Source organism: Ixodes scapularis, unplaced genomic scaffold, assembly GCF_016920785.2.
Source record: "Ixodes scapularis isolate PalLabHiFi unplaced genomic scaffold, ASM1692078v2 PGA_scaffold13__105_contigs__length_92229423, whole genome shotgun sequence".
NCBI lineage: Eukaryota > Metazoa > Arthropoda > Arachnida > Ixodida > Ixodidae > Ixodes > Ixodes scapularis.
This window is the reverse complement of record NW_024609839.1, coordinates 19459245-19531333: the sequence shown is the minus strand read 5'-3', so window position 1 is coordinate 19531333 and position 72089 is coordinate 19459245. Positions and strand designations below refer to the sequence as shown.

Here is a 72089-nt window from a genome sequence, read left to right as displayed (position 1 = left end):
AGTACAATTTGCTGTAAAATAGCCAAGTAACACATGGCATAAGGCATGTCTTGCCTCTTTGTTTAGTTGAAAGGTTTCTTTTTCAAAAGACTTGTGCACATACGCTGTGCTATATGTACACAGGCAACATCGTTGTGGACATGCCGCAGTGCTTAAGCAGAAGAGGGCACAGAGTTGAGAGACACTCTGCCATATGGGGACATATTGCAATGCTTGTTCCAATTTTTCCCCTTCTGCTTTGTACTGTAAAAGTATTGTGACAGATGAAACTCATTGTCCTGTACAAGTGGTGATCAGCAGGTACATAGAAGTTCAGAAAAATAATGTCTATGACAGACGTCTAACCAAGGTCCTTCATTACTGGTTCGCATCTCTAGAAAAGGAGTATGCTCACCATCGAGATTTCCAAACATCTGGCTGGGCTCCTCGGTGCTGGCCTGAGGGTTCACGTTTATCACCGGAGGGGAGGAATCAGCTGTAGAATGGCTGGGCACTGTATGACAGAAGTAAAGTAGGCGTTGCGCGTTGAGTCCGTTGGGTAGGTCTACACTTTTACAACGACGGTGGTCCACACTGTAGATAAGAAATTTAGTCGGTGCAGTACGGCTGCAAGGCCGGAGTCTTTAACGTGGATCAGGCAGTAATGATACATGATCATACTCATGTAGAATGCTCATCCAAATCGGACTGGGCAGGAATGAGGATTCCACCAGTGAGTAGTCCCTGGGGGCAGCACGAAGTTTCACTGCACATGCGCTGAACTGCGGTGTACTAGCACACTCGTCCACCAATCAATGCCGTCCAGACTGTAGGACTTGGTGTTCAGTAGAGTGCAAGACTCAGTAAATAATAATTTTATGAAACATAAGCACATAAGTAATAATGTAAAAGTGGAACACTTGCCCAGCCTCTGAGTTCGTGGCTTGCTGCTAGGCTTCATGGGCCGGTGACCAAACAGCGATGGAGAAGCATTCGGTTTAAGTTTTTTCAAGCCGTCGGCTCTGTGCTGCTCGAACTTTTTCCTCGTGAAGTGGTCCTATAAAGACAATCATTGGCACAAAGCAAGAGCGTAAGCAAAAATTAATATATATTTAGCCTCGGGGGCCCTTGTAGGCCCCTCGAGGCTAAGTATAGCCACGGGGCCTACAATATATAGAGAATTGAAAAAGAAACGAACAGGACATGACAACGTTAAAAAATATTAGCAGTCCCATTGCATGCTGATATACACGACTTTTTGTTTGTGAATATTGCACACATTGGAAACAGTTATCACACAGTTGTGAAATATAATTTTCAGTGGATGCAATTTTATGTGTCCGCATTTCACTCATAAATCATTGATTAAGGAGGGAGGTTTTTTTTAATATTTGAATATAAGCAAATGTGGCAGTTTTAATGTTAGCATTATTGAAACAAACACATTCGGTGGCTTGTAGAGCATGTTTTGGTGATAAGGTGAATAATTACGACAAACCTCACGGGCCTGTCAGTCCCGACACCCCAGGAAGCATTTTGAGCGTGGCTACCACGCCTTTTAATTTGGCAGTTTCCTTAAATTCAGAGCATTAAGATTGTGATTACAACTTGGTGGATTAATGTTATGTTTAGGAGGCTGCCACTTTTCATCGTAGTACGCGGTGCCGATCTCACTCAACACTGCAACGTCAAGTGAACCCGCATTCAACTGTAATCATACTCACTTCGCAAAGCCTCGAATTGGGCGTCGGCGCAAATCCAACCCTGCTTATCTTGTGGAGCCATTCCTTCCGTCGTCTTTTCTTCCTTGTCCCGGTGGAAATCAAGAGCAGTGTCTTGCCACGTCCAGAGCGAGTCGTACACCCGATAGCGCAGCAGCTCGGCATCGCGACCACAGAGATCGCGACTTCGGGCTGAGGAAGCGCGCCACAAAAGCGCGCCAAGTGAGGCAGTGAAATCACTGTCGATCGGAATGTCTTAAACAATTCAAGGGTGCGTAACTATAAAGTTTTAGAAGTCCAGAGTGCAGTCATATTTTTATTTTAGTAAAGTACTAAATATCATTTAACGCTTTATAGTTGCTCTGTTGAACTCGGAATTTTCCTTGGCGACGACACTCCGCCCGAGCACCCCTAGGCCAGCCTTAAGCCAGAGCGGAGCGTCGTCTGCTACAATGTTTTCTAAGCCAGAAATGGCGGCGCGTCGGCTGTGGCCAATCGGAACGCGCGCGACACGATCAGTCCATGGCGGTACTTGAAAAATCCATTATATCGAGTGCTTTAGTTTTGCTGGCGCTCCCATGTCCCGCCAAAGTTTTCGGCCGAGTGTGCGTATTATCTTTGAGGTAAGTTTGTTTATAAGATACGATATTGCCAAAAGCTTTTCAAGCCAAGGAAGTAAGAATGATGCGCCACATAAACAGGAAATATACGAAAATGCCAGTGTTCCAAGTCTAAATGGCGCCAGTCACAAGTGTGCAAACCAGCCTTGACTCGAAGAGTTCGTTGTGCAAAAATTAGCGAACGGCCCTGACGCTCTTCTTCCCCAGGATCGTATCCGGCATGTCGACACAAACCTACCTGGGCAGCTACCGCCATCTATAGGCGACGGCGGCAAGCACACAACCAGTATGGTATCCGCCGTCGCTCGTAGGTGGCGCCAACCTTTCCAGCTATAATAGAAGAATGGATAGTTGGGCGCTTTGGTGGGAATTCATCGTAGGAAACAGCGCGAAAAACAGACGTCGACGAAGAAGCACACAGTGTGTCGAGTACAGCTCCGCTGGTCTTCCTTCTTCACGAGAGTGGAAAGGCTGAAGGTTTTTTTTAGCCATGCTTGAATTATTGACGAACATGAGTGCGCGGTTTGGGTGTCGGACGAGGTTCCGAATTTTGCGGTTCGGATGCGGGTACAATGTATGCTGATGCGGATCGGACGTGGATGCAATAATGTAAGATCATTGTGAATGCGGTTCGGGTGCGGATAAAAGAGTTCGTGAATGTGGATCGGATGCGGGTGATCAAACAAACTGTTATCCGGGCTTGGCTCTACCCTTTTAGAAGCTTGGCACTTGAAACAACATTTCCTCCTCACGTGTTCAAAGGAATACATGAAATGAATGTGAAGCAATAAAATAAAGTATATAGAGATCTGTTTTTATTCACAGCGTGCTGAGCTTGTACGATATTTGAAAACTCATAATTTTTCATAGTTTATTTCTCAATATATGAATTATACTTTGTTTGCAAGACAATGTCACGGGCTGTATGTGGCATCAATTTGAATCTGACGTACTCCAAAATATCTACTCAGAAAAAAAAAGAAAGATTGGGGCTGTAATGGCATGTTTGGGAATGTTCACAAAATTTTTACCTGTAAATACTAAACATTCTTTTATATTTTGTATGGCTATATTATGCATAAATTGCTCTAAGAAGTATCGACGATCTGTCGCTAAAAGTTGCGAGGTCAATCGGGAATTAAACATAAGAGTCAACAAACCTCCGTCTTTCTTTCCTTTAGAATTTACTTGCCTCGCGGTCTTTCGTATGGGTTCAGTGTTTACGAATAAACCCGAAAAAAATAAAAAAATAAACTTTGCTGTACATTTTCCGTCGATTCGTTTCAATAACAAAAAAAAAAGAAAAAAAGGCGATGTTTTACAAATAAACTTTATATGATCACTGGCCCTGAGGAGATGCCATATAAGCTTCCTCTGAAATGTGTAAAGCTAGTCAAAAAACGGGTTTGTTCTCTAAGGTACCATGACCCATTGTCCTATAGAACAATTGGTGCTGGTTCCCAGACTTCATTTTGTTTTTTTTTAATTTTTTCAATTATAAGAAAGCATTGAAATATACTCCGAATTTTAAAAAAAATATGGGAATCTGATAAAAATAAACTCTGATAAACGCAGGGGCTCGTGCCCCCCCCCCCCTCAATGACATCCGGGAAGGGGGCGCAGAGGCCCCACCCCCCAGGCCATGATCGTTACCGAAACGCTATTTACGTGCCATGTAACGAGCTTCTAGTAGTGGCATGTAAACAAAATAACGCACACAGCGCCGAACATATGGTGATATACACACGCTGGAAAATGTACCCCCTAAAATAAACTACTGATAATTGCCGCTGTGAAAAAAAATTGCGAAAAAAAGCATCCCCCCTTCCCCCCCGGAGAACTTTTCAGCCTGCCCCTCCTCCCCCCCCCCCCCCCCCCCCCCTGGGAAAATGGAAAGTGGACGCCGCTGGGAGAGAGTAATTATTGAATCTTGAAGCCCGGCGTTGTCCTTAAATTCGATGCGATGACGAGTGAGATCAGTTTTTTAAAGGGGTCCTGCAATCATATTTAAGCGTCTACCTTTTTTTTCGGTTTCCACGTCTCTTGGTGTTCGGGCAAGCCATTGGGCACGGAGAAAGTAATTAAATATCAGTGCGATATATTTTAACGGAACGAGGCTAAAACCTCCTCCACCTACAGGGGCGACCCGCGGTGCCGAAAGAGCGAAATGTGTGACGACATCGTGACGTTTTAAGTCCTGGCCTCTCTAGTGGTCGTGGCCGCTAAAAGCTTTTTAGTCAAAATACAAAATATAAGTGACGAGAGCCGTTTCAATTATTTATAAAAGTAGTTTTTGTTCAGTATTTTAGATAAGAAAAAACAAAACAAATGCAGTTTATAAGGTACGGAAACACGAAATTACCCGTCGACATACCACCACGAAGCGGTGGAAAAGGCGGCGCATACTAGAAACGTGTAGTGGGATCAGGCACCAACGAACGGCGAGCGTAGAAAGGTCCCGGAGGTACGCGCCGGCGCTACAGTCGAGGATCCGACCGGTTCCGAGCGTTCCGAAGGCCTTCGGCGAGCAGCTTTGGCTTGCGGTTTGGCCCTTTGGCCGCATGGCAGCGCGAAGTGGCTCCCGTTCTGAACTGATCTTTACCTCGTGTTTGCTGTCATTTCTGGCCAACGAAGTGTCATGCCGAATTAGTGTTTAATCGCGCAGCAAATGCATTGCGAGCCGCCCTGGCTTCCCGCTCCATACAGCCTATCCAGAACATGCTTTAGTGGCGCCCTCTCGAGCCGTAGACACGGAGTGCGGCAGCCTTTGAGCGCTCGCTGAGCTCACTACCCCTCCTCTAGTTCCCGGCCACTCACGCAACCAAGGACGTCATGAAGGAGGTTATTTTTTTGCTTGTTTTTGTAATTTTAATTTGCCTATAACTAGGGTTCCGCGTTTTCGGTTTCTATTTTTTTTCAAAATTCGGCGTACTTTTTTCGGTGTTTATTTTAAAATTCAATTTTCGGTTTTTTTCGGCGTATATTTATGCCCACAAAATTTAATCGGCGTTTTCCAGTGTATATACAATAAACACCAACGGTCACCGGATCAGATGATTCTTGTAGCTCTAGTATTTTTGATCATTCAAAGAATAAAGGCACAGATACATTAAAAAATGGACACTTTATTTGGCAAATGTGTGCAACTGTAGAAGAAACAAGAAGAAAACAGAAGTACAGACAAGTCAGATATAAAGCCTATTTCCCCCAAAAAATGGAACTTTACCGTCTGTACGTCAGGATTACGTGATCTTATTAGAGTACACACGCATGTACATTCCCAAGTTCTCCTCGTTGATCCGCACTCTTTCTTCCCTGTTAATATAACCCTGAGCTTCGAGAATGCCCTCACAACGCTAACACTGTACACTGGCAGGCTGAGGATATGAAGAGCTGCCTGAGCCAAAATTGGCCCATCAACCAATTGTGACCACCAAAAGATACACGGTGCGACGTATTGAAGCACAACATAACATGCAGAGCTTGAATCAAGTCAGTCTTCTTTACAACGAGTTAAAAAACACGCTTGTATATGGGGAGTCAGGGGGCATTTCAGACTTCACGTTCGGATCGATGATGTGGCACATTCAAACCAAAACGTGTATTCCATAAATTCGGGCACATTTCGATAGACACTGTCGTTCCACTTTTTCGCCACAGCTCTCCGGTACGACTACAAGGTCAAAGTGAGCTTTTCCGGTTAAAACGTAATTTTAGAAAATGAATGCGGCGTATTTTTATCGGTTTCAATCGAAAATGTTGAGCCTAAAAACTGACCTTTTTCGGTTAAAACCGAATTTCCGAAAATGGATTCGGCGTACTTTTATTTGTTTTTATTGGTTGAAACCGAAAACGCCGAACCCTACCTATAACCTCTAAAATAAAGCGAAATTCGAGAAAAGAAAAGTTTCATTAAGTTAGTACGTTCAGTACGCTAAGGTTCGGTGCAAATTAAAAACCACTAAAAAAGTCCTTGCAGGGCTCCTTTAACACTCTCACTGCGAAGTGCACTGCTGAGCACTCCGCAGAGCAGGGAGACTGCTCTGCGAATACATCTTGATCGAACGACGTTTTGTGGATGTTTGGGTGTAGTTACCGAAAACCGGACTGAGCGCTTTCTCCGCTTCGCCGATTGCAGAACGGACTGCCGTTTGCGCCTTTAGCGTGATCGCGTAACTGCCCGCGCGACATGTTTGCTCTATTCAGACCCGTGTCTATGCAGTTCTAACAGTCTACTCAAGAAATAATTTAAAACAATGTACTTACTCTACGAAGAAAGGTTATCCATGTGGCGTCTATTTCTGTTCTATGTAAAAGTGAAGAGTATATTCAATCGACAAGAACGAACATCAACTGGCGACGAGCAACTACTTATGACACCGGCCAACTTTACAGCCAGCTTGCACGAAAAAAACATTCCTCGGACACCATAAGCGTCTTCAACGCGGCGACGAGGGGACTGGAAACAAGCTGATCACCAAAATTGGGCCAGGAAACGTTCACTTGGCAAAACTTTCAGCCTTTCTACTTTGGTGAAGAAGGAAGAGCAGCGGAGCAGTAGCTTCTGTTCTCGGCGGTGGCTTTTCCAGGCGAGCGATCTGCTCCTCTTTCTCAAGGGAATATGAAGTGGTCGACGCAGTGGAACGTTAGGCGATAGCGGCCTCGCGGCGGTTACGAAACCATTCGCGCTGCTGCGCACTTCGCCGCTCATTCCGTTCCCGCGTTCAGTAGACCGTAGGGAGTTTTAGTAGACCGTGTTTCCCCCTCCTCTACGAAGAAACCGCCACTGCGCCTGCGCGCCGATGGCCTTGGCTGTAGAGTTTCGGGTAGCAGAGGGGCTTAGCGGAGGGGGAAACACGGTCTACTAAAACTCGCTCGTGTTTCCCCCTCCACTAAACCCCTCCGCTACCCGGAACTCTACAGCCAAGACCATCGGCGCGCAGGCGCAGTGGCGGTTTCTTCGACGGCGGCAACCATTTTCGTGTCGACATTTCTTTGCAGCGGTTGTAAAAAAAGGGTGGCTAAGGGTAAGAGGGATAAGGGGAGAGGGAGGAGGGCGCTTATAGTTCCGCTTTTGTAGAGAAGGGAAGCTCGACGAAGTGTTTGCTTTTGTTGTCTTTAAGCGCGCTCAAACAATTTAGAAAAAGAGAGAACTGCCCTTGGTTTACTGCAATATTAGGACGTTCAATTTTGTTCAGTAGCTCCCGTTTTGGGCTGTCTCTGCCTATCGAGGAAGGCACCCACTAAAACTGCCTAATGCTAGAACTATAAAACCACACACACACACATTCACATTTATATATTGAACAATTCATGAATTCTTAAAACAGTCGGTAGTGTAGCGCGCGACAACACACGCTCGGAGTTGGTAATAACGTAATCTCGCAAGGGTACGCCGCTGGCGCTGCCGAGTTTAGCCGTCCTAGTGTTGCCTCATTTGCTAACGTTGGCGCTGATTATCAACCGATGGTGGCGCTCTCTGGATGACGACTGCCCCGACTTCGTTGCTGCGCGTCGCGACGTGCTCCGAGTTTCGTTTCGCTTGGCAACTTGCGACCTTTTTTACCTTTTCGGCGAGGATCCAACGATTGATCATTCCTCTACAGAGTTGTCTTGGGTGACTGAAGTGATGTGGGCCCATTTTACCTTGGTCCTTAGGGGAGATATCTGCAATGGCTGTACCGTTTATTTTTAAGAATTTTTCTTATCATTCCTAAAAAAAAAGTTGCTTTCAGAAGATCACACAACCTAATTAGACGTTTCACCTGTAATGGTCTTAAATCACTTAAGCACTTTTCAGAATAAAAAAAAAGATGCACGAGGTTTATAAATGTTTATAAATTAATTTCTTTCGCAGTTCCACACATCAGACTGAACCCTGCAAGAACCCTAAAAACACAGTACGCATGCATGCATACAAATGAGGACATGAACGAGGAAAATATTGATGGTTTAGAAGCCTGGCAATTCGACCGAACTAAATGGCTCTACCGTGACCACTTCATTAAAAGGGAAGAAAATGTTAAAAGCTTGCAATTACGAAGCCCGGTTCTTCGGCAGGAACTTCAAGGTTCCCTTGCAGCTGACTCTTCTTCGCCCAGCTCACGTGACAGAAGCTCTTTATTAGCTGTACGGTCTACACATCTTTAAAAGAAAGCCTCTAGAAGGTACCATCTAGAAAGCTTCTGCGTAGCGTATGGCGCGTGTTTTCCTCGCTTTCTCAGGCGACGCACACGCCCGTGCCGGCCTGTGGAGCAGCATACGCTGGGCTGTTGCTTGGATCGGCTTCATGTGCGCTCTGCTTAGGGTGATGACAACTGACCATTTTGCTCCTGACGCTTTTGTTTCTGTTCTGCTCCCGAGCAAGCGCGTCTCCGGTCGCCACAAGCGCTGGGCATTGAGTGCTACGGCGGTAGTTTGTAAGCGGCTATTTGTATTTTTCTCGTGAGCGCACGTGCTGGCGGCATCGTGTACTACAACCTTTCTATTCGTAGTTCTTGGCTTCCAATAAACGTTTTCTACCTACCTAAAATGTCATCAGTCATCACCCTAAGTAAAGTGCACGCGAAAAAAAGAATCCAGACAGATGATCCGCTACAGAAAGAGGTCCTGCAGTGGCTCCAGCAGCGGCCCAGTTCTTTCTACGCCAAAGGCATCAGGGGGCTGCGGAAACGATGCATGTGGTGCCTGGGCACTCACGGGAAGTATTTTGTAAAGCCGACTTAGTTGGATGCGTGTCGAATTTTCCATTTCCTCTGTAGGAATAAAAAATCTGCTTAATGAGAAGCCGGAATTTTTTTACGTGCTAGAGGTCTTCAAGTAAAGCTTTCTGAAACGCAAATTTTATGTCTATGATTACAAAGACAAATAATCATGGACACACAAAATCTTCGTACACAAAATGTTTATTTGTTCCGTAGTCATCGCCAAAAGTAATTCTAACCATGTAAAAAAATGATAATTAAAGGGTAAGGTTCAACAAAGGACCCAGTTGAGCCAACAGACCAGTGCCAGCACATAATAGGCTAATAGTACCGTGGCCCAATTTTTTAATGATATCAAGCGAGCGTCGACCGCGGGACGGCCAGTGCCGCGGAAAAATGCGGCGTCATGGGAGAGGTTAAGCGCGTGCGCACAAAGCCCTTTCTGGTGGGAGCGTCGTCTGCTAGGGTATCCCGGTGACCGCTCACAGCCCCTGCTCCGTAGCAAAGGAGGGCAGGGCGCTTGCAATGTCGAAGTGCATTGCCGATACGCCCCTGCTCTTGAAATGCATTCAAAATCCTACTGACGTTAGCCTGTAATCCCGACTGTTGTTTCTATATCCCTTTGCGTCATGCCGCCCATCGACATTCTCACAACACGTTCCCGTGTTTTTATGGGCCCTCGAAGAGGCATAAAAATGTATGCGCACGCCCACTGGTCAAAGAAAACTGACTACCGGGCTACACAGGCTGGATGACGACAGCAACAACGCAGTTAATAATCAAAGGATCAAGCCCAAGCGGAGACCCTGTCTATACTCCGTTTCCCTTTGTGTTGTACCGCAGCCGACGCTACGAGTTATCTTGTCCAGTCCATCGCTAAAAGTAAGTCACGTGGCCTTCCCGTTGAGTACAACTGCACGGGGAAGCACGATGTGACGTGGCGGGGTCAAAGCACTGGATTGGTTTTGATGCCTCGTATAGCATTGTCTGCGGTATATAGTTTAATGCATCGTTGCATTGTAGCGTCACCGTGTTTTTACTTTTTGTTAGCAAACATAAAATCAACAAAAAGAAAGCAAATTAAACTCGAGATGACACGCGGTTTTTGCCACGGCCACGCCTGAGCACTACCACGAAAGCAAGCGCTGTTCGTGTTCAGATCTTTGCTTAAAGGCGGTTAGCTATGCCGGCAGATAATGAACAGGGGCTGTGTGCGGTCCACGGAATAGCCTAGCAGACGACGGTCGCAACAGAAAGAGCTTTGTGCGCACACGCTTTATCTCTCCCGTGACGCCGCATTTTTCCGCGGTACAGCGCTGGCCGTCCCGGCGGTCGACGCTCGCTTGATATTATTTAAAAATTGGGCCACTATACATGCACCTCCCTTTTAAAGGGAGGATGGGGTACTTCTGCATTTGAGAGAAATAAAACACTTGTATGGCGTTCGTTTGGCCTTTAGAATAACATATATCACGATTATGTTTCATTGCGACGCGCCGGAGAGCCATAAGAGCAAAAAGAGCAATTTCAAAATAGGGCTGAAGCCCCGCCTCTCTCGCCCGCCTTGGGCAGCCAAAAAATCCGTCGATGACGTCACGTACAGCGACTGCGTTTCGCGTTTTCTCGCGTGTAACTATACTTGCGCAGCAAATGGTTTGGATATGAGGGTTCACAGGGTAAAAATACATCAGAATTCACTTCTTACTCTTTTTTTTTTCAAAAACCTAGATAGCTTCTTTTTAATGATACAAACTCCCTTTTAGAGACAGTCAGATGAAACAACCTCGGTTTCAGTGAAGATAATAAGCAAGCTGCATCTCCTATGCCTTGAGGAAAGTCATAGCAGTCACGCACGGTCACACATGTAATGCAGCCAAAATCTATCAAAAATGATATCTGGCTTAATGGTTACATATCTCACGTGCGCACTAAATAAACACGAATCCAGTCCTCAGCGTGGTTACGGCGCTAACGCTTGCAGTTCTAAGCACGCAGTGCTGTCTAGATCCGAGAGAGCCCAAGGCAAAACGATAACTTGCGAACAATGTAGCGCTGCGCATCGAAACTTACTACCCAACTCGCTGAAACACCACCACCACCACCACTCCGATCTACTCTGATCCCACCACTCTGTGGATGTCCCCCGAACTATTAAGTAAGAAAAAAAACTCATAAATTCAATGAAATATTCAATTTATATGAATAAACTGCCATGGATCCTTCAAAGCATGCAATGTAAGCCAAGAGCACAACAGTCCCCCATTGAAAATCCGCGAGAAACCCCTCTCCGTCAGTTTAGCCAGTCGCCCACCGGGAGGAAAGTTCGCGGTGCTCCACATAGATGGCGCCACAGAAAGAAAAAGCTAGGGATAAAACCGAGGGAGGACGCAATCTGATCGCTTATTTGGCTCTTGTTTCCCCACTTGCCTATCTTACACCCTGGTTGTAGGTCACCTCGTAGTAGAAGTGTGCCACGAAATTGAGAAGTTTCAAAATACCAAAATATTTGTTTCGGCATTTTTAAACTATCGTAGATTGAACCTTCCCTATGCGCAGTTTGTTTATCACTTATCTAGAGTGGTGTTCCGTGTTCGGGAGACTCCTGCCATTACGAAGCTTTCCCGTAAAGGACAGGACTGCTTTCGAAAGCTGAACATAATCTAATAAATTCTGAAATAAAATATTAAAAAATTAACTAAGCCGATTTTAAAAGGCACGACTTAAGACAAATCACAACCAACAATGCACACGACTAACCACAGTATCGCGATTTACAATACCATAGCGATTTTTCTTGTAAACTTTTACCACAAGGTTAACGCGAATGTGCAAGCACAGTCCCTCTCTCGAAGGTTGCTTCTTCCCAAGACCGCGGGTGTGCTGCAGCGAAGCGAGATTTTAATGTTTACCGTCGTGGGCGAACTTCCTCCGCACAGTTCGAAGCCCAACTGACAAGTTTCGTCAATGTTTTATGCAATGATCGAACCGGATAGTACGGTATTTGAAGCAATATTGAGCTCATCAAGATTTGAACAGGCCTACCGCAACATGAAAGGAAGGGGTCTGACAAGGTCCTGAACGAGTCATTGGTATTACAATCAGAAAGAAATAAGATTTCTCACATTTTGGAAAATTATGTTAAATAAGCCTCAGCGGGCGTCTGCTTTCTGCTGTAGACGAGAAATTTAGCCAGTGAAGTACCGCTGCCAGCCTGGGATCTTCAATGGGCAACATACTGTGGTGATAAACGACCGCACGCCGGTGCCAAGCTCATCCAAACGGAAACGGGCAGGGGAGTGGAATGGAAACGGGCAGGGGAGTGGATTGGACCCATGGTCCCCAGGTTCCACAGGGCAAGTTTACGGCCCACATGTTCCGAGCTACATCACGTTTTTGGTGAAATGCAACACAGTGTACGGGGGTAACCACTTGGCAGAGACCTTCGTCCGACAGTTGAGAACCAATTTAACGCAGCAAGCACATGGACAATCTTGAGGCAGAGCAGGTCGGCCGCAAAAAGTGACAAAGGCCAGGTACGAATGAACAAACATTTAATTGCTAATCTGTACAGTAAAAGTGAAGAACGACAGTTCCGAGACTGCAGAATAATTTGCAAGGGTCATATACCAGCACGAGACTTATGAAAACAAACAGACATTTCCGAAGACAACAATCAAAGTCAAAACATCCATAATCAAGTGCTCGAAAACACTGCCCACAATCCAATAAACTGCAGGACAAAGTCGCGTGTGCCGTAGAACAAATTAACCTCCGTGTCGCCCACGTAAAAAAAAGCAACCTGCTTTTTTGGTAAAAAGCACTTCACAGGTACAGTTGGCAAACTAAGAGATATGGTTCACAAGGTACGTATGTTGATCTTGGTACGACCTGCGCTTACAATTGCAACACACCGGAGTCGACTTGCCAAAAAACTGGCCAAAAATTCTTATCGAAACCAGAGCTTCAGAAACTGCTGCCAGGGCTGCTGAATGATGTCCTCCCGAAACCTATCGCAGTGATGTTGCAGCTACACCCTTTTTCTAAAGCGATTAAGGTTTAAAAACTGGAGGTTTTATCTCAAACACAGGAAAAAAGTTTGGAAAAACCATAGCAAACACCACGCAAGGTTTGCTGCAAGTAATGTGGTTCCAATGTCCACAAAACTAAACGAACAATCACTACACTACGAAGAAGACAGCACTTTAATATAACATGACGTAGGTTACATGCGTCATGAAGCGACAGCAACAAAAGCACGCACACAAAGGGGTTAAAATATGAAGTTAACAGGTTACAGAAATGCTTTAGACAGGTGATATGGGGACACGTTAAGCTTTTTCTTTCTTTATTTCTAAGGATGAAACAACAGCAGTCAAAAACAGATGGGTTAAGAGAGAAGTATAGAGAAAGAAAAAAGGAATATAACCAATAAAATAAATGGCACGAAGGTTCCGCCACCCCAATGACTTTTTCTTTTTTTTCTTGCTTCTTTACATCACGCAGCAGCAGTTGGGGTCGTTGGAATCCTGCAAAGGCCGCAAAAAGCAAACGTCAATGTGTGAAAAAAAAACTCACGTAGTCTATTTTTACGACAGACTGCCATGACTAGAGTTCCTCGGTGTTCCTGGGATGGTGGCAGCATATAACCGGAAGCAAAGCGCCGGCAGAACATGGGCCAAAGTAACACCAACCGACAAGAAATGCATGCTCTCATGCATATTAGAGCAATCAAAAAGTTTAAAACATGTTGTTATGCACTATGTCCAACATCGCTGCACCAACACCAATACCATAGCCACTCGCAGCCCAAGAAATGCAGAATATGGCTTATTCAAAGCTTCCGCAAAAGCAAAATCTTGAAGACAAAAAAAAGAAGCATCTGCTCTAGGTAATACAGCTAACCCTCGTTTGACGATGAGGGTCGGGTATGACAGGCCCTACGAAGTTCGTGAATTTCACGGCGTGCAACGAGCCTTCGCAACACCAATGCGTTTTCACAACAAGGACAACCCTAACCGACCGATCTCTCCAAGTGTTCGGCACATGCGCGACGCCGTCAGAACTTTAGTTGGCGTTAGGCAGACGGCGGTGCAGGGGAGGGCTCGTGCCGTCTCAACGCTGCGCACGGGCAGAGTTCCGGAGAAGCTGTCGTCTCTGCTGACAAAGTTCACTCGATGCAGTGAAGTCGTTCTGTCCGGCCAGATCGGTCTATTACAGTAAAAGCTCGTTAATCCGAATTTCGAGGGGCCTGCTGAAACAGTCCGAACGATACAAACTTTCAATTAATAAAAGTCAACGAAAAGAAAAGAGCCCCGTCCGGCGTTCGGGAGACTAGAATGCTCTCAACCGCCAGAGGCGTGCAAGTCCGCTGCTGCGGAGACCGAAATGCCAGTTTAGACAGCACGAACCAAAATAATCAAGGCCTGCCAACAGCCTCCTTGGATTAAGTCCACGCAAAGTTATCGCGCCCGGATAGCGCCCGCTCGGCAACTAGACCCGAGCAATAGCTCGCTGCAACGTCGAAATATTAGCACACGGGCTTTGAACACTATAGGTGGTTTTGCTTTATTCCTCCAAAACTGGGCGTATCAAACATTCTAAACTTGATGAATCCCTATTGGTTCTGGCATTAAAGGGGCGCTAAACCACTTTTTACGGTAGTCTAGGTGCCAATTCCATCTACAAGCAGTAACCTTACTTAAAAATAAATTACATTTATGTGTAGCAGATTAAAAAAAATTAAAATAGGTATCAAAGGTCAATTATCTCAGAACTATCACGCCGGAGGGCGCAGTCGGAAAAAAATAAGCTCCTGTCCGACGGTGGCCTCTGGTGTTGGTGATAGTTCCAGGGTAATCAACCTTTAATACCGATCTCATTCGAGGAATCGCCACGCATGGATGTGATGTTTGGTTTCTTAGCACGCTTAGAGCCCATAGATTGAGGTAGTGGTCATAGACTATCGCGGAACATGATTTAGTGCCCCTGCAATGCGATGAAGCAGTAAACAAGCCTACAATGTAAACAATACATATATAAGTGAGCGTTCACCTCATTGTCACGCGTCAATTAGTTGCTTAGTTCTGCCAAAACAGGTCTTAAAATGGAGAACAACTACCTGGCGCGCTTTCACGTGCTGTACCAACAAAGGGTATCTGTCACGCCCCTGCGGAGAATTGAGGATTAATTTCAATCACCGGGAGAAGCTTTCAAAAGGGACCGGAATTTAAACTTGCTGGGGCACTCTCGGCAAACCCTCCCGGAACCCAGTTTAAATATATATATGCTCTTAGAAAAAGTATCCAATTGTTTTAATTAATTTTTCTTTCCTGCATAGATTAAGAAGTCATGCCCCATTAAAGAAATCGAAGGAAAGAAGAGGTACTCACGTGCTCTTGGAAAAGGGGCTCACGCCCCGTCGAATATCCTCCCGCGCCGGACGACCTTTCCGAGAGGCGCCTGAACTTACGCCGCCGGTTTTCCCGAAAGGCCACCTGGGGGCGCAACGAATGTGAGCATCAACTCGTCAGCCGTAACATGCCGCAGAAGCGCTAGAGTTCCGGTTACACTAATAATTCATGATAAAAAATACTTCGCAAACAATGCACTGCCTCGTCACGTGGGTCATACAAAAATCGTCTGCAGAAACGTTCGAAGCATGCATATGTGTTAAAGGTGCTTCGAATGTGCCCGCGGCCTGCCTGCAGGTAATTTTTAAAATGTGTGCAGCGGAGTGTGTCATTCGTGTCCTGCGCGAGCAACGGGACTGCGGCCGAGAGGTTCAATGCGGCCGAGAGCTTCAATGCGGCCGAGAGCTTCAATGCGGCCGAGGGCTTCAATGCGGCCGAGGGCTTCAATGCGGCCGAGGGCTTCAATGCGGCCAAGGGCTTCAATGCGGCCGTGGGCTTCAATGCGGCTGAGGGCTTCATTGCGGCCGAGGGCTTCATTGCGGCCGAGAGCTTCAATGCGGCCGAGAGCTTCAATGCGGCCGAGAGCATCAACGCGGCCGAGAGCTTCAATGCGGCCGAAAGCTTCAATGCGGCCGAGAGCTTCAATGCGGCCGAGAGCTTCAATGCGGCCGAGAGCTTCAATGCGGCCGAGAGCTTCAATGCGGCCGAGAGCTTCAATGCGGCCGAGAGCTTCAATGCGGCCGAGAGCTTCAATGCGGACGAGAGCTTCAATGCGGACGAGAGCTTCAATGCGGCCGAGAGCTTCAATGCGGCCGAGAGCTTCAATGCGGCCGAGAGCTTCAATGCGGCCGATAGCTTCAATGCGGCCGAGGGCTTCAATGCTGCCGAGAGCTTCAACATGACAACATAAGAAATTCGAGGGTCATTTCCATAGGATTACCGCAGCAAAGAAGCCGCTCCGCAAGGTGACCGCCGCATGTGTACGACCGTGAGCACACCTACGAAAGCTCATCCCCTAAATGCAGAATCGCGTGCACAGGTGCTGACATCGAGGTTTTTTTAGAACTATAGCAGTTTTATTTGCAGCGTTTCACTTTGCTGGAACATAAACTAGGTTTGTACTGCAAGTGCTGGGAAGTATTGAATACAGGGTGTCTAGCAAATTGTTTTGAAATTCCTTGACTTTTTCAGGTTTTCCCAGACAAATTTAGGTGAAATTTCCTGACCACTGTAGAGGCGATTAAATATATAGGACCATTACAACACAAGGTATTGAGCATTGAGCAGTGTGAGGATCATTTTGCATGGGCTTAATACAACTTTCATATTAAAAAATATTTGGGTTCGTCCTGTCTGGAATAAATGAGCCCTTTCTTGCCGCGGACATCGTCAGTGAAGAGCCCACTGCCAGAAACACGATGAAAACACGATGCTCAACCACACACGCCTTGTTACTAATAGAATGGCAGCACGGCCGCCAAATGGACACTCTTGGATACATCCGTGGGGTCTGTGGCTTCCCCATTTGTTACTAAATCGAGTAACTCCAACTGGATTTAGCCTAGTGTCGTGCCCTCAATATACGCCAACCCAATCCAAGGCTTCGACTGGGTTTTACGGCTGTTCCCTTTGCATCGGGTAGCACACTCTACATCGGGTGAGCAGAGACCGTGCTCCGCTCTAAGCAGACTTTATTGCCCATTTTTCTGCACCCAAGTCTTCAAGTCTGCTCAGGGCACTCAATGGCATTTCCGGCTCGTTTTCCTTGACTGGGCTCGATTTTTTTACAGTATTCCTAACAATTCCCCGAGTTGTCCTGGTAATTAAAATTTCCCTGACAATTCCCGGTTTTCCCTGTCGCTAGCCTACATGTGAATATAACTTTACTGTGCAATACCTGAAATTGTACAGGGAGATTTTTTTTTATTTTGGGAAAAAATTTTTATTAAAACTAAAGTGGCACGACTCTCGATCAATAATGCTACATGCACCATACATCATAGCATGTATGCTGTATGAAGCAACGACACGATGGTTAGGATTTATGGATGTGTACATTGAGTCCATCGGATGGATGGATAAATGGACAGATACGGCTGAACCAAGGAATCTGGCAGCAGCTTGCGCCACCTGGTATATGAAATAGCCAAGGTTGTCGACAGAGTTCACTTTCTGCTAAATCTAGCGCCACCGTGATTTTTTGCACAGCGTTGCGTAGTTAGTCAGTTTCACGCTTTTGGTGCTGCTAGGTGCAGGAATTTTGTATGTATCAAAATGGCACAATTGGTGCAGCTGTCTTGCCCCTGCAAATAGAGCCCAGGGACAACGAGGAAAGTTTTAAAGCACTATATGGAGAAAGACAGAATCACAGCAAGTATCAGCTCCTCAGAAGAGCAACCAGACACGGCAATAGAAATGTCGAGAAGAGCTCAATGTAAAAGCCACTTCTGAACTACATGCCGACTGAAGAAAGACACAGCATGAACACGTGCAAATGGTTATTATTGGTGTCGAATCAAAGATAAATCAAGCAGTGTTCACCAAAAAAGGACACAATACCACAATTCAAAGAGAAAAACAAAGCTTGTACCCTTTAATTTCACACATCAATGATATCTTACATGCAAGTGTCTTATGAATAACTATTTTCCCTTCTGGTACCGTGAAACCCTTTATTTTCGCGGCCCTGACTTTTCGGAAATTGGACTGCGGGGTCATATTCGCGACCATTAAATTTCGCGATTTCTTAAGGCTGGAATTTACTTATAGAAACCACTAAACTAAAACCACTAAAACCAATTTTACAATTCACGTATTTCGCAAAACTTAGAGGCTCCCAAACATTAAGGGTTTAAAAGTACATGAATGACAAGGCAAAAAGCTGCTTAACAGGTTTTCACACCAAATGAAGGTGCGGGCAATACATAGGCTTTTTTAAAGAAAGCTCTAGATGACTTGATTTAATTTTAACTTTACTGGCCCGTTTTCGAACAGATGGAGGAGGCCTATCAAAGGTGGTAACTGAACGAGCAACTTCACAAGAAAATTACACCTATAGTGCAGCCCATATACAATGGCAAAACACTAAACCGAAGGCGCTCACCTCCTCCCCATCAGCGCTGAGCAAGGCTGTGCGCATCTGTTCAACGTGGGGCCACTGCTGGTTGCGCATGACCAGGTCCGACGGAGGGCTGTGTGCTGCACCGGCGTCGGAGCTCCAGACCTGCATAGCATCCCAACTTCGGATGAGTCGTGGTCATCTCACCGCAAAGGAGGTATACTAAAGCAAGAATGTGGGCAAGCTGGTTGAAAGAGAAGCTAAAAACAGTTCTTTAAGAGAAGACAAAACAAAAAACTGAATGTTTTAATGTAGGCATTTTAAAAATTATGTCTAAGTTTTCTTTCGATCTTATTACTAGGAGTGTCAAAATCGCTAATTAAAATTTCGACGTAGCCCTGCCCGTCGTTGCATGCCGAGAGCAGGAGAGCGTGAAGGCGGATAGAAAAAAATTCAGGAATCCCGAGCTGATCCACAGTAGAGTCGCACCGACAGCCACGAAACGACATGGCGAAGTTGTCGGGCACCGTCGTCGCGTTCACACACCGTGAGGTGCGTGAACAAAAGCGTACAAAACGAAATAGGCATACGATTATTTTGTTTTGAAAAACGCTCGTATCCTTTTTGTTCCGGATAGCGTAAAATCGCTTTCCCCTGCACGAGCTCTTGGCGTTGACAGTGCTACAACGGCCTTCTGTTATCGGCTATTTTTTTTCTTTTCCAGAGAGCGCGTGCGGTGGGTGCTACAAAAGCCTCCGGTATAGAGCGGGTTGTTGATGCTGTGGTATCAACAACTCCGCACGGAGCGAACCCGGGTTTGATGCCCGTGGGCGGCGAGCAATCTTTTTTGAAGATTTTGCAACACTGGTGGTGGACGTCCTACATTGCCAAAAACAACGGACGTTATTTCAAGTGGTGGCAGGTAACAGTTCTCGCTGCGAGACTAACAACAGTGACGTCATCGGTCAAACGACTCTGCTCAGCACTGTGCGGGGAGGACGACTATAACGTCGCAATGTCTTCGACGGATAACAGCTGGCGGCAAGGCTCGCCGCATGCCCTTCGGCAATCGCTGCACACACATTTCAAAATATACGAGGTTTACGTTTACTTCAGTCCAAAAGCGCGATGACTGAATTCATGGGACAAAGAGCTATAGTAGAAGACCGCTCCAAACTGTTTTTTAAGGCGCTTCAGCTTTTTTGAGAAGGGCATAATAAATCCTGGTGCGAGGGAAAGGGTTACGTCCCAATCCGGCTGATGCCTCAATTCGGCTATTGCCTCAATTCGGCTAGAAGTTTCAATTCGGCTGGATGTTCCAGTTCGGCTACATCCTCAATTCGGCTAGAAGTTTCAATTCGGCTGGACGCTTCAGTTTGGCTAAATCTTCAGTTCGGCTGCAAGTTTCAATTCGGCTGCATGCTTCAGTTCGGCTAGATCCTTGTTTCAATTCGGCTGGACGTTCCAAGTTGATCAAGCTAGACATCCAAGCATAAGGTGCCCCCAATTTGTTTTAGAGACGTTAACTATATCTGCATCTTGCCTTAACATTGCAACGTGCAAGCTCAGATCAATAAGTTCAAGCAGCTACGAAGGCTTTGGGCAAAGAAACATTTGTGTTTGTGTTGCTTGTTCTGTGGAGCTGCTGTGCAAACACCAGGTCTCTGCTTCAAAGAAATTTATTCACTTGCCCAAAGAATGGATTACAGCAGTCCAAAGATTGCTTCTTCCAGTGCTGGCCACTGTTCACGTGAAAGGCACAGGATGCCTTGGCAGCTCCTACGTCGAACTGAATTGAAGAAAAAAAGAAGATACCTGCATCAGTTATGAGACAAAACAATATGGTAGGGGTTCAATCCAGTGATTTACATCTTCAGGAGGCTAAGGAGAATGTAACAGTATACCTGTAATTTTTTTAAAGGTCACAATTTGCCTCAAAATTGGCTAAACACACCAGTAGCTTTGACTGACCTCGTAACCAAAACCTTACGTCCGCAAAAAATTGTTTGGTGACATTTAATTTTCAAATTCTGTCCTCATCATATTTTCAAAGTGAAAGTTTCTACTGGCAGTATTAAAAATATGGAGGCTCGGGCAAGCTGGTGTTGCATACTCCTCTACAGCGCGAAAAATTCGCAACCAAGCACAGGCACACACAAAAGGAAAAGACATTCATGAAGCTCTGACTTGCAACTCAGACTTGTATTATTTCTTCTCTGCCTGTGCCTGTCTTTTTAAACAATAAGATTTTTTTTTGTTATTTTTGGTTTTATCTGGATGCAAGATTATATAATTCTTTTTGTAATAAATCTGGACAAGGTTTAGTGACAGTTTTCTTCTAACCTCGAAATCTTTTCAGCTTCAATAACTTCCCTAATTAGTTGGTTATTATTTTTACTCATTACGGGGCAATGTTTTTAGTTCTGCTTGACATCTGCAATCTTGGCAATGTATGCCTTAGTGTCCAGAAGTGATTCTGTTTATGTTGTAGTCGTGTTCCCCTTGTCTATGTGACATCAGTATTTGTGACGTCGGGGTGGGGAGGGGTTGGGTTTTGGCAGTAGAACTTGTTTCCAACTGATTAGAAGAATTTCAATGGCAACAAATAAAGCCTGCGGAACCCCAACAATAGCTCAGCAGCACGAAAGAAATATGTTCCATTCTGTTCTCTGATGTGGTTGTGCTAGCCATGCTCCAAACAAACAAGAGTTTCGAACAAACCATTTGGGCTTCCTAACGTGAAGAGGGGTACAGTTTCTATCATGAAGGAAGCCATTAGCCCGCAGATTTTGTGGGACGAGCGAAGGCGGCGGAACTTTCTAGATTTCACACTTCACCCCGCACAGCCATGCAGCATGGCACGTTCCCGTGGCACCTACGGCTGTGAGTAGCAAGTATGTCAGGGAGCCTTTAAAAAGGTGGGTAAAACGAAGTTTTTCAGTGACCGAATCGAGGAGACTGATAGCTTAATGTACCGACACTTGGATAAGTAACCCTGTTGTTGTTGTTGTTTACGGGTTTTGTGGCGCAAGAGCTCCGAAAGCGATACTGCGCCAAACTAGGTAGGATAAGTAACCCTGGTTTGCAAGTTTTGTCGTGGGAGAGTTGGTATTAACTGGGGTGTACTGCGAGTTGTAGAAGATCTAGAGTCACACCGTCATATTCAGCTCAAGAAACCTCGTCTAGGCACAGGCAACTCCTTCCGCAATCATTGAGACTATAAATTAATTAATACACTTGTGTCTGGTTATTTTTTCTGTTTCTTTTGACTTTCTGAGAATCGAGAAGCTCAGCAGGCAAATTTAACATCTAAATTATTCTGAAAAACTGAGAATTTAATCAAAACAAGCTCTGAGAAACATCACATTTTCCACAAAGGTACACTCCAGAAAACACCCTCCAATGCCGCAAAGGATTACATTCTTTTCCCCTGTCTTTCTTCTCCGACATTGTTTCCCTGCTTTTATCAGTCTCGGGTTTTCCAGATTATGATCGCCAAAGGATTAATTCTGGAAACACGGAATGCCGCTTATAGTGATGCTGCTATATGTCACGCTAGGGGTAGCCAGGCAGGCTCTGGTGCAGCTTGGTTATGACCTTCCTCGCAAAGGGAAGTTTTGGCATTGCATATGAGGTAGGGTGACCATATTCCTCAAGGTAGAAAACGGGACATCCCAGCCCGGAGGGGAGGAGGAGGAGGAGGAGGAGGAGGAGGAGGAGGAGGAGGAGGAGGAGGAGGAGGAGGAGGAGGAGAGGAGGAGGGAGAGGAGCGGACGGGAGGGCAGAGGAGGGGGGCATACTAAAGATTGAGATTGGGTGAAAACATTTAGTGCAAGAACTGCTATTTCAAAGCGTTAACGTATTACATGCGTGCTGTATTCAGTAACTAAAAAAAAAAGTTCTATTCACGAGTCTTCAAAAAAAAAAAAACGTGTTTGTGGGCAAGATCAGTTCTCTCAATTTTACTGGGTAAATGTTTTCAAGTACCTACGTTTTCTTTTTTTTTTCTTTTTTCTTTTTTTGTAAAATATATTTGTAACAATTTGGCATAGTTTCCGCTTGCTTCAACTCGCTTTGTGCCAATTTCGAAATTAGGCACTTCTTTGGAAACGGGACATGATTCCTTATTTGGACAAAAAGACTGGGTGGCCGAAACGGACTTTAAAAACGGGACTGTCCCGGCCAAAACGGGACGTCTGGTCACCCTAATATGAGGCGATACTTGCCCAAGTCTAGAGGTTACCTTGGCAAGGTTATGGAAGCACCCATGCTCACAAGTACGGTAACTGCCCAGGTCACCTTGGAAGGTCTCAGCACACGGCAGGCACCACCGTCTGTCGTAGGTATGATGTGCTGCAATGTCTGATGACACAAACTGCAGCAAAACAAAACATATTTTCCTGTGAAACAGTATCCATAGCTGCAATCTCCGTACCAGCACACTGCATGACTAGCTAATCTCATTGTGCACTTCTTTCTACATTAGAAGCACAGTTTAGCCTGAAGCGTCGGCATATTTCGGTTCCACGTATAAAGTCACTCATACAGATTTACGTCAAACAAACATATTTCGCCACCTCTGTGGCTGTGGCAGAAAATACTAAGAAAGGGGAGATAAATCTACGATTGCATGCTTGAAATGGTCAGAAATGGGAGGAAAAAGCCCCGAGACACTTTCCTCCCATTTCTCCTCCTGTGAACAGCAAGGTCGAGGGAGCACACCAGTGGTGCAATCGGTGGTTTGTACGCGGTGCTCGAACGCGATTAATTTACTATGTTTGGATACCATCATTTCAGCCATGTTGCGATTACATCGATACCTTAAGAACTGTCAAACGCTGATTGAAAAAAAATTGTACCGGCTCATTCACGACTTTCTTAGCTTTGGTTCCTCCCATTACGGAATAAAGGGTTTGTTCACCAATTAAACAACGCACTCCCGAGCTTCACCCAGTTTGTCACTGAAGGCTTTGTTCGTGTTCGAAGCTAGATCTTTGCTCAAAAAGCACTTCGAAATTACAAACAAATCTACAACGACTCTCAGCAACCCTCGTCTCATTGAACCGCAGCGCAGTTTTCGCCCAAAGGAGCCGCAAGTAACGACTCTTGAGAACAAAATAATTATCTATAAAAGCAATGCATGGTTCCGGCATTTGAGCACAAGGTATTTGACGTCTTTCGGAGAACGCTACAAAAGCTTAGTATTCCAACAAGAGCTTAAACGTAAAAAAATTTCAGTTTTCTTCGTATCTGCCTGAACTGGGCAGAGCCACCCGAACGACCCGACGTATGCAAGATCCAAAGCATGTGTCGCAAACTGCTGTGTGCAGCACGCCGGAGCAGCCATCTTTCCGACTGTTTGCACGCTGGCTCACATTGTTTCGATGACCTGTGTCTTGCGTTTAACGTTTCGATGGCAGCCTTTCAATTTTAAGAACAAAGCGTCAAGTGCTAGCCTGGCTGTCACTAACACTGTTGCTCAATGCGACAGTGTTCGCATTGAGCACACAGTTGCTCAATGCGAAGTGCAAACAAGTACGCGCATGACATGCTGGAAAGGACAGCCTGGCGCCTAGGCAGTACGGCCACGCAGGCCCAATCAAAGCTCGCAGGATGCTGTACATAGACTGCGCGACACTGTTAAGCACTAGACACAACAAAGAAATAAATGCACCTTGATCCTAAGAGAAAACTCTGATGACACAGAGTATAGTAAGACTTGCGAAGCTTGTAACTGGGTTCATGAGCTTTTAATCACTCCCGCGACACACACCTGCACACAATGTGTCATCCGAATTTACCCATTGGATCAAGGTACGTTAAATTTTTTTCCGCTGCCAAATGGAAGGGAAGGTGTGACAACATTATCCTTTTGTCTTACCCTAGCATGAACTAGCTGGTAATGGTAGAATTACAAGTGAGTCGCTTTCACCGCTGTCCCTCCTGCTCGAGCTCTCGTACAACCAAACCGCAATTAAACGCAAGGCGCTTGCCCGCACTTGTAGCCACTCCGGCTAGTCCATGCTAAGACGCGACAAAGCATGGCAGGAAGCCTGCCACTACAGTACGTCGGCCGCCGGGCATGACTGGCGAGTGCAAGCGCCACGCGAGTCACATGAATGTTCTGCAATAGCTGCGTGACTTAAAAGAACCCAGATGAAACGTTGTTCGTTGTGCCATTCAGTGGTGCAGGGGTAGAACATCGGGCTCCTAATCAAAAGGCTGTGGGCTCGATCCCCCTATAGGGGAGACATATCACTGATCTTCTTTCATTAAGTGAACCCTATCTTTGCTTTTATTCTCTGTTCCTCTCATTCGACGTGCTTCCGTGACCGACTGGGTAATCCATGTTGATCTACAACAACTGGATCGGTCGTTGCATGCTCTCAACCCTAGATATATAACACAGAGCTGCAAACAAAATCACAAAATTTTCAAGAGCCGCAGAGGGAGGGAGGAGGGGGGGGGGGGCGCGGCAGGTTTTTTGTTTAGAGCAATAAACGAAACTCACAACTAATTTCGGTCTATCTTATATGAGTCAAAAGCAGTCCAATTGTGCGTAAGGCAGCCGTAGCACATTTAAAACGCGTTTCATTTCTCTTTTTGGGGAAGTGCTCCGGGAGAGAGTGGGGGGGGGGGGGGGGGAGAGAGAGAGGAGGGATAAGGGAGGGAGCGGCGAGCCGCACTTTAAACACGCGGAGAGCCGCAGCTTGGCCACCCCTCTACTAGGGCATCGCCATGCAGGTTCTCAAGGAGCTTGGGAACGGCCTTTCCCTCTAAATTAATTCCTGGCATTGTATACTAGGTGATACCTGCTGTAGTCTATGGGTTACCTTTGCAGGGAGATGGAGGCATCGATGATCACACGTACGGCAATTGTCCATGTCGCACATCATCAAGGAAGGTCTTCATGAAGCAGGCAACTTGTCCTGTCGATGGAGACCCAAACATATCCTGCATATGTGGGTAAAGTGCCTAAAATTTAATTTAATTACAACTACAACTACTTCTCTCCAAAAGCATCATGACATCAAAGCTTGCCGCTTTCCATAGATGGACTCGCTAGCACAGCCTGGCCTTTTTCGGTCGGCCAGGGTGTCGAGAGCGTTTTGTAGCGACCCGCCACACGCCCTCAAAGTTGAACTTGTGTCTTACTCAAATTTCGGAAGAGAAGCCTACTACCAAGTACGATAGAATTGTAGCAGGGGATCATGATGTTAGCTCCGTAGCCCCCGCAACCCAACCTCCATTATCGCCAGCCCCTTTGCCGTCTACTTCATCGCCCATCATGACTACCCGTCATCCCTTGTGGTTGACGCTTGTTCGTAGGGAAGGACTGGCTGGCACTGCTGGGCTCTGCGCCGCTACTCATCCCAATTCCCAAATGGAGACTGCGGCTGACCGATGACATCTGTCGTCTGCTTCCTTTCTTCGGTACTTTGCTTCGGTTAAGAAACTGTTTTTTGCAGATAGTTTAACGTGTTGAAATCGCTTACCTACTAATTTCAACGGCAATTCATCTTGGAAGTGCTCACGCAAAGCTGGTGCCGCGATGTGTGGTGATATCAAACGCAGAGAGTGCCTGAAGAATTTTGAGGTTGCTCAAACGATTTGTGGATATGTTTGGACGCACTTTATGACAAACAAATCAGCGGCAAGCGGCTCATAGTCAGATCTTCTAAATTGCTGATTGAGACACTTCCCTGATGACTTGCTAAGTGCTTGGATATGGTCAAAAAACTTCGAGTGAAACCTATTCCTTCAGACTACGGATACGGAAGGCTCCGCTTCTCAGGGCGCGATGACCCAGGTCCCCTCTACAGCCCATCGAGACTTTGGACGGCGCTCGAATGCGTGCTCAGAGTGCAGTCCAGTGTTACTTTAGTGCCATCGGACGGCACTCAGATACAATCTGGATTAAAACAGTTCGCTTTTATTGTTATTGCGGTCACTGTGTAGGTCACTCACTGAGGTGAAGAGGAGGTGAGATGGGGTCCAGTCACCGCCGCGATCAACGACCGAAATCCAACGGTTCCGCAACTTGCTGACCCTTGTAAAACCAGGAGAACTGCCCACAAATTCACGTTACTGCGAATTGTATTATGCTGTGGGACTGAACGGTGAAATGTAAAGCCTCCGGAAGAATAATCTCAACGGCCCTTGTAGTCGCGCACACTGCAAAGCCCCATCCTGGCCCCTCCGACGCGCGATGCCACATACTTTCGATTCCTAGAGCTCGCCTGTTCATCGCAGTTCGCCCAGTCTGCCGGTCACGGCAGCGCTCGCTATATCCCTTCCGTTCTGATAAAACCCACTAGACAGAACGAGTGAACGGGTGTGGTTTCGGAAAACGTAGTGTCTAGAAAACTGTCCGACGGCACTCTTGCAGAGCGTTCAATTGCCATCCGACGGTACTCCACTCGCGCGTTCAAGTGGCGTCCGAAAGTCTCGTATAAAACGAGTTCTCAAAACGACTTTTACGAAGGGGAGTGTGGCGTATTGGTAAGATGTGTAACATAAGCACGTGATCCCGGGTTCGATCCCCACTGCGAGCTTACTTTATTGGTTTTGTTTTCTCGAACATTTTATTTTGCCGACGCATTTGGCGATATGTACATTTATTTTTTTACCATTAACACAGGAAAAAAATGAATGTTGTCGCCGAAATTTCGCTGAACGAAATAGCATGGTACTTCGTTTCCGGAGGTGCATCGGGGAAAGCGGGGCTTGGTTTGGACGCCGCGAAGCGGCGTGTACGACAGGGCCAAATGGGTCAATAGCTTTGTAATTAGCAGCCGCATACTGTCGCCGCGAAGCGGCGTGAACGCAGGCGGCGGTGTGTGTTAACGAGCTCCCCAGTGATACACGCGCCGTCCGACTCCCGGACGGCACTTGTAGGCGCGATTGGAGTGCCGTCGGGCGGCACTGTAGGCACAGCCTTCGGAAAGTGCTTTGTGGCCCCTTCCCGAACTTGCGCTACCATGCTTTCGTGGATACTCACCCTTGATGAACGAACTGTGAAGTGGGACCGGTCAGTGATTCGGTATTACTTTCGCTACAATCGGAGGCGTTGATTTGAACCGCTCGTTCTCGAAATAGGAGCCTTGTCTTGAACAAAACCATCCAATAACTCAAAGGCCGCAACCACGTCGCACACAACTCTCTACCTACCCCACATGCGTTGCGCCATCTTGGGTCCCAGTGTTGCCAGGTGAGGAAAACAAAAATCAGTGGATACTGGATAGAACTAGGGATGCCGCGAACTTTTTTCGAATCGAAGTTTCGATGATCGAATCAAGCGGTTCGAAAGGTTCGAAAGATTTCGATTTTTCGAATAGACCCTTTCCGAAATTCAGTGCCATCTGGTAGTTTGTATAGGAGTTTAGCTTTTGCCATACCAATGGCGGTAATGAACTTGTATTTCATCGGACACCGTCACTTTCGCAAGTCAAGGGCACGCGAGGAATTGTTCAATGTGAGTTCTTTCTCGACCACTTTCAGTTCGATGGTGACCAAGAACTTGCAGAACAAAGGTCCAATCCACACAGATGCCTCGATAAATTTTTATCCACCAAAGGGTTTAAAGCCGATTGTGTGCCGCCCACAAATTGACAGAATCTAAGTTGGAAATGAACGCTTACGTAGCTCTTGTGTTCCATTCCTACGTCGTGTTGTACTAACCCCCCGAATGTACAGGCCTCGCATCATCTGCTTAGGAGCGTCTTCAACGTCTTCCCTTATCAGTCACTAGAAGGCCGCCATTGGTAGGACACCGATGCCGTTCCACAGATGATGATAGTGATCAAAGTGGCCAGACTGAATTTCGGAAAGGGTCTATTGTCTATATCGTAAAATTCGACGGAGGTCGAATTTTCGAACTTGTTAAGCTGAGAAGTTCGACGCTTTTCGAACCGTCGAACTTATTACGCTAAAAAATTCGATCTTTTTTGAACTTTCGAATTTATTGCGCTGCAAGGTCGATGCTTGTCGAACTTTCGACTTGACTGACCAAAAAATTCGATGAATTTCGAACTTTCGAACTTATTTATCAAGAGAATTCGAAAAGTTTCGAACTTTCGACCTCTGAAAAGTCAGAAGTTCGACGAACTTCGAACTTTTAGGGTAAAAGTTCGACGTTCGTCGAACTTCGAAAGACCGGCGGACGGTTTCATTTGATTTCAAGTAGTGGGGTACATTCGTAATTTTTTTTTCTCGAACTTTTACACGCAGTGCTGCGTTCCTTACGAAAGACAATGTCGTTTATTTCAATGTTCTGGCATGCTTAGGTTTAAAGAAATAAATTCCGAAGTGGCGAGGAAGGACGACGGGTTTTTGACGATTATCGTTTGTGCCAGATTTGAAGCACGCTGCAGCCGGAGCTATTCATGGTAGATAAGTTATACTTTTTTAAGAATGATCTATGTATAGCCTAGGTAAGTGCCGTTTTAAGATGTGATTATTGTTATTCAACGTGAGTTTCGAAGAAATGTCCAAACACATATCTGCATGCAATTATGACCTAAACTTGATATTTATTTTCGTCTAAGTTGTTTGAGGTATCGCATTTAAATTAACACCACAGACAGTACATATCATTGCCATCTGCAGAATACAAAATAATATATTTATTGTTTTTTCACGTTAAGGAATAAATTAACTCTCGGGAGAAGATTTCTAGTAGTGTTCAAGTTCAGCACGTCATTAAAATAAAACTTTTTTTTTTTTTCGCTTCACGTTCTTGGGACGTGTTTCTTTTAGCCTGTACACACTTTGGTAAAAGAAACTTGTTTCGAAGTTCTGAACCTCTGAATATGCAAGAAGAGAACACTTCCAACGAATTCTTGATAGTTTTTTTTTTCTCCTGCTTTTTATTCCCGCATTTATTCTTTTTTTTTTTCTTTTGTTACTATCGGCACAGGTGTTTAGGTCGAAAAGACAGCTTTGAACTTCCGAACCACTAAGCATGTGACGAGCAGTGCCTTCTGACAACGAGTTTCTAACAATGACCATCTACGCAACCTTTTATGCAGTGAAGAGCGACATTAGCTATACATATGCATAAATAATTTCAGATTAAAATAAGCTCGACCACGCCCTTCTTCCCCGTATTGTTTTCTTTAACAGTCCGAAATGCCTGCAAGGGGAAGAAGGAGGCTGAAGCCCCTCCCTCCCCCCCCCCCCCTCCCCCCGCTACCCTCTTCCCCCCCCGTTTTTCCTCTTCCGACGCCACTTGTATGGTAGAACGCTCCTCGACCTCGAGTTGTGTCGGCTTTTGTGCTTTTCGCGAGACGATTCCTCCGTCCCAGAAAATAAACCTCCAGGACAATTATAAACTTCACCGGATCGGATTACTACCAGCGTGCAAGGGGTGGCGAGCTAGTTTGCCAGGTCGCTTCACGGTTTTTCTGAGCCTCAACCTCCTGCTCGCCCCTGGCCGTTTCGAACTGGAAGAGTCTCGTAAAACAGTGTGTTCGTGCAATCACTACTGCTTGATGCAGGTTAAAGACCCCCCCCCCCCCACGGGGCTGGCGGTCACAATTCTGCACTGGCAAATATTCTAGCACATCCGGGACACTCGTCGTCTCATTTAATTGCCTTACCAACTTCGCAGAATCTAGATATCACACCCTAACTTTTCTAAACCTGATTTTGTGAAAACCAGTGAGTCGTGAAAACGTTATTTGAAACTGAAACTGTGGAAAAACTTGAAAATCGGACTTCGAACTTTGAAAACTTGGATTAGAAAGTAATTCAAAATCTTCGAAATTTTTTTTTTTTTAATTTAACGTTAAAAGAGAATCGAAACCTTCGACCTTTTCGAACTTTATGGAAAAAGAAATTCGAAATCTTCGAATATTGTTCGAACTTCATGTCTATAAAAATTCGAAGCGTTCAAAGTTTTCGAATCTTTTTTACAAAGAATTTCGAAATCTTCGAATTTATCGAACCTGAAGTAAAAAAATATTCGAAATATTCGAATTTGAAATGTTAGAAACCGAGAAAGCTTCGAACTTTTCGAATTCGAAACTCCGCTGTGGACAAAAGTTGCGAATTTTTCGAAATCGAACCTTGGTCAGTACGAAAATATCGAAATTTTTCGAAATCGAACCTCAGTTCGCTTCGCAAATATCGAAACCTTTCCATATCGAACCTAGGGTGGTTCGCGACATCCCTAGATAGAACTCCATCGAACTCCCTAAAATCAGTTAATAAAATTATGCACTTTTTTTTACTCCGAGACTAATCTTTTATAGCGAGTTCGTTTCACACGCACTGGCACCGTTCGAGTTCTCTCCCAGAATGCATCGCACTCACTGAGTGTTGCACGGAAAATTGGACTCAAACGAACTCGCCAAATGCATCGAGTGCGGAAGACTGATGCTGTCGCCATCTATGTTGTAGAAAAGGTACCGACTTCAAACCGAAACTAGTGCCTTTCTGTTCCGAGTGATGCGTGAGAATGCGAGAATGCAGTCGCTACCAACGTTTATCTACAAACGTTGGCAACTGCAACCTGTAGTTCATAGTTGCGATGTCTTCAAGCAGCTCGGCTGCCGTAGGGATAGTTACAGACGGCGTAAATTTCCGCAACCAGCTGTCTACAAAGCAGCTGATTGCGATCTTTCAATCCTTATAACCGTTTACACTGAAGAAAACTGATGATGCTGTCCGAGCAGAAGCTTGATCTGTTTGAGCATGGTATTATGCGTGAACCACAGAAAGGGTACGGCTTAAAACTAGCCTGTTGGAATATCCAGCAAAACTGGGACTTTCGATTTGGATCGTCATAATAGGTGGATTAGATATTAGCCTTGGTGAGGGCGTCGAGAACGAGAGCTTTCTCGAACAAAATACGACGGGGCAAGTTAGCTGCGTAGGTAAATGTTAAACATGATGATGTTGCCCAATCCTCGGGTAAAGTCACCATCTTTAGTTTTCTCTGATGCTTATTGGGCAGTCAGAGGTTTCTGCTGGGGGAGTTTACCGACAAATGTTAAATTTTCCACCCGCACGCGGATGGCGATCGACATCTCGGGGGCCGCTGTTGCGTTTGTTCTGAGCATTTCCTTACACACTGGTATATTACAGCGTTTGTACGGCAACAGAGCGATTTAAAACCTGCAAATAAATCACGGATTGTCAATTGCTTCCTCCGTGAAATAGCAGACGCTCACAATTCAAGCTCGCGTTTGATTTCGTTTCCCGAGGGACGCGATTTCTATCAGAAAATCTACTTTTGTTTTTTCCGTTCGGTTCCGCGACACATCGCAGCAGACGAACCCTCGTTGTCTGCTCAAGCTCCTCGCCGGCACCGCCGGAGCGAGGCATGACGGGATTGCATTTTGGCGCACTCCCGATTTTCTCGGTGCAGCGAGTGCATGCACGCGTGGGGTGTCAGCGCTGAAACGAACTCGGAGAGTGCAACCACTCGTGGAGCGCCGGCCGAAACGAACCCGTTCCACGCTGCGAGTGGGCACGCGTGGGCACGAGTGCTGTGAAACGAACTCGCTATTAGCAAACATCATAAGCTATAAAACAGCAGTTTAGATAAAACTGTATTCCCAAATTGAGCTATAATTAGTATTATTTTTATTGCGTCACTCTGCTGCAATGTCCGACAGAAATGTTTTAACGTCCAAAAGTCGGTTTGATTGTATCAACTATTCCGATGACTTGACTCAACGCTGCAATACAAAAACCCAAACTCCTCTGCGTGAAAACGGAACTACGTGGATGCGAGTTGCAAAACCTCTTCGTGGTCTGGGAACACTGTACGGGCGGCCGTCTTGAGTTTCGGTTTCTCCGCATTCCTTCTAGGGCATGGACGCTTCGCCACTGAGTGCGATTCGGAAATTTTATTGTTTTCTGACTTCCGACCGATCACCCAACATGGCCGAAGAGCTAGGCCGTCATGCGCTTCATCTCTGAGGACACTCTTTTTTCGATGCGAACACCGATGAAATCGTACTGTTTAGCGGTAGACTGCCTACCGAGTTACATGCGACTCAATTTTTTTTTTTTTTTTTTTTTATTGACAAAAGTGTTTTATTATTATTTTTTTTTTTTTTAGAAAGCTCTGTGTTTCAATGGAAACTGTGCCCTGGGAAATATTTTTCAGACGTTGCAAGAGCTAAATTGGTTTCAGATAGGAAAAATTGGGTTGTGTGTGTGTTTATAAAGCCTAGAACTTGGTCTGCCTCACAGGGACGACGAGTCTCCCAGCTGTAGATGAGCAATTTAGCCAGTGCAGTACAATCTCTAGCCTGGGGTCTTGAACGTGCACCACGCAGTAGTGATACACGACCGCACGCCGGTACGATGCTCATCCAAAAGATAGCACTTACCTCAAGCACAGTTGACGGATGTTTCGCTATTATTGAAGATTTGTTCAACCCTGGCAGGATAACTGCATTGACTTTCTCAAGACTAAACAACTTTTTTTTTCACCTCGGCTGCAAAAAAAAAAAAAAACGATGTAAAAAAATGAGTGTGAAATGAGGTTGGCACCACCCGTGTTGCTCCACTCGACGTCCGCCACGTAAGTTTTCGCCGCCGCGGCCGTCGAATTTTTAGCCACTGCGATAGCAAAATGCCTTCTCCATGAATGGTGAGCAAACAGACACGTAGTCTGTGTCTGTTATGTTTTCTATTCAAGAATATTTCAACAACAAACTTCTGTTTTGTTTTAGATGTGTTTTACAAAGCTCGTTTACCGACGCCAGACAAAGTGTATGGAAATCGCTGCAAAGCAACGAGGTTGTTTTAATGTTCCAGGCTAAGGTGACGGAGGCTGATGGCGCGTGCTCTATTTTGGTTTTCTTAGTTGAAATATTTTTATCCAGTAGCGCGCGTGTATAGAGGCTGTGGTGTCGCTTTATGTAGGCACGCTAGCGTCCTCGCCAGACGACATGGCGCCGCTTTAAGTTCCATCGCCGCTTCGCCATCATTACTAAAGTCCCTCTATCCTGGGAAAAGTGGTGGCATTCATTGCTGTTGAAATGCTCGAGACACGTGACAAGCGCCCCTTCTGGGAAGAACATGGCGTCTGAAATCTCTCTCAGTGCTGCGCTGTGCCGCCATGATCTTCCCAAGACCTGCACGTTGCACTTGCCTCGTGCATCGACGCGCTATGCGCTACTTCTAAAATATGAAGGGGCTTTTATCATTACTAAAGACCCTTATGTTAAAAAAAAAGTAGCGCAAGATGCGTCGATACACGCGGCACGTGCAACGTGCAGCCCTTGGGAAGATCATGGCGGCACAGCGCAGCACTGAGCTAGACTTTAGACGACATGTTCTTCACAGAAGGGGCGCGTGGCACGTGTCTCGAGCATTTCCACAACATTGAATGGCACCGCTTTCCCAGGATAGAGGGTATAGTGCCTTCATACAGTTTCGCCACGTCTGTCTTAGGGTGGCGGCATCTCGGCCATTTCTATGCCCAGAATGCGCGCGCTTCGATCTCGTTCGGAGCGAGCGCTGAGCCCTGCCCGGCGCTTTGGCGCAATTTTAAAGGGGCGATGCAACAATATTCAATTGGAATGTTTTTCACTTTACACGAGCTCACTGGCACAAGTGGGACTCAAGGATACTCGCACGCAACGCCCCTGACCAAAAACACCTTTGTAGCGCTGTAATTTCAAGGAAAAAACCGAGCGTTTTCATTCATTCTCTCCTTCGCAAAACCTGATGACGTAGCTGGGCGGTGACAGTCCCGCCCAGTGACGATATTTGAATGCGGCTCATAGATTGGACCCGAGCAATGCGTGGGCACTTGCTTTTCGAGCTCGAGAAGCTCGAGCTCGAAAAGCATTAGCTCGAGAAGAATTTGGGTAATATCCTGCGTCCAATCGCTGCAATGACGTCAACAGCCTAACCATAACAATGTCTGGAACTCAGCGCGTGTCCTGTGCCTTGCCAACCCCAGCGCACGGCTATGATCAACATTGGCGGCATATAATAGGCTCCAGATCACGTGGCCGCTTGTTATGGTTGCGAGTTGAGGGGGTGAACGGTGCTCGTTTTTCTTTATTTTTTTTCTACGACTTCGATTGCGTGTGGTGAAAGACGAACGGGTATTTCACGGGTCATTAGCGTTAGGGATCCGTTTTAAGCGGTATTTGCGCAAATACGTAAATCGTTGCATCGCCCCTTTAAGGTCATTCGGCATGCGCAGGCAGTTTTCAATACAACAATGAGTGTCTTCGCCCTATGACAAACGCACATTGAGGCACCCTAATAGAGGGGTGGTTCGCGCTCCCTCTAGCCGGACAAAGGCGCCCCGCAAAAGAATGCAGCACTGATCTCTAATCGATGACATAGCAGAACTAATAGAGCAACGCTGCTGAGCAGGCAAAAGGCAAAAGTACAAGACAGCGAGATTGAAAATCTTTGAAGCGGAGTGCAATCCGTTCACCAATCATAATTAATCGAGCCGCGCTCAAATTTGATGTCGCGTGCAGTTGTTGATCATGAGTCAGACCCACGGGTCAGACCACTGATCAGTGATGAGCTAATGTTCCTTGGTATTCTGTAACCCGTAAAAAAAACGTACTCCCCCCCCCCCCTCCCCCGCCTTTCTTCCGCCGCCACTTAATGCTGGATGTAGCTCGTTTCTGGACTGCGAGTGCCGCAAGTTACAAATACAGTCGGCAGAGTCAAGTAAAACGCTGCTGTAGAGGCACACACACCTTAATGCACATTGTACCAGTAAAACACACCCACATGACGTCGAATCTTGATCGGTATGCAAGCGTACGAAGGCACAGAGACGTAGCACTTCGGCGTGACAAGGAAATTTTGATTACATCGCGAGACCGGTGAAACTTGCTCTCGACGAATTGTGCCTTTTTTGTGCGGCCCTGCACTTTCGTAAAATTTTCCACGTGTTCTCAACAGTAAGCCTCAACGCTTACGCAGGGTCTTGGAAAACCTCTTTAGCGAATGACGACGAACGAGTAGAAAACGTTTCTCCAGCACGCTGACGGCTGCCTTTGTAACGCTAGCAAAACCGCAATTTGTTTATTTGCAAGATGGCCGCCCGGTGACTTCACTAGCACTTCAGCGACCAAGCGGGTATGCGCGATCAACAATAGACCTATCGCCAAATTACCCAAGCATCAAGGAGAATGCAGGGATTGGTGTTCCACGCGCCGCACGTGCTGGCCTCACATTAGTAACTTTCCAAAGCAGATGTCTAAAACAAATTGCATCTTACACGCGCGTTCGTCAACGCTTTATTTTGCTTATTTACTTCGAATCTTTTACACGGGGAAGGCATAGGCGTGCGGCGCCTGGAACACCAATCCCTGCATTCTTCTTGATGCTTGGGTAATTTAGTATTAGGTATATTTCCATAAAGATCAATACTGCAAACGTCCCATCTTTTGCGGGGCTCCTTGGTCTGGTCAGAGGGAGTGGCGGAGCGGCGGCCGTGTTGTCTGGCGAGGGCGTGAGCGTGCCAATATAAAGCGGCACTACAGCGTCTATCCACGCGCGCTAATGAATAAAAATATTTAAACCAAGAAAACAAAAATGGAGCACGCGCCATCAGCCCCCGTTCAAAATTCTATACTTGATGTCAATAATTTTTACAGTTGGTCCTGCAGCTAGAGCGCTCGTTTAGCCGTGCCGCTGTCACACGGGTGGTGCCAACCTCATTTCACACTCATTTTTTTACATCGTTTTTTCTTTTTTCGCAGCCGAGGTGAAAAAAAAAGTTGTTTAGTCTTGAGAAAGTCAATGCAGTTATCCTGCCAGGGTTGAACAAATCTTCAATAATAGCGAAACATCCGTCAACTGTGCTTGAGGTAAGTGCTATCTTTTGGATGAGCATCGTACCGGCGTGCGGTCGTGTATCACTACTGCGTGGTGCACGTTCAAGACCCCAGGCTAGCGATTGTACTGCACTGGCTAAATTGCTCATCTACAGCTGGGAGACTCGTCGTCCCTGTGAGGCAGACCAAGTTCTAGGCTGTATAAACACACACACAACCCAATTTTTCCTATCTGAAACCAATTTAGCTCTTGCAACGTCTGAAAAATATTTCCCAGGGCACAGTTTCCACTGAAACACAGAGCTTTCTAAAAAAAAAAAAAAATAATAAAACACTTTTGTCAATAACAAAAAAAAAAAAAATTGAGTCGCATGTAACACGGTAGGCAGTCTAACGCTAAACAGTACGATTTCATCGGTGTTCGCATCGAAAAAAGAGTGTCCTCAGAGATGAAGCGCATGACGGCCTAGCTCTTCGGCCACGTTGGGTGATCGGTCGGAAGTCAGAAAACAATAAAATTTTCGAATCGCACTCAGTGGCGGAGCGTCCATGCCCTAGAAGGAAATGCGGAGAAACCGAAACTCAAGACGGCCGCCCGTACAGTGTTTCCAGACCACGAAGAGGTTTTGCAACTCGCATCCACGTAGTTCCGTTTTCACGCAGAGGAGTTTGGGTTTTTGTATTGCAGCGTTGAGTGAAGTCATCGGAATAGTTGATACAATCAAACCGACTTTTGAACGTTAAAACATTTCTGTCGGACATTGCAGCAGAGTGACGCAATAAAAATAATACTAATTATAGCTCAATTTGGGAATACAGTTTTATTTAAACTGCGGTTTTATAGCTTATGATATTTGCTAAAAGATTAGTCTCGGAGTAAAAAAAGTGCATAATTTTATTAACTGATTTTAGGGAGTTCGATTGAGTTCTATCCAGTATCCACTGATTTTTGTTTTCCTCACCTGGCAACACTGGGACCCAAGATGGCGCAACGCATGTGGGGCAGGTAGAGAGTTGTGTGCGACGTGGTTGCGGCCTTTGAGTTATTGGATGGTTTTGTTCAAGACAAGGCTCCTATTTCGAGAACGAGCGGTTCAAATCAACGCGTCCGATTGCAGCGAAAGTAATACCGAATCACTGACCGGTCCCACTTCACAGTTCGTTCATCAAGGGTGAGTATCCACCAAAGCATGGTAGCACAAGTTCGGGAAGGGGCCACAAAGCACTTTCCGAAGGCTGTGTCTACAGTGCCGCCCGACGGCACGAGCGGTTCAAATCAACGCCTCCGATTGCAGCGAAAGTAATACCGAATCACTGACCGGTCCCGCTTCACAGTTCGTTCATCAAGGGTGAGTATCCACGAAAGCATGGTAGCGCAAGTTCGGGAAGGGGCCACAAAGCACTTTCCGAAGGCTGTGTCTACAGTGCCGCCCGACGGCACTCCAATCGCGCTTACAAGTGCCGTCCGGGAGTCGGACGGCGCGTGTATCACTGGGGAGCTCGTTAACGCACCCCCGCCTGCGTTCACGCCGCTTCGCGGCGACAGTATGCGGCTGCTAATTACAAAGCTATTGACCCATTTGGCCCTGTCGTACACGCCGCTTCGCGGCGTCCATACCAAGCCCCGCTTTCCCCGATGCACCTCCGGAAACGAAGTACCATGCTATTTCGCTCAGCGAAATTTCGGCGACAACATTCGTTTTTTTCCTGTGTTAATGGTAAAAAAATAAATGTACATATCGCCAAATGCGTCGGCAAAATAAAATGTTCGAGAAAACAAAAACAATAAAGTAAGCCCGCAGTGGGGATCGAACCCGGGATCACGTGCTTATGTGACACATCTTACCAATACGCCACACTCCCCTTCGTAAAAATCGTTTTGAGAACTTGTTTTATACGAGACTTTCGGACGCCACTTGAACGCGCGAGTGGAGTACCGTTTATTGAGTTTCGTTTATTGCTCTAAACAAAAAAACTGCCGCGGCCCCCCCCCCCCCCTCCTCCTCCCTCCCTCCTCCTCCCTCCCTCTGCGGCTCTTGAAAATTTTGTGATTTTGTTTGCAGCTCTGTGTTATATATCTAGGGTTAAGAGCATGCAACGACCGATCCAGTTGTTGTAGATCAACATGGATTACCCAGTCGGTCACGGAAGCACGTCGAATGAGAGGAACAGAGAATAAAAGCAAAGATAGGGTTCACTTAATGAAAGAAGATCAATGATATGTCTCCCCTATAGGGGGATCGAGCCCATAGCCTTTTGATTAGGAGCCCGATGTTCTACCCCTGCACCACTGAATGGCACAACGAACGGCGTTTCATCTGGGTTCTTTTAAGTCACGCAGCTATTGCAGAACATTCATGTGACTCGCGTGGCGCTTGCACTCGCCAGTCATGCCCGGCGGTTGACGTGCTGTAGTGGCAGGCTTCCTGCCATGCTTTGTCGCGTTTTAGCATGGACTAGCCGGAGTGGCTACAAGTGCGGGCAAGCGCCTTGCGTTTAATTGCGGTTTGGTTGTACGAGAGCTCGAGCAGGAGGGACAGCAGTGAAAGCAACTCGCTTGTAATTGTACCATTACCAGCTAGTTCATGCTAGGGTAAGACAAAAGGATAATGTTGTCGCACCTTCCCTTCCATTTGGCAGCGGAAAAAAATTTAATGTACCTTGATCCAATGGGTAAATTCGGATGACACATTCTGTGCAGGTGTGTGTCGCGGGAGTGATTAAAAGCTCATGATCCCAGTTACAAGCTTCGCAAGTCTTACTATACTCTGTGTGATCAGAGTTTTCTCGTAGGATCAAGGTGCATTTATTTCTTTGTTGTGTCTAGTGCTTAACAGTGTCGCGGAGTCTATGTACAGCATCCTGCGAGCTTTGATTGGACCTGCGTGGCCGTACTGCCTAGGCGCCAGGCTGTCCTTTCCAGGATGTCATGGGCGTACTTGTTTACACTTCGCATTGAGCAACTGTGTGTGTGAACAGTGTTAGTGACAGCCAGGCTAGCACTTGACGCTTTGTTCTTAAAATTGAAAGGCTGCCATCGAAACGTTAAACGCAAGACACAGGTGCATCGAAACAATGTGAGCCAGCGTGCAAACAGTCGTAAAGATGGCTGCTCCGGCGTGCTGCACACAGCAGTTTGCGACACATGCTTTGGATCTTGCATACGTCGGGTCGTTCGGGTGGCTCTGCCCAGTTCAGGCAGATACGAAGAAAACTGAAATTTTTTTACGTTTAAGCTCTTGTTGGAATACTAAGCTTTTGTAGCGTTCTCCGAAAGACGTCAAATACCTTGTGCTCAAATGCCGGAACCATGCATTGCTTTTATAGATAATTATTTTGTTCTCAAGAGTCGTTACTTGCGGCTCCTTTGGGCGAAAACTGCGCTGCGGTTCAATGAGACGAGGGTTGCTGAGAGTCGTTGTAGATTTGTTTGTAATTTCGAAGTGCTTTTTGAGCAAAGATCTAGCTTCGAACACGAACAAAGCCTTCAGTGACAAACTGGGTGAAGCTCGGGAGTGCGTTGTTTAATTGGTGAACAAACCCTTTATTCCGTAATGGGAGCAACCAAAGCTAAGAAAGTCGTGAATGAGCCGGTACAATTTTTTTTCAATCAGCGTTTGACAGTTCTTAAGGTATCGATGTAATCGCAACATGGCTGAAATGATGGTATCCAAACATAGTAAATTAATCGCGTTCGAGCACCGCGTACAAACCACCGATTGCACCACTGGTGTGCTCCCTCGACCTTGCTGTTCACAGGAGGAGAAATGGGAGGAAAGTGTCTCGGGACTTTTTCCTCCCAATTCTGACCATTTCAAGCATGCAATCGTAGATTTATCTCCCCTTTCTTAGTATTTTCTGCCACAGCCACAGAGGTGGCGAAATATGTTTGTTTGACGTAAATCTGTATGAGTGACTTTATACGTGGAACCGAAATATGCCGACGCCTTCAGGCTAAACTGTGCTTCTAATGTAGAAAGAAGTGCACAATGAGATTAGCTAGTCATGCAGTGTGCTGGTACGGAGATTGCAGCTATGAATACTGTTTCACAGGAAAATATGTTTTGTTTTGCTGCAGTTTGTGTCATCAGACATTGCAGCACATCATACCTACGACAGACGGTGGTGCCTGCCGTGTGCTGAGACCTTCCAAGGTGACCTGGGCAGTTACCGTACTTGTGAGCATGGGTGCTTCCATAACCTTGCCAAGGTAACCTCTAGACTTGGGCAAGTATCGCCTCATATGCAATGCCAAAACTTCCCTTTGCGAGGAAGGTCATAACCAAGCTGCACCAGAGCCTGCCTGGCTACCCCTAGCGTGACATATAGCAGCATCACTATAAGCGGCATTCCGTGTTTCCAGAATTAATCCTTTGGCGATCATAATCTAGAAAACCCGAGACTGATAAAAGCAGGGAAACAATGTCGGAGAAGAAAGACAGGGGAAAAGAATGTAATCCTTTGCGGCATTGGAGGGTGTTTTCTGGAGTTTACCTTTGTGGAAAATTTGATGTTTCTCAGAGCTTGTTTTGATTAAATTCTCAGTTTTTCAGAATAATTTAGATATTAAATTTGCTTGCTGAGTTTCTCGATTCTCAGAAAGTCAAAAGAAACAGAAAAAATAACCAGACACAAGTGTATTAATTAATTTATAGTCTCAATGATTGCCTGTGCCTAGACGAGGCTTCTTGAGCTGAATATGGCGGTGTGACTCTAGATCCTCTACAACTCGCAGTACACCCCAGTTAATACCAACTCTCCCACGACAAAACTTGCAAACCAGGGTTACTTATCCTACCTAGTTTGGCGCAGTATCGCTTTCGGAGCTCTTGCGCCATAAAACCAGTAAACAACAACAACAACAGGGTTACTTATCCAAGTGTCGGTACATTAAGCTATCAGTCTCCTCGATTCGGTCACTGAAAAACTTTGTTTTACCCACCTTTTTAAAGGCTCCCTGACATACTTGCTACTCACAGCCGTAGGTGCCACGGGAACGTGCCATGCTGCATGGCTGTGCGGGGTGAAGTGTGAAGTCTAGAAAGTTCCGCCGCCTTCGCTCGTCCCACAAAATCTGCGGGCTAATGGCTTCCTTCATGATAGAAACTGTACCCCTCTTCACGTTACGAAGCCCAAATGGTTTGTTCGAAACTCTTGTTTGGAGCATGGCTAGCACAACCACATCAGAGAACAGAATGGAACATATTTCTTTCGTGCTGCTGAGCTATTGTTGGGGTTCCGCAGGCTTTATTTGTTGCCATTGAAATTCTTCTAATCAGTTGGAAACAAGTTCTACTGCCAAAACCCAACCCCTCCCCACCCCGACGTCACAAATACTGATGTCACATAGACAAGGGGAACACGACTACAACATAAACAGAATCACTTCTGGACACTAAGGCATACATTGCCAAGATTGCAGATGTCAAGCAGAACTAAAAACATTGCCCCGTAATGAGTAAAGATAATAACCAACTAATTAGGGAAGTTATTGAAGCTGAAAAGATTTCGAGGTTAGAAGAAAACTGTCACTAAACCTTGTCCAGATTTATTACAAAAAGAATTATATAATCTTGCATCCAGATAAAACCAGAAATAACAAAAAAAAATCTTATTGTTTAAAAAGACAGGCACAGGCAGAGAAGAAATAATACAAGTCTGAGTTGCAAGTCAGAGCTTCATGAATGTCTTTTCCTTTTGTGTGTGCCTGTGCTTGGTTGTGAATTTTTCGCGCTGTAGAGGGGTATGCAACACCAGCTTGCCCGAGCCTCCATATTTTTAATACTGCCAGTAGAAACTTTCACTTTGAAAATATCATGAGGACCGAATTTGAAAATTAAATGTCGCCAAACAATTTTTTGCGGACGTAAGGTTTTGGTTACGAGGTCAGTCATAGCTACTGGTGTGTTTAGCCAATTTTGAGGCAAATTTGTGACCTTGAAAAAAAATTACAGGTATACTGTTACATTCTCCTTAGCCTCCTGAAGATGTAAATCACTGGATTGAGCCCCTACCATATTGTTTTGTCTCATAACTGATGCAGGTATCTTCTTTTTTTCTTCAACTCAGTTCGACGTAGGAGCTGCCAAGAGTCCTGTCCCTTTCACGTGAGCAGTGGCCAGCCCTGGAAGAAGCAATCTTTGGTCTGCTGTAATCCATTCTTTGGGCAAGTGAATAAATTTTTTTGAAGCAGAGACCTGGTGTTTGCACAGCAGCTTCACAGAACAAACAACACAAACACAAATGTTTCTGTGCCCAAAGCCTTCGTAGCTGCTTGAACTTACCGATCTGAGCTTGCACGTTGCAATGTTAAGGCAAGATGCAGATATAGTTAATGTCTCTCTAAAAAAATTGGGGGCACCTTATGCTTGGATGCCTAGCTTGATCAACTTGGAACGTCCAGCCGAATTGAAGCAAGGATCTAGCCGAACTGAAGCATGCAGCCGAATTGAAACTTGTAGCCGAACTGAAGATTTAGCCAAACTGAAGCGTCCAGCCGAATTGAAACTTCTAGCCGAATTGAGGATGTAGCCGAACTGGAACGTCCAGCCGAATTGAAACTTCTAGCCGAATTGAGGCAATAGCCGAATTGAGGCGGCAGCCGGATTGGGACGAAGGACACACTAAACTCCGAAGTTTTTTGTTTGTCCTTTGTCCGGTCTTCCTTGGCCAGTCTTCCCCTCGCTCTGGGATTTTCGGTGTCTGCCTAGTCTGTTTACTAGGACGAAAAGATTGTTCTTCGGCAAAGTTCGGCAAAGATTCGGCAAAACTTCGGAAAATGTCTCCGCACGCGCGAGAACGCGACGGAGCCTTGGATTGCAAATGGACGCTGTGCAGTCGTGCGGTTACCATCGTGCAGTGTAGTACAAGCAGCGGTTACGCCGCGGTGTGGGGTAGGCAACACGGTAACTGTGCGTTTGTGATCGAGTGTGGTCCTCTTCAATATTTTCTGCCTCAAGAATAGAAGATCGACCAGTAATTTACGCAGTCCACTGCGCAAGTGACGAATGATGCCGTGCATTCTGAAACATAGAGACATTGTCCCACAATTACTTTAAAGCACTCCTCGCGATTATAACAATTCTTTTTTCGGCTCAGGATTAGTGTGTTGCAAAACAAAATATTGCTTCTTCAAGTAGTGTTATTTCGCAATTTTCATGTATCTGCATAAAACTAAACACAGAACTATAATGCTCGACGTTGCACATCTGACATTCACTCTCCCCATCTTCCGAAACGTTCGTGTATTCCTAAACACCAGAAACCGGTATTTTAAAGGTTAAAAACGAGACGTTGTAAATATGGGACGCACACTTTCATGCAAAGCCGACTCCAAGTGACTCAGCAACCGTTGCATTCGTTTTCCCGCACAAAACGGTGGCTCCCAGAGAAAGCAAGAACACAGCGTTATTGCCTTCATTTTAGTAATGTGCACACACACGTTGGCCTGCGCTGGTGATACCTTAAAACCGAAACTCGTAGCGTGATTCGTGACTGCGCCACGCTCGCTTCTACCCAACCTCCCTGTCGCGCCACTCCTGCAATGAGTCACTAAAATTGCCAGTGAACACACAAATACAACATATAATGCATATAAGCCCAGTTATTACTAAACAAGATGACATTCTACAAGATAATTGTATCGGTGTCGTTTTTAAGTTAAGAAAAAAAAACTCTTTGCCAAGAAAAACTAAATATCAACGCTGAGCCTAATAACAATGTATCGAATCGAAAATTCGGCACCGAACTTTCCAATCGGCAAAAGTTTGACCCATCACTACCTTTTACTACCGTTTTACCATGCTTAAACGAAAATTCAGCTGAACTCGTGAAGGTTGCTCCCAACCTTCACTTGTCCCCTTCTAAGCTTTGTTAGTTTTAGGGTAACTATATCCGTGAACCATGGCCTCAGAAAGTCCAATGCCGACATGGGGGTGGCAAAAGAAAACGACAGATTTGACGCAAAATTAAACCCAAAGAGACGCCCAGCCATCCCCACCGAGCGAATTTATAAATCAGCTTGATAGACACAAATATTCTTTGTTTATTCTCAATCCTCCACAAAAATAAATAAATAAATAAACACGATTAATAAAAGCAGATTGTCAGGACTGTAATGCCTGCGCTCCCCGCCGAACATCCGCGTACAGCGGAAAACCAATGCCCGCGAGATTCGCGGGTACTGCTTTTCCGCAGCACATGGGTGCTTAGCAAGGAGTGCCCTCAACGGGGCCACGCCCACTCCCGATGAACGAATGCACGAACTAAATGAAAGCTGCACTTGAATTAAGCAGCTTAAAATTGCATCAAAAACATAGCGGAAAAATCAAAATATTTAAATTTGTCCGAAATAAAAGTGAGTACGAAAATTTCTAGCTTGAATTATCGCGAGACCACTGTATGCACCGTTTCACTGCGAGTCCTACCACAGCCGACGCGACGATTCGACGAAGACAATCGAGCAGACCCAAAACCGCGCCGTTACACCGCTCATCTTTGTGGATACGCCATCACCAACTTAGCCAATCGCAAACATAAAAAAAAAGGTGGGACCTCGTTGCATCCACTGCACGCGATTGGTGTAGCCGACGATGGCAGATGCGCAAGGGCAACAAGTGCAGGGACGACGCGCTTCGGGCGCTGCTCAACCGACACTGTAGGACGGTAGCGCAGCCTGTGGTCGGACTTAAAGAAAAACTGAGTATATCTTCGAAAAATGTCGCCCATAAAAAGCCAGCCAGGGGGTATTTACGCCAGTCCCTGTATGAAAGACTAAGTTTGAACTGACGAAAGCCTCGTTCTACTTTTATGAAACAAATGGAACCAGTGCCTTCGACGAAGAAAACAATTCAAGAACTGCAACGCACCGTGATGGTGGTTCCCGGTTGGATGACGTGGTTCCGGTGGAACCGGAAGGCGAACTCATCGTTGCCGGACTTGCGGTCGATCCGCCAGCCAGCCAATGGAATCTCCTGAAAAAAAAAATCTATATATATATATATCGAAGGCGCACTTGCAAGGATCAGCTAACGCGCGGTAGGACCGTCGCTTACGGGAGTGGAGCCTGTTCCTTGGAGTCTCGAGCCCGAAAAGGAGAGCACCCCAAATATTTCTCGCAAACCGAGTGGCCAGCTGAGCTGGCAATCTTGTACCGCAATTCGAAAAGCAAAGTCGAGCACCAAATTGTTCTCCGGAAACTTGCACAGGTTTTTATTTCACTTAGAGATATTAAAATGCTGTGGAATGTACCCCGTTTTCGCAGTTAAAGGCGGGCGCTCAAAATTTTCTTCAGCGTGGCAGAAGATTCCCCCTCTTTTCTTTTTTTCCTCCTCCCCTTTCCTCCTCTATTCTCCTCCTCGCTTTTTACGACCTTCTCGCACGAGTGCTAATAGGCTTACCGGCCCCCCGACAAAATCTCTGTAACCCTTCAAGGTTCTCTGCTTCAATCCCAAACACCAGGGATTAGTTAGGCAGGCTGGATATGAGTTCGGAAGGGTTCGGGCTGGCTCGCTTTTCTTCTTTTTTTTTTTCTTTTGCTCTTTTTCTGCAGTTCTAAAAAACACTCAGATAGTCAACACCAACTAACTTTTACATTAAGATACTTCCGCATGCGGCCACATACGCTACAACACCGCATATTTATCTCGAGTGAACGGAACTTGAACATCACAGCAGAAGGAAAAAAGATGGGTATTTTTATCCGATCTTTGAGCTCTACCCAGAGAGTTGAAAATTTGTAGTTCTAACAACGGCACACTGAATTGTGATTTTATCACTATTGTGTTTTTGTTTTGTTTTTTGTTTTTTGTAAAAACTAATAATCATGAGTAATTACAAGTCAAAGATATTGCAGTCAGAGGGACACAGTCTGACCATTTCAGACATAATATATACGTTCGTACTACAGGTATTTTCTAGAGTGACGGCCGCCTCGTTGAAGCTACTAAGAAGAGTAAAAACAAACTTCCATAAGGACTGAAACGGTTTATGGTATATTTCATCTATTTTCAGCCTTTGAAAAAAATTTCTTCGTGGCCAAACGTGCAATTAGTTTCTGTCAACAAATGTAACTGAAAACTTGACACCCGACAAATATCTTGCGTATTAGCAAAGAGAACGGGAAACACGGAGATTAAACCGAAAAATCACAATTTTCTTCGCGTAAAATAGTGCAACTAGCAATAGTAGCATATTATGCCATTTATTAAAAGACAGCAGGTATTACGAAGTTTTCATTCTCTTCTGTTCGCATTTGTTCGCTGATGAAGAAATGGAATGCCCAGATAGCCTCTGCAGCCCTTACATAATTGTTTGGGGCTTTGTCAGGGTAGGCGAAGGCCATCTCCAAAAAAACCCAGGAGTTCGGAAGGTGTGCTACCGCAAGTTTTGGGGCTGCTTGGCTAATTTAGGCGTCTGGCGTTCCCCGCCTACTTAGAAAAGAAGCGGAACAGCGGTCAGCTCAACGTCGTCACCAAGCGGGAAATCAGGCCGAAATGTGTCCTTGAACACGTGCGAGATCGAACCCAACCGGGATTCGCCACAATTCATCTACGAAAAAAACTATAAAAAGGGGTAGGCTTAAACGATTTGGCAGTTTTTGAATTTAGTCATGCAGACTAACTGTCCACAAGTACGGAAAGAAATGCGATAGAAATGCAGAGCTCTATTGTGTTCTTTATGTCCATACTTGTCTATCGCGCTGTACGCCAATTAAAATTAATTCTCCAATATCTGTAGATTATGCCTGGTTATGTTGTCTTTAAAAGAAAAGTAATCAAGCAAGTTCGGTATCGTGCCACCAATTTGTGCATATACAATTTTATGTGGAATTCAAAGTCAAAACAGTACTTCTGCGGCAAATAATGCATCTGTCGTTCTTCGTCTTCCTGAAGCTATGAACTACCGATCTCGGCTACAGGACTTTTGGGCCCACAAAATATCACGCTCAGTAGAAAATTCGCCTTTTCTACCAAAAGTACTGGAAATTATTTATTTTTCAAACAGGTCGGGTGGTGATGCGTGTTTGAGTGTAGGACCGTTGACTGGGCACTGGTTTGCGCCAAGAGTACAGTGCTTCCATTCATGCTGCCCGCGACGAGTGTTGAAATTTGAACATAGTAGAAATAAAATTATTTTAAACTCGCGCTTTCTTCAGGCAATAAGATTTTGATCCTACCTTTTATTCATTGTCGTCTTCGATGAGGGAACAACTTGCCGAGGAGGCCGCGCTCTGCGCGTACGCGGCTTGGCAGATAAGGTCGCGAATGCTTTTCACGAATCTTTAAAGACCAAGCATAAAAATGAAAAACTTTACGCCAATGAAACCAACTTTATGTTTTGGGCAGACGTCTTGCGAGAGTTGCAGTATTTTAATTATGCCTAATAAATTAAATGTTTAGGACTAAGTACCAAACTTTTTTAGATGTATTAGGAACGAAAATGTCAATTGGAAAGTTCTAGAACTGCTTGAGAAACACCCGATTAGCTGTTTGCAACGTGATACGGCTTGCGTGGCTTCCTTCTGACTCGTAATAAAGCTTATGAAACATGACAAAATACCCCGTGATAAAGCGCCCGCCCCATCATAAACTCAATTTCGAATGTCCCGGGAAAAAGTTGCATGCAAGACGCGGTGCCCCACGCTTTATTTATATCAGAAAAGAACTGCCTTCTGTTTTATATACAACGTTTTTTGTTTTGTTTTTTTACTTACTAGATATTAGAAAAAACGTGGAAATTAACGTTTTGTGGATGTGAGCTATATACGGCCAGGCGAAGATTGGGTTCAAGAAAGAACGCAACAAAAACCGACTGATTACCTAACATTTGTTAATGAACTTTTTGATTATAAAAGAGAACGGAATAGTTGATTTATAAAGTTCTTGGGCGTAATCGAAAGCCACCAAATTGTCCAGTGAAAATTAGCGCTATTGGGGTTTGTGTAGGTGAGCTATACGGCTAGGTGAGGATTAGGTTCAATAACGAACGCAACTAAAACCGACCGATTGCCTACAATTCGCTAATTAACCCTTTAATTAGAAACAAATACGGCATCTTGTATTTAGAAAGTTGTTGGCCATAATCGCAAGCCACCAAACCGTCCATTCTTAAAAAGATGTAACGCGCGTACACTATTATACGGCGTCCTCCTAATTTTGGCGCGAAAATATAGTTCTGATTTTATGTGGGCTCCATCTCCGCGTGGCACAGCCTAACGCCATGAAGCCAAAGCGACAAATCATGCGCATCGCTGTGACAACGCTACTGTAGAAGGGGCGAGGAGTGCGGTGGGCGAAAGGATTGCGGTAACACGATTCGCGTCCAAATTAGGCTTTTTAGGACGCCGTGAACCACTTCACGTGCACTACATCTCTTTAAAAATGAATGATTTGGTGTTTTTGATGACTACAGATAAGGTACAAACCGCAATTGCGTAACTCCGACGTCCTTTTTAAGAAAAATGTCTAGTCGTTAAAAAAAATCGCCCTTTATAAGCACGATTGTAAGGCAGTTCTTTACGTCCGGCGACATCATTACGGCATCGAAGGAGACGTTGACCACAGATCATACGCTGTGTATGATCTGTGGTCACTGTTTTTTTCGTACGAGAATGAGCAAACATTTGATACCAAATAAAATAGATTTAGCATTCACGAAATTCGACTTGTTTACTTGCTTCAAATCAATATTTGATTTGATTACACTTATTTTGCACCCGTACACGCCTACTTTATTCCCTAATGAGTTACAAGTGATAATTACATTGCTTTTTGTCGTGCGAGGTCATCGCAATTTATTATTAACAATCGGAGCTATGCGATTGCGCGGAGGAAGCGCATCTGAAGATATTCAAAATTGTTCTGAATACACAAACGACTTCAAACGTCTTCCTGTTTGGGTCCTTTCCTACACGCAGGACAGTAATAAAGCCAAAACCTTATAGAGGAGACTATCGCTATCAACTCAACCCGCAAACACGATGTGAAGCGTGTCTTCGTACTTTGTAAAAGAGATAAAGGCGAGCAAACCATAGCGTCGAATGTCCATGCATCAAAATGTTCGTGCACCGAAATATCCGCGCACCGAAAAGTCCCACACCGAGAAGTCTTTGCAGCAAGGAGTCCGTACACTGAAATGTCTGTGCACCAAACAGTCCTCACCGAAATGAACTACAGCAAAACGCTCTACACCGAAAAGTGCTAGACCCACTACGGATGGGATCCTCCGTCACCTCTGCCGGTTTACGAACCATGATGATTCAGAACCACTGGTCTATGGAGCGCCATCCCTGATATACAGAAAATGCCGCTCGTACTTCCCGTTGTCGCCATGAATCCGCCTAAACAACGAAAGATGCCAAATCAGATATTTATATTAAAATTGATACTTCAATGACTACTTCTTTGAGCAGAACAAGGCATTTGTGCTCTCACAACAGCAAAGAATCGTCTTCCAAACCCATGCTAAAGAAGAGCCAATGCAACTCGTCGGGAAGAGCAAGTGCCAAGCTCGCTCAAAACAGCTACTCGGTTGGTTCAGCTCCTTGTTGCAGGTGTGCCGGCTGGCTTCTGGATAATCTTTTCAAATCCTTGAAGCTTTCATTTCCTCCACTCCAAACTTGTAAAAAAAAACAAAAAAAAAACAAAAAAAAAAAACAGGCAAATGGCAAAAAAAAAAAAAAAGATCGGAAAATGGCGAGGAGGAAACGAGAGGCAATTTCCTCCTTTCACAGTGGCGAGAAGGAAAGTGAGGGTCGGGTTCCTTCTCTCTGCTTGCGGGCCGGCCTTTAACCGAGAGTGAAGCGTCTGTTTTATTTCCACCACCCATACCAGGCTGCTCCAATTTGTCGAGATTCGAGAAAAAAACTTTGCCTTGGTGAAGCTAACTGCGAATGAGTTCAATCGTTGCAGACGTCTGCGAGCAACGCAAACGAAAATAGAAATGGAATTTCAAACACTGAAAGTAAACGACAACACAATCTACAGATAACAATGCCCCTGCTTCTTAGGAGAGGGGCAGGGAAACAGTAGCATAGAGTATGAAAGCACTGCAGCTTGTGCAACGAAAATTCGTGCCGCAGAGCTCAAGGATCACGTGCTCAATCCACTCTTGTCCGTTCTAATGTGAATGAGCATCATACCGGCGTGCAGCCTTGTGTCACTACTGCGTGATGCACGTTAAAAAACACCAGGCTGGTGGCCGTACTGCACTGGCTAAATTTTCTGTCCACGGAGCGACTACTTCCCACTGTATAGACATACGAACACGACGATTACTTTAGCTTGGGAAAGAATGCAGAAAATTCAACTATGTGTTAAACTTTGTTTTACCTGAAGTCCTAATGTCGCTATGCCACGAGCCAATAGAGTATATCAAGCGGCTTCAAGTACATAGCGCGACGATATTCGAGCGCCTATTTTATTGTCGAAATGTCAACCACGTTTGTGCTAGACCAGAGACACCAATTTTTTGCTCTTAAAGCACCAACATATTATTGAAGAAAAATTAAACCGAATGCCGTCACGTCACTCTGAAATTAAAAGCCGCACCGCTCCGCGAAAGTACTCAGGCAAGCTACAAGCGCACAAATCCTGTGAAACTTTGCTGAACCGGATTTTCCTTTACTCTCGCACCTATGCAACTCCTGCGGGGGCAACTAAAAGGATCAGGTTTGTAACGAGCCCCTCTGCGTTAGTGATGTCGCGTTTTTCTTGACGGCGTGTTTGCGAGTTTCGCCACTTGTGGTGGCAACGGATCAGAACCTAACCGTTTCAGTTGCCCCGCTCTCCACAGGCGTTGAATAGGCACGGGAGAACAAGGAAACCCGGACCGGTCCTGTTTGACAGGGCTCGCGTCATGGTGCGAGCCCCGTCGTTTTGGCCCTATGTTTTGGCGTTTTTTCGAGCAAACAATTGGCGCCTCCGCGGTGTCGCCATCAAATGTGCTGTGACCTCACACTTCCGAGCACATCCGCTTGAGATTATTTCAGCCCTTGGTTGTGTTCCGACTTCCGACAAGACGGTGTTAGGCTTTGTGCAATTCAAACATGATTTCCCTTTCATGTCACAGGCTTCCAAGCATTGGCCTTACAGCTCCTAGATAACAAGGCTGCAGTTATTGATTCTAAACGCCGCCTAAAGAGGCAACACGGGGCATTGATTGATCAAGTGCCACATCAGCGTCTGATGAAGACTTGTCTTTAATCGACGAGAACTTGACCGTCGGCTAAACGCCGTCGCAGCACTTGGGTCCACCCTATGCCCCCGCGTTTGCCCCTTCAGAAGACGTCGAAAATTCGGCACCACGGCCTTACCCAGGAGACGTCTAGGGGGCTTTAGATGGCAGACGAGGGCGACGTTTACCAACCTTCGTGCCCTTGTTCTTTACGATGACGTATTTTTCGTTCGGGCAGTGGTCCGAGATCTCCAGGTCCCCCTTGGCGGATGCGGAGACCTGGACGTCGAAGTTTGACTGCTCCTCCCGGTGGGAGAAGGTCCGCCTGCGCTTGGCGCCTCGGAGCAGCGGACTGGGGTACATCTCAGCCCCGCTGGTAGATGCGCCTGAGAGGGACGAAATATCGTTCGCATCTCGCACGGTGTATCGCGTGTGTGCGACACGGTTAACGCGTCGCTCGCCTCCATTGCCCGCCCTTGACTGCGCTACACGACGAGCGAGTCTGACAAAATCCGTCCCTTCGCACGAAAGGGGAGGGGCATAAAAGCGAGGAGTCTCATTGCGTACAAGAAAGGAGGCGCAAAAAAAATTAAAGGCAGCGTCCTCTGTATGGAGTTTGGTTTTGCGACGTTAATGCGCGCTGAGCAATGTCGTCGGAACCACCACGACAATGCTGCTTTTTCGCAGTTTGCTTTTTACGGACGCTAGTGGTCTTTGCGTTTTACAGTTCACGTTGCGTTCCCAAATATGTGCCCCCTACACTAGCAGTTTTGACGACAGCACTTTTGATTCTAAGAAAAAAAAAGGAAAACCGGCGATCGCACGTGTGCGCCTACAATCCCGTGCCAGGATCTTCCGTGAAAAGAGCAGACAACGTAATGTGCAAGCCTTGTCTTCTGGGTGGTGGTGGTGGTGCGGTGCGTGGAAAGAGTCTCCGCAAGGGCGATTAAAAAGTGGAAAAAAAAATACGGCAATAGGTTAGGCGAGTTTCTTTCGCTGCGACGAGTCGGAGTTGCTCCCAAAGGATCGCCAACATCATTTTTACGCATTGCGTAAAGAGAACCACGACGGGCGAGGTTTCCCTGCTCATTTTGAAGAAGTTCTTTGTGTGTAACAAAGCGACACCAGCAACGTGGCGTTATCGGGACCAACACATTCCAAAGTGGCCGAAATGCATGGAACCCTTTCCTCTAGATCATTTTTAAGAGTTAATATAATTTTCCACGGGGAAACGTCGCATGCATTTGGGCCGGTTTGGAATGGCTGTTTCCCAAGGGCCCAGATCACTGGCAATGCTTTCAGACAAAGAAGCAAAAAAGCATCAGTTGCAAGATCTGCACCTACTTCAGGTTTGTTTCGTACTTGCACAAAGAAAAACACAGACGTATGACATTCTATACAACAAAAAGTTTACAAGCGCCCTAACGATTGTACTAGCAAAAGCCCGGCCAACCTATTGTCTGCTCTCGTATTCCGCCCTTCTGTAGCTTTTTTTCTCATTTCACTCGGGATTACTTACTCCAGCGCTTACGTAATTCGCCGCGTTCTGCTCCCATCGCGAACCCCCACCCCGAGATTCTCACATCAACTCTACGGACTCACTGGGCGTAATGTGCAGCCGGGACTCTTCGCCCTCCAGGAGCTAGCGGTACGCGGCAGTCTCGAGGTCCAGAGCCACCTTGATGTCCAGCAGGTTCTGGTACTCCCGCAGCTGGTCCTCGATCTCCGCCCGCAACCGGGAGATCTCTTCCTCCTTGGCCATCAGGGCCCGGCCCTGCCACTCCCGCTCCTGGTCCAGCAGACGCTCCAGGTCTCGCACACGGGCCGTCAGGGACAGGTTCTGCGGCGGGAAGACTCAAGTCACGGTCTCTTCCCAATCTTCCTACCAGGAGTCGTCCTGCGATTCCTGCCCTGGCCTGGAGAGCTTCTCGGTCACAACAGCGTGCGAAGTCCACGACATCATGAAATGGTCATTCACTCTCTCCACCTTAACGTGATGGTCAAGCCGATCCACTTCTCCTCAACACGCTCGAAATGCCGAGAACAAACGAGTGGAAACAAGGTGACTACCAACTAAATCGCATCTCGCACCGTCGATATTGCACTAAAGAAAATTAAAAAAAAATTTTCACAGGCATGTTATAATTTTATTTAAAGGAGCTCTGCGACAGTTTCAGTGCTTTGCTTAAATAATTTGGGAGTTGGTGTCTTGACCTGTCTGAAGTAAAGAAGAAAAACCGATTTTGCCTGCATGTCCTATTTTTTATTTTAAAAATGGACAAAGATTGAGGTTTTCGGCACCTCTCAACTCCTTCACCATCTTCCTAGTCACGTGCGCTGTGACGTCAATAGGGTTTACGCGGGGTTCCGGTGAAGCTTCCTCTTTAGAGCCATCTGTGGGCAGTGATAACTCATCCGCTCGCGACCGCGTGACTACGTGCTGGCGGGCGCAGCCAGCGCAACGCGAACAATATGGTGAAAGGAGGAAAGTTTCATCGGGGTCCGGCCATTCCCTTCCGGTTCTGTCCCCCTCCGGCTTCTTGCGGCTGTTCGCGGTAGCAGATGGAGCTGACGGTTTTGTGGACCTAGGATAGATGGCGCCACTAAAACTCCGTATAATAAAAGATTTGTCGATGATACCAGGTTTTTGACACATTTATATTCATGTTGAAACAACAAGATTTATAAAAAAGTGACTTTTTATCGAGCAGGTATTCGCACAACTTGCGATCTTTCTAAAAGACACCCCATTCACGTCATGCAACCTGTTTCCTATGGCCACCGCTCGCGGCTGCAGGTCGCGGGATATTTTAATTTTTACCTCTCGATTACGCGGCGGAATCGCAACATTTCGAAGGAAGGAGGTGTGTTTTCCGTTCTTTGTGACAAGATGAACAATGTGAAAAGCAAAAGATGCCAATTATTTCAACGTTAAAATCTTTGCACAACTTCTTAGAAAAAGAACAACAAAAAAACTTTATTTTCAGTTGCCCTTTAAGGTAATAAAATTAAATTAAATTTTAACAAAGCATCTCGGCCAGTTGTACACGAGTTCAACTTAAACCAATGAGGTTGGTACTACAAGTGTTGGAAATAATTGCATTAAAATTTAGTGCAAAATATATCTCAAATCGCACATACAATGAAATTTATTTTAGAAAAAAATTTAATTAAAACCGAAGGGGCAAGACTCGGCAACAAATTTTAGATGCTACATTGTATACGTACAATATAAATGTACATGTACAGTGTGGGGCAAAAGTTCCCAGGACGCGCGAGCTGCGACTATAACGCATCGCTCTGCCATCTGCCGGCGGGTCGCCTGGTTTCGAGATCACACAAAAGCGCATGCGCGTCCTACTGTGCCTGCAAGCATGTGTGTTTTGCCGCTTTTCTGCGTCGCGGCGCCTAACTCGGAATCGGGCGCGTGGTACCGCCTCGGAGATAGCGCTCACCGCGCTTACTGACATGGCAACTATGAAGCAGGGCGTCACGGATGCTCAACTGAACGATAAGCCCAGCTGGTTATAAAGCAAGATGCGCTGCCACGGCGAAATGCAGCACAATGCCGCAGGCGGTATTTCCAGTTTTGGAATGTGTAGCAGACGCTCGTCAGCCGCAAGCGCTATCTCCGAAGCGGTACCACGCGCCCGATTCCGAGTTAGGCGCCGCGCCGCAGAAAAGCGGAAAAACACACATGCTTGCAGACTCAGTAGGACGCGCATGCGCTTTTCTGTGATCTCGAAACCAGGCGGTCCGCCGGCAGATGGCAGAGCAATACGTTTCAGTCGCAGCTCGCGCGTCCTGGGGATTTTTGTCCCCGACTGTACAATGTATGACGCAGCAGTACGATGGCTAGGATGTATGATACATCGAATCCATCGGATGGATGGATTGACAGATATGGCTGAACCAAGGAATCGGGTGGCGTCTTGCAGCACCTGGCAACGAAATAGCCAAGGTGGTCGACTGAGGTTTCGCCATCCGCTAAACGTAGCGTCGCCGTAATCTTCGGAGCAGCGCGGCACAATTACGGCCGATTTCAGGCTTTTGGCACCGCCAGGCGCAGGAAATTGTGATTGTATCCAAATGGCGCGGCTGTGCCGCCCCTGCCAAGCTTCCGTGAACTGAAGAACTGGAAAGCGACCTGCTGCACAGCAGGAGTCTGCCACTTCGACTGCTGCGACACCGCCACGACCGTGGAGGGCGACGAAACTTCTACGAGTCATTGCGTGGAAATTGAGGTCATTTGTAAGGACGTTGTTAAAACACCGGTTGGAGACTTGGTCGAGGCACCGCACCTGAACTATCTTTGAGTACCGAAAATGTTGGGCATCAACTCTAGACTTGGTAACAAGCGCAAACGACTGAGAAGAAAGGGACAGGACGGTGGGCTTACTGACAACTGTCAGTTTAATAGAGCATGTAGGGGAAAACAAGGTGGAAGTGAAAAAGGAGAAGAGAAAGATAGAAATAAACTCTCAGCTGCCACTAAGAGAAAATATTTAGTTGTAATGACATGGATGCCGAGAGCACCGTATCCCATGTCGGCACCCAGAGGAGAAGAAGAAAATACGCGCTACAGCCCGTGCCAGGCGTCATGAGCAGTTTATTCACTGTGCGGCTAGAAAGTCTATCTTGAAGGCAACAGTGAATCAAATGCTCATGACGCCTGGCGTGGACTGTAGCGCCGACATGGGATATGCTACTCTCAGTATCCATGCCATTCCAATTTTTTTTTAAGTATATTCTTAAAAAAATGTTTATTTCGATTTTTAAAGCTAATTATTTTGTCTTAATAGCAGCTCAGAGTTTATTTCTAACTTTCTATTATTTTTCACTTTCACCTTGTCTTTCTCAACACGCTCTATAATATCGACAGTTGTAAGTGAGCACTCTGTCCTGTCCCCTTCCCTTAGTCATTTGCGCTTGTTAACTCAAAGTCTAGATGTTCAGCCAACTAGTCTCCCCCCCCCCCCCTATTGATCTTGATCAATTGGGGGGGGGGGGGGGGGGGGGCTAGTTGGACCTGGTTCCCAAGTATGCGCACTGTCGACACTCGACCATTTTGTACAAGCCTAACCCGTCACCCCGGAGTTGTCCCCCAAACTGTTCAGAACGAGTGCAGCTCATCTGAGGCCAGATTCATAAAAAAACTCTTACCTACGACAACTTAGCTACGAAGTTCGTAAAGTTACGATCATCGTAAGATGAGGCGAGAACTGTATTCACAAACGCGTTCTTAAGTGAGAGGAGGAAAGTTACGACCTCTTACGGAGAAACGATGACTTCAGGTGCTGTTGCTATGGCAACGGCGTCTTCGGCAAAACGAACAACCAATTAGAGAGCTAGGCACAGTTCGGAGCACTTGGATTGTTAATAACAAACACAGGCTAACCACTCGTTGATAGACAGCTCTGTGTACGTCCTGTCCTGTCTGTGTGTAAATGTGTAGTGTTCAAGCTGATTCTCATAAACACGGGCGACCTTTCCACCACCGCTTGTCTGGGGTTCGTGTCCGTGCAGTGGTATATCGACGCTAACACGATTTAAATGCTTCGTTGACTGCTACAAACTCGATCGCTACGAAGCCAACACAACTGTCATCGTTGGTAAAAGCCCCGTGCCAGTCGTTTGCAAAGCGACGTAGAAGGAAACAAACCGCCGCGGCGTTTCTCGCGGCCTCGGAAATGCAGGAGCGAGCCGACGTTAAAAAAGATACGTTTGAACTACGAGAGTGTCAGCAAGAGTCACGCAAATACCTGTTCACACTCTGAGCGGACGCGTGCGTTTGATCGAAGTGCTGGAATCAGACTGCGTTTCGGTAAGCGCTTCGGAACCGATCTTCTGTGATTGCAACTCGATACTGACGTGACAGTCGGCAAAGAAAGGTTGGACCGGCATCGCGTAGCTCCCACAAACTGATATACAGCTCGACAGTTAAAAATGGCATGCTAATAAGGAAATGTACATACCGTGTTGCGAAGGTAATCCATACGGCGTTTATTTGAGCTCTATACCACACAACAGGGAGGTAGAATCGAGGAGTCCCTTTTCGACGACAGCGTTCGTCACCGCTGCCTCGGAAAACAAGGTGATCGAGATGATAACGGGAATCGGTTGACCTCTGAAATTTAGTTCAGCTATCAAACGGGAGTGTCCACAAGGGTCGCGCGGGCATATTCCATTCAGGAAGCCAGCCGGTCGTGGGCAGGCGGTCTTGGCCAAAGACCGTCTGAGCAATGCTGCGCCGGAACGGGTCGGAGTGCCTGCTAGGCCTTCATATTCTGCCGAGCTCGCTTGGTCGGTGGGATCGTCGCCTTTGTTGCCTTTTCCGGGTGTCTGTGGATCCAGCGTTCATGTTCGTCGTGGTAGGTTTCAAGTACTTCTTCATTTTTTTCTTGCTGCTTGAAGTCGGGACGAGCAAGAAGAGCAGGTAGAAAAATAAATGTCCGTTGGGTCGTCGCGACCGAGCAACTGAGCGACGTTGTCGGCCATGTTATTTTGATCATAGAAAGGGCGTAAGACAGCTTCGGAGCTGTCGTAGGATTTTGTCGTAACCTGCGCAAAAGTTACGACAATTTCGTTTCGAGAATACGGATTTTCTCTCAAATTTGTAGTACGCATTTTTTTCGTCGTAAGTTCGCTTTGAGAATCCGGCCTCTGCTTCACCCGCTGATAACGCTCTCCGCATCTCTACATCGTTGAGTGCAGTACACCTCAGAGCTACAACTACGCAGAGTTTCCAACACAGAATTTGTTTCTGTGTTAGAAACTCTACATGGCTCTGACTCTGAGGTGTAGCGCGCTCAATAAACTCGACGAGAAGAATTCTGGAGAAACTGCTGCGGAGGACTAGCACGCCAATTTCCCCGAAACATTTATTTGAACAAATTTTCGACACGCAACATATATTTCTCCTCCAAATTCAGCAGAGAAACTGAGGTCGCACGATTGTCGTGATTTGACCCGACGTCCATCTTCCCGCCAAACATAGTGTGGAAAGTGATGCCGTGTCGTGCCAATTACCTAACTGAATTTAAAGAAGAATTCAGTGCAAAGCGATTTCGATTTCTTTGTGCTAGAAGTTTGCCCTGGATGCAATCTGTGACCCCAGGTCTGTTTGCACAATAGAGCCTGCGAAATCTATTCTTAACACCCTAACCCCAACGAATTCTGCACAAAAAGGAAGACGTCCCTGACCTGCGACTCGAGCTCCGAGATCTTGGAGTTGAGTCCCTCGAGGCGCGACTTGTACGCCCGCATCTCCTCCATCTTGCTGGAACTGTCGCTGGAGCTCTGCTCGAGCAGTCTCTGCAGGTCACGCATCTTGTTCTCGTAGATGTTCTGCGTTTTCTCCCGGTCGAGCTGCATCTGCGACTCGTACAGTTCTCGCAGCTTCATCAGCGTGTCCGCCAGGCGCAGCTCGTAGTCTTCCCTCAGCCGCCCGTCGATCTCCGTGGTCTCCGTCTGCTTGGCCACGCGCACCTCCAGGAGCTCCTGCATTGAGCAATGGCACCCACGCCAGGGCAAGGGAAGGTTTAGGGGGGGGGGGGGGGGGCGGGGGGGGGGGGCATGGATGTCGTTCCCTTGAAGGTGTCCTCTGGCATTGTCGTCGTAGTGCCAGATTTGCCTGGAAATTCGTTAAACACGCCAAAAAAGATCACTGAAAAAGTAACCCAAATATTGTGCCAAAATAAAAAAAAATCTGCTTTTGAACTTACAATTGTCATCCTCACCTTGTCCTTCAAAGCGAGTCCACTGGCCACAATGAAGAGGTGACCTCAGGGGAAGGCAGGGGTTTGCTCTTTGGGCTGTAGACTATTCCCAACAGATTAGTTTCATGGTGTCAAAGGAATGCTTTGGAAGTTGGCTCCAGTCTTTGCCCAGCAGCACAGAACGAACGCTGGGCACAGTCAATTCCCATACTGCCCGCTCAACCTGCAAGCCTGCCTTTCCTCTAATGTCACGGCATTGAAAAGCGAGGGTACATTTGAATCTTGGTTTTGGAGTCATTTTCATTTGCCGATTTCACAATAGCTATTAGGGGCGAAGCTCCTTGGGGTCTAGCCTTCTCCGTCCGTCCGTCCGGCCGGCGTCTTTGCTCACATAAAAAGAAAACACTCTTGGCGCAGTCGACAGGATTTGAGTCTGTGTGGGGAAACCCCAATGGATTTCTAGTCCATCACCATAACCACTCGGCCACGACTGCGGGACGAGTAGGGGGCTCTGAGATGTGGTAGTAACACAAGAGCTGGGGTTCGCCATGGATGAAACGTTGCATGTAGCAGCTCAACGTCAATACAGGAGGGCGCTGCGGTCAGATGCGTATATAATCGTGTTAAACTTTGCATGCATTGGCTCAACGTTTATAGACGAGAGGGCGCTGCGGTGAAATGCTCAAATGCGTATATAACTACGTTCCATACCATATATTCTCTTTCTGACATGGACCGTTGACTTAAGCGGTGGAGATCCGTTCCCACGGCTTCTAGCGGATCCAAGCTGATCTGCTAGAAGAACCCCTGGCACCGCATTTCACCTACCACAAAGCAGTAACAATGAAGTCGAAACGCAACCCGCAACTCAGCACTAACTATGAGCAATAAAAAAATATCAGTATCATCAGCATACAGCAGAGCTTTATCCCAATCAATATCATTCAGAACGTGGAGATGCGGTCTTTTTTTCTGAATTTCGCGACACTGAATAGCATGCCGGAAAGGGCATGCTATTCCAGCGATTGCAAAAATAGTTACTTAGGGTAGCTAAAAAAAAAATTGCCGGAGTACTTTTTTGAATGGACACTAAACATAGGCAATTTTCTTTTCTACCTGGTTTGGACGGACATGTCTCAAAACGTTTGTAAAAAAAATTGTTTTTGTTAATATTTATGTTGAGATACGAATTTTGACTCACGGGCAAAACCGAAATTGTACCACGGTACGATGATAGTGTTTTCACTGAACTAGTATGCGCTCCGTGATCCAGCAAACTGAGCGCATAGAAGCTGGGTACGAATGAACGGCCGATGGAACGCATTGTTCTGTCGCCCGTTTAATTAAGGCATTCTTCGATTAATTTGTGAACCCCTCTGGCCGATACATCAAATACCAAAAAATTCCTTGTGGACGTTCACCCAAAATAGAGACAACTTGTGGAAAGATGGGGTGGCACAGCAATTTTATCAAGTTAGCGACGAACACCAGGATTATAAAACATGCTACACGGAAAGCGTCACCACGAATCACGGATGTGGCGAGTTTGCGTTTCACGATGCAATAAAAACGCGAGAATTCGCTACAAACTCTGTCACGGGAAAGGATACCGTAGATCAGTGGTTCTCAACCACTGATGTTTCGCGGACCCCTTGTGGATCGCCGGATATGATGGAGGACCCCATTCGCGGTGAGGGGAAGGAAAAGTTATTGATTAATTATGATAGTGATTTAATAAATGGATGTAACTAAGGGCTAGCCTGAAGTGGATTTCTCTTATTGACGTATACACGAGAAAACACACCCAAGAAATGGAAGGTTTATTCTTAATCTGCAAAAAAGACAAGTTTTATCGCCAGGAGGCAGGGCTTCGCGGACCCCAAAGGGTCCGCGGACCCTCATTTGAGAACCACTGCCGTAGATTGTGGATGCAGCAGATTTGAGTTTCATACTGCAATGACCGTGCAGTAGTCTGCTCCAAACTTGCCCGTCACGGAAACCGGTGTCGTGATGAACACTTGTCTTTGTGTTTATCTCTGCATATTGCAGACAAAAAACGAAGAAACGCACTACAAATGTGCTTGCCACGCGTACCAATCCCACGGATCGCGCAGTTGATGAGATTCTTGTCAACGGAAATCGCATCGACCGCGCGATCCGCGTGCGGTCGTTGGAGTTTTTCCACTATGAATATTTAGCTAGGAAAATCGAATGGGCTACCCGTCGGAAGGAGGGTATTTTCACAGGATTTTATGGCATCACATCACTAACATTAGAAAGCAGAACGCTTTTGAAAATACAGCCTTTTGCATACTTCGCCCACTGAATTCACGCAGTTGCCGATCAGACTGAATTTTCTAAATTCACATGCAAGGAAATTTCAAGAGCTTTTGCGGGTCCTCCTTCCACATGCTCCCCATTGTCCGGAAATTCTAGAAAGGTCCTTGGGAAGCACGCTTACTCTGCGACGTTTCATTCTGATGCTCACCTTCTCGTAGAGGGACTTCCGGAAATCCAGGTCTTTGGAGAGGATCTTGGCCCTGTTCCGCAGCTCGACGTTCCGCAGAAATTCCGCCTGCAGCTCTTTGCGGAGCTTGTCAAGCTCCTTCGCCATCGCGTCCCGCTCTGCCTCCACATCCTAAAAAGTGGACCAACACAACAAAATTAAAGGGCTTCGCATCCGTTCTGGACCGTGGATATGGCACAGACTGTGGTCACCAACCAAGACGAGTCCTGCCGTTTCCACCTGGTCAGCAACTGTACTCTTTCATTTAAAAGTTGCAGTTAGACTTGGCTTTTCTTGAAATGTACAATATCTATGTCTGCACAACCCGGTGTCTAGAAAACTGAAAATTTTTCTACACAGAGCTTCGTAATTTGCAAAGAAGATTCCAGAAAGAGGAATATATACATCCATGCACATACTCCCACATAGCTTACGCTTGAAAACTAAGACCATAAAAAAGATAGCTTGGTTTAGATACTTTGTTCAAGGCAACGAGCGTGCAATAGCACTAATACACAGTTCCTACCTCAATGAGCAGCCCCACTCTTACACAGTAGAGGTGATAGTGAAGTGGGGATGTTACTACACTACGTACTGCTCTACTCCATGTCGAGGGAGGGGGATGTTACCAGAGTAATTACTCCTTCCACTCATTGAGGAGGGGTACGGTGTTACACCATTTACTTCCTCCACTCCACACTACTGCATCAAATCAACAGCTGCACTCTGCCCAGACATTTTCTACCACAACGATGCTACCGTGTGAGCCGTGACCAATGCCAACACGAGCGACTAAGGTCCGTGCAGGGTTTCCACGCAAGGCTGTCGCTCCAAAATGTTAACACAAACCAAGGCCAGTCCAGAAGTTTGGTAGACGTAGCGCCAGTTACCTCCCACCACCACAAAAAAGTAAGCCGTCGGAAAACTCAGCAAGCCGACCACGCTGACAAACGACGGTTAACGTAAAAACAAGCGTTTGGCCGCTTTCCTTACCTTGAGTTGTGGAAGGGCCTGATTCAGACGTCCCTGGAGGTCAACGTTTTGAGATTCGAGCGATGTGACCCGTTTCTCAGCCGCGGACCACTCGCGTTCTCGTTTGGCGAGTCTGACGGGGTTAAAAAGTTGCAAGCAAATGCACGTCAGTGAACGATGTTAGGCAAAAGGCTGCTTTGCACATTTATGTGTGAAGGCCCGTTCACACACTTGCGCTTGAGTCCGACAAGACCGGTTTTCAAGCCTTTTTCGACGGCTCAAGATCGGCTGCATTGCTGCGCATCCGGTCGTTAGCCGTTTCAAGAGGCTTAATTAAAACCCGGTCTTGTCTCAGTCGGTCCAAGTCAAGCGCAAGTGTGTGAACGGGCCTTTAGTGGCAATCAACTGCGTGTAACTAGACTGAAGGCTTGAAAGTGTTTGCGTGACCAGACCTACTCCAACTACGAGAAGTGGCTGCTCGCAGGATTGTCGGCATTTCCTCAAACACACGGTTAAAGATGGCTCTGGATAGCGGGCATCACTTCCAAAGAGTATTAATCTGAAATAGGTCATGTTATGCGATAAAAACCGATGGATAGGTGACCACAGTACACAACTCAAAGCTAGTCCAATAAGCACTCAATCGCGTTTGTCTCAGTTTCGCTTCAGACCAATAGGGCTCATTTTAAAAAGAAAAAAAAAAGAACTGAAAGTTTTTTATGTATACCCAATAAAATGCAAGTCATCAGCGAGCCCCGACTGCAAGAAGTGCGTCTACAGTTACACCTGCCGTTACACTTCAATTATAAAAAAAGTTGTCAGGGTGTCTAGCAAATTATATTTTGAAATTCCCCGACTTCTCCAGATTTTCCCTGACAATTTCGGGTGAAATTCCCTGACCAATGTAGAGGCGGGTAAATATAAAAGATAATTACAACACAAGGCATTAAGCATTGAACACTGAGGATCATTCTGCATGGGCTTAACCCAACTTGCATATTCCGAAATATTTGGGCTCGTAAAGTCCAGATTAAACGAGCACTTTCTTGCCGCCGACATCGTCAGTGAAGGGGCCACTTCCGGAAACACGATGAAAGCACGACGCTCAACCACACACATAAATAACCGAACGGCAGCATGACGGCATAGCCCCCAGATGCACACTTTCGGATACTTTCGGCTTAGATTGAATTGGGGTCCGCGGCTTTCCCATTTGTTACGAAATCTAGTAGCTCTAACTAGATCTAGCCTAGTTTCGTGCCCTCAATTCAATCCAAGCCTTGGACTGGATTTGTCAGCTGTTCCCTTTGCATCGGGTAGCACTCTGCATGGGGTGAGCAGAGCCCGCGCTCCGCTCTAAGCAGAATCCATTGCCTATTTTTCTTCCCCCAAGTCCTCAAGTCTATGCTCAAGACACTCGATGGCATTTCCGGCACATTTTCTCTGATGGGCTCGCGTTTTTACAATATCCCTGACAATTCCCCGATTTTTCCCAGTAACTAAAATTTCCCCGACCATTCCCGGTCGCTAGACACCCTGAAGTTGTCCAATGAAAGCTGTTGCAATAACCAGTGCAAGCACACCAAGGAAGATTAGGTAAATATACGAGAGAATAAAAACGTTGGGAGGGGGCTGTTCAATATCCCTCATATTTGTTTTTTTTTATTTTGGGTAATAATTCACTATTGTAATGTTGTGCACGACAAAACTTTTTGAAAAATGTTTCTAAAAAGTTCACAAAAAGATTGTGATTTTTGAAATCACAATGTTCATTGGAGAGCCTAGTACGAGTACACTTATATGCTTCATTACAAAGAGAACTGGAACACTACAAATGAATTCTGAAAGACCATTCAAAGATCAGCCGTTTACTGCATTTGCCACATCTGTCTTTGTTAGGGGCAGATGCAATGGCAAGGAATCAACAACCCCGTTTGTAAGCTGGTAGAGCGCAGGTGTTCGAAACGTCAGAGCTAGAGTAAAACAAAGGTCAGAAACTCAATAAAAAAAGGACAAATAATTATTGTTGGAACCTCCCAAAACTGGTTTCCATAGGTCGAGCAACAGGTTTTGAATTTGTTTTACTTGGTTGCGAAAAAGGCTGGCAGACTCATAGGCCGAGCAAACGATCGAAGACACCAGAACCGCTTCACGGCCAGTGTAGGAATAACCTTACCCACGCAGATAACTTATCGCTAACTGCTAACAAAAGGAATGCCTTGTGATATATAGGACAAAGAAGTGCCGATGCGGACCTTACACAAGTCCAGATAATAGCTTCTTTTAGTACTCTTCTGTATGCAGTATACAATGTGTCGTGTACTATGAGTTTTCCGACAAGTAGGAATTCCACCCACTTCACACGGACATTGCTCCGGAGAAGTTCATCTCAAAACTGCTAGCCAGTCAAGCCATTTCGGAAGCGTGGCTGCTACATAAGGATGGGAATAAATAAAAATCTAGAAATAAACCTATGGCTGCCACTATTATGTTCCTTGCGCGCATTGCGAAACGTAGACAAACACACAAGGAAAGAAAACGGAACGTGCTACGCTGAAAAGAGGCGTGGCGGAAATGACACTGACGCCATATCCGGTCGAACCACCGCCACCTATCAGTCGAGGTCGGCAAAACCGTCATTCAACAGCCGGCCGACTGAATCATCAATGAAACCTGCACCATTAAGTGGAGCTGTTACGCTTCCATTCATTCCGTTTGTAACTGACACTACCCGAGGTGTGTGGGCTACAACGGATTCTTTCCAAGGTAAAAGCTGTCAGGTCATCACAGCTTTTGTACTCGGCTCAAAAGCGGCTTCGACTGCCACCGTGTTTCTCCACCTGTTCTTATTTTCCTCAAGGTCGCTCGTGAGGTCCAGGATGCTGTCTTGTGCTGCCAGCCCTCTCCTAAAGCCAGTCATGCACTCCGGGAGACACATGCGTTCTTCCAGGTACCACCGAAGGCGCCACTGCACAAGTCTTTCGAACAGCTTACTTATGCACGAGGTCAGCGAGATTGGGCGGTAAGACTCAGCTTTGTCTGGGGGCTTCCCTGGCTTCAGTAGTGGAACAACCGTTGCTACTTTCCATTCTTCTGGGACGTCGCCAGAGTCCCATATGGAGTTGAACCAGGTGAGGAGGGCCTCGAGTGCATCGTTCGTTAAGTTCGTGAGCGCCTGGTAAGGGATCCCGTCGGGCCCAGCTGCAGTCTTCTTACGACACTTCCGGAGGGCGCTTTGGAGTTCCGGTGCAGTAAAGGGGGCATCTAGGGGCCCAGGCGCAGCGTCGGGTGCCAGCGGTCGTTCCGTCGCTTCTGCGGGGGCGTACAGTGCGCCTAGTCTCTCTGCTGCATCCACGAGTGTTACGTTAGCCGCAAGTGCTAGGACTTGCAAAGCGTGTCTTGTCCGACGATTCCCGGTCATTGCCCCCAGTACCGCCCACAACTTCGCGAGGGAGGTGGGTGCGTTGACGTCTTTGCACATGAGCTTCCATCTATTTCTAACCAGCGCTTTAGCGTGTCTTCGCAGCTTGGCTGATATTCTGTTGAACTTGGACTTATCCGCTGGATTGTTTGTCCTGCGGTACTTCCTCTGCGCCCTGGTACGCGCCGCTTGGAGATTGAGGAAAGTAAGGTCCGGTTTGGGGAGCCATTCCGAGACACGGGACGTGCGCGTTGCCGCCTGCAGCGCGTGAACGATGGCTTCTGGGATGTCTGTTTGGGTGAGGTCCAAGGATGCACGGAAAACGTCCCAGTTCGTGCACGATCGCGTCACCTTTCGGGCCGTCTGGCACCCCTTCATCGTGATATGAATGGGGAAGTGGTCGCTTCCTCTGGTATCTGGTGCTGTTTCCCAAGTCAGCTCCAGCGATGGTGTGTGTGCTGTGACGTCGAGGACACTATACGTTCGAGGGGGCCTGAAGAAGGTAGGCGCACCGTTGTTCGCGACAACCAGTCCGAGCTCTTCTATCATTTGATTGAGGGCGTCTCCCCGCTTGTTGGTTTTCTGACTTCCCCATACCTCGCAGTGCGCATTGAAGTCGCCGCACAGTAAAAGGTCTCCCTCAATGCCTTTACACCACTCTACAATGTCCTTCGTCGGCAGCGGCGTACCATCGGGACGTACGTATCCGACGAGTACATGCAGCGAGCGATTTCCGGGGCTGACTTTTGCGGCCACGAATTCCGGCGATAATGTACACAGTCGGCTGTTGTCAACTGGGACGTGAGGCACCCCTCGTCGAATAAAAAGAGCCGCGCTCCCATGGGGGAAACTTGGTATGGATTGGGTTGTAAGTTTCACGTATCCAGGTAAAGTTTGCTTCCCTGGTAACCCTGCTTCTGCGAGTGCAGCACAGGGCTGGGATAGCGTTGCAGGTGCAGGCTGAGCTCACTGCGTTTGACGGAGAGGCCTCGGCAGTTCCACTGCAGCACAGTTGGTACGTCACTCCGCCTAGGGTGGGACTCTTCCTTAGGACAACGGGTTACTGTTGTGGGAGATTGGTGTTGTGGGCGCATGGTGCGTGCTCAGGCGGACTGTGGGGCGATAGCCTCGAGACTTTCGCTGACGGCGTCAAGAACTTCCAGTGCGAACTTTGCTTCTGGTGTGTGGCCCCGTGCTTGGGCCAGTTGCCTCACTGCGCGAAACAAGCGTGATACCATTCGGAGCAAGGCGACGTCAGCTGTCTCCATCGTCGCAGGAACTTTGCCCTGAGGCCTTCGTGCGGCCTTGGCATAGCGGCAGCCCTTCTCCATCGTAGTGTCGTCCGGCCGGAGACCGCGGCTGTGATTCTTCTTTGGAGGGTGAGTGGTATCCTGGTCCCTCCTTTTCTCCCTCCCTTCGGTCTGACTCCCTTTCAGCAGCGGGAAATCTGTTAAGGATAGCCTCTGTTGGGACCTCGCCTTGCGAAGTTCTGTGTCCGCTGCTTGCGCAGCGTTTCGGTGACCCTTGCCGGTGTTCTGCTTGCGTATAGCCGCTTTTGCTTCCGAGTGGGTGTACGCCGTTTTGGCGCGCATCTTGCACACACGGCGTTCTTTCCTCAGGACTGAACACTGGCCGGAAGTTGCTGCATGGCCCTTTCCGCAGTTGATGCAGCGAGAAGTTTCACTGTCGCACGCCGTGGATTCATGCCCGCCCGAGCACTTGGCGCACGTCTGCTCTTTTTGACAGGCCGCTGCCACGTGTCCGATTCTGTTGCATCGAAAGCACTGCAAAGGTCTTGCCACGTAGAGCGTGACTGGGTGACGCACGTACCCCATGTGGACGTAGTGCGGCAGGTCTTTGCCTGCGAAGGTGACTCGGATTGTGGTGCTCTTCCCCAGACGCCGCACGTCGAGGACTTGGTGATCTGGGGCCCGCAGGGCTTCGAGAATTTCTTTATCCGTCAGTGCCTGGTCTACATCACGGACGACTCCCGCGATGTGGCGGACCTTCCAGGGTACGCGTGCGTCGACAGGCGTCTCACAGATCTTTTGAATTTGAAGGAGCGCTGGCACAGCTTCTTCCGTCAGGACGTCGACTGCTATCAAATTTTTCCTGCCGTTGACCCTTATCTCCCCGACCTGTTGGGAAGCAACGGAGCCAAAGAGGGCATTCAAATGAGGTCTGCTGAGCGCCCGTACGCTGGTCTTGTCTGTCGTCGGAACAGCACCGTGTGTCCATTGGCCGCGTTTTTAGATGACGTGCGAGATCCCCAGGAGACCACGGTGTCACCGCTGTTTGTCGAGGCTCGCCGACTTTTCTTGGACCTTACGGGGATGAAACCGTCGTCGGTGTCGTCCCTGTCACTGTTCAAGGGTATCGCCGCTTCTTCCATGCATGACTCGACGTCGGAGAAAGATGCATCCGACATGACCGACGAGGGTGGAGAGCTGGCGTGGCAGTCCCTTTTCCGGGGCTGCCGTCCCGGAGTTACCGGTAAGGGCGGGATTTGATGTGTCCGGTCAGGTCTTGCAGACGCGCCTCCGGAAGCGGCGGCCATCCTCTTCCGCTCTTGATTGCGTTGCCTGTAGCTCTTTCAGCACAAAACTTACTTACTTACTTACTTAAATAGTGCTTACTTAAATATGAATCAATTTTTTGTAATCGATATTTATTGAAAACCTGGTAACAGCAGTGCAAGAGGACGTCGTCAATAATCTGGTTGTTGTGACAAAATGGGACACCGCGTAAAACCTTATGTCTCGGTATAAACCTAAGCTGATCAGTACTTTGTAGGGAAACCATTTGCATCGATTACCGGTTGGCACCGACGGTGCATGGAATTCAGGAAATTGTCAACGTTGACACAAGGGGTCGGTTGTTCAGCCGTTTTTTAGCCATGGATGGATGGATGGATGAATACGGCTGAGCCCTTTGGATCGGGCGGTAGCTTACGCCACCTAGCCATTTTGTTTTACCATTTAAGCTTAGAATATTTAAATGTGAAATCTATATTCACTCAGCAGTGCAAAGAAAGTGAGGCTATGAAACCCCCTTGCCATCAGTGAATAAGAAAATACCTAGTTTTCTCTCGATTTCTGCCACCATTCACTTAATCTTTGCTTGGTAATCTCTACAGTCTTGAAATCCACTCTCCCTTCGCTGTCTCTAAAACCCAATGACTTCATTAAATCTATGTTGTCTTCGGTAGGCATAGGGTGAAGCCCTTTACAGTAGAGTATCAAGTGTTCAGCCGTCTCGTCCTCCTCTCCACAAGCAGTGCACACTGTATCAATTTCCTGGTACTTCACTCTGTATGTTCTGGTTCGCAGAACACCCGTTCTTGCCTCAAACAGAATTGAGCTTCCCCTAGAATTGTCATAAATGCTTTCTTTGGCAATAACTCTTTTTTTTAATCTATAGCTTTCCAGAGCCGTCTTTGTCTGCATTCCCTCTAGCCACCAATCTCTTTCTGTGGCCTTAACTTTCTTCTTAACTGAGACTTGCTCTTCCGTATCTTCGCTATAGCCCAAAAACTTTCCTCTTAATTTCCTAGTGCGCTGTCTCCACATTGTGTCTACACTCCTCATCTATAAATAGCTGAAAACCTTTCGTGCCCATTGCTCCCCGTCCATTTGCCTCAACCTATCCTCAAATTCTACCTTGCTCACCGCTTCCCTGCTCTCAAACGATGCCCATCCCATGTCTCCTTGTACTCCCTGGTTTGGCGTTTTGCAATGTGCCCCCAAAGACAGTCTACCTACTCCGCGCTGTTTTATTTCTAGTCTCGCATGCACTTCGGATTTCATGCATAGCACTGCGTTTCCAAAAGTCAAGCCAGGCACCATGACCCCTTTCCAAATCTCTCTCACCACCTCATACCTGTTGTAATTCCAAAGTGCTCTATTTTTCATTACAGCTGCATTTCTATTGCCCTTACCTATTATATACTTTTCATGGTCTCTGAGATATTCTGCACCATCACATATCCATACTCCTAGATACTTGTATTTACTAGCTCTCTCAACTATAATATTCTGTATCTTCAGCCTCTCAACTTCATCCTCGTTAAAAATCATGACTGCCGATTTTTCGCTACTGAATTCTAAACCTAATTCCTCTCCTTCCCTACCACAGATTCTCATTAATTCCTGCAACTCTGTCCTGTTGTTAGCCATTAGTACAATATCATCCGCATACATCAATCCCGGTAAGGATTGCTGAATGTTTTGGCCTTGCTTACTGTAAGAAAGGTTGAACCCAAGCCCACTCTTCTCTAGTCTATCCTCCAATCCTCTCTGATCAACATAAACAGCAAAGGCGATAACGGGCACCCCTGCCTAAGGCTTCGTCTTATCTCTATTTTCCCTGTCGCCTTTCCTTCCCATGTTATAATCACCTTGTTATCTTTGTAAATGTTCCTTAATAGTGCTGTTAGTCCTTCATCTAGGTTTAAGTTCTCCATTATGTCCCACAGGTTTCTTTGCTTCACATTGTCATAGGCACCCTTGATATCCAGAAATGCCAGCCAGAGCTGTCTGTTTTCTTTTTGCGCTATTTCTATACACTGTGTTAGAGAAAATAAATTGTCCTCCAACCTTCTTTGTTTTCGAAACCCGTTCTGTAATTCGCCCAGTATGCTCTCGCAATCTACCCATTCCTCCAGTCTGTTCTTCATAATCTGCATTACCAACCTGTAAATAACCGGTGTCACGGTTATAGGACGATAATTCCTAATATCAGACTTATCTCCCTTTCCCTTATATATCATACTCATCCTACTAAGCCTCCATTCATCTGGAATATTTCCTTTTGTTATCATGGTACTCACTACCTCCCTTAGTTTTGCCTTAGATTTAGGACCCAAATTCTTCACCAGCTTGATAGGGATACCATCTGTGCCTGTCGACGTGCCACTAGGGATTCTTCGTTCCGCCTTTTCCCATTCTCTTTGTCCAAAATCCGCGATGTCACAAACTGGACTGCTACTTCCTTCGGTTCTCCTATCTTCCACATGTAACCGTTCCCGAAATTTCTCCTCCATCACTGCTCCTATATATTGTATCGCATCATCTCCCTCTAATTGATCTCCCTGATGCGAGAGTATGAACCTCTGTCTAGCTTGAGTTGTTTCACCGAGTGAGTTCAAGTGCTCCCAAAACTTCTTGGCAGCGTTTCTATCTTTCTTACTTACATTACTCATCCATTCCTCACCCTTTCTCTGAATTTTCGCATTGATCAAACTGGATGCCTTTCGGCGACATGTTATAAAATTGTCCCATTTTCTTTTTACTTCCGTTTCGGACTCCCCACTACGCTTGGAATACCTGTGTTCTCTAGAGGCTTCCTGACGTTTTTGTATCGCTTGCTTCACTTCTTTGTCCCACCAGCTTTTTGGTCTATGTCCTTGCTTCCCCTTTCGTTTACTCTTCACTTTGTCTAGTTCTAGAGCAAAAAGCCTAGTTAGGCTCTCATAGGTCCAATCTGTATGCCGTTGCCCTGAAACTGCTGCCTCTATTCTTTCAACAACTATTTCCAACTCTTTGTCGCTGCAGAAAGTTTGCTTTGAATTATGTTGTCTAGTTTCAGCATTTACTTCTCTGGCAAAATTCAGCTTAATACGTTTGTGATCACTACCAAGACTTTTGGAACCTTCTTCATCTATTTTCATTACTTGTAACTTACCATATATTTTGTGTGACATGAGTACGTAATCTATAGTTGAATGCAGATTGCCAGTTTCCCAAGTTATGTGCCCGTCACACTTCTGACTGGTATTACATAAAACTAAGTCATGTTTTTCCACCAGTTCTAGTAATATGCTTCCAGTTGAGTCCGTATACCCATCCAGACCCTCAATATGGGCATTCATGTCTCCCATAATAATTATTTCGGAGCCTTCCCCTAGTTCACTAATGTCTCTTGATATGCAATCAATCATTTTTCTGTTTTCCTCTTTAGCACCTGTCCCTGTCCATAAGTAAACCACTCCAAGGACTGTTGATTCCCCAGCGACTTTTCCTTTCAGCCAC

General features: G+C 46.5%; 1 pseudogene; it reads right to left on the bottom strand.

Moving 5' to 3' along the window:
- Window positions 1-13488: 13488 nt before the first annotated feature.
- Window positions 13489-66438, bottom strand: LOC120843460 (annotated as a pseudogene).
- Between the last annotated feature and the right edge of the window lie 5651 nt (window positions 66439-72089).